General features: G+C 27.6%; 2 protein-coding genes and 1 long non-coding RNA gene across 3 annotated transcripts; 2 read left to right on the top strand and 1 right to left on the bottom strand.

Annotated features, from left to right (window-relative positions):
* Positions 1-5,091: 5,091 nt before the first annotated feature.
* LOC136089476 (uncharacterized) lies at positions 5,092-5,716 on the bottom strand. The gene is made up of 3 exons (XR_010643091.1): positions 5,660-5,716; positions 5,361-5,538; positions 5,092-5,270 (listed from the first exon to the last, which is right to left on the bottom strand). It is a non-coding gene; the product is annotated as an uncharacterized LOC136089476 (long non-coding RNA).
* A 20,350-nt stretch (positions 5,717-26,066) lies between these two features.
* On the top strand, positions 26,067-28,237 carry LOC101234959 (E3 ubiquitin-protein ligase RNF220). Its single transcript, XM_065815330.1, has 2 exons — positions 26,067-26,914; positions 27,835-28,237. Exons 1-2 carry the CDS (start codon positions 26,145-26,147, stop codon positions 28,229-28,231), a joined length of 1,167 nt encoding a protein of 388 aa, XP_065671402.1. The 5' UTR covers positions 26,067-26,144; the 3' UTR covers positions 28,232-28,237.
* A 12,381-nt stretch (positions 28,238-40,618) lies between these two features.
* On the top strand, positions 40,619-41,436 carry LOC100200603 (uncharacterized). Its single transcript, XM_065815328.1, has 3 exons — positions 40,619-40,736; positions 40,830-41,066; positions 41,251-41,436. The coding sequence occupies exons 1-3, from the start codon at positions 40,711-40,713 to the stop codon at positions 41,420-41,422; spliced, it is 435 nt and encodes a 144-aa protein (XP_065671400.1). The 5' UTR covers positions 40,619-40,710; the 3' UTR covers positions 41,423-41,436.
* The last annotated feature ends 30,653 nt before the right edge of the window (positions 41,437-72,089 follow it).

The raw sequence follows: 72,089 nt of genomic DNA, 5'->3' as shown, positions 1-72,089 counted from the left end.
GTTATAACAAAACAAAAAGATGACTATATTGTAAAAACGACAAGCATATGTACTTTTAAGAACTCTGTTTCATACGTACTATTTTACTTCTTATATACAACTTTTCGTAATTAACAAAACTCTCCAGGGATAATAATGTACACAATTATTCCAAGGGAGTTTTGAATGTGTTTTTCATAATTATTTACATGTACATAATTATTCTAAATTAATTCCTATATTAAACTTGTTATCATGGCCTTTGATTTTTTTTCTGAATATATGGTTAAAATAAAAGTTTAAACTGAGTTTACTTGTTTGTTTACTTACAAAAAGTCATAAAATAAAAACGATTTAAAATCTTTGAAAACTATCATAATACCAATATTTTTGCGGGACTTGGTTCAACGGTTAAGGTTAACATTTTTGGCTGAAATTTAAAATTGAGAGTTTTTACGCTACCCATCACCAGAAAACAGCCGGGGAGATTAATATTTTTGAACTTTGGTTTTTTCGGAACATCCTAATGTGTGTATATATATATATATATATATATATATATATATATATATATATATATATATATATATATATATATATATATATATATATATATACATATATACATATATATACATATATATATATACACATATATATATATGTATATAGATATACATGTATATACATATATATATGTATATAGATATACATGTATATATATACATATATATATATATAAATATATATATATATATATATATATATATATATATATATATATATATATATATATATATATATATATATATATATATATATATATGAGCCCCTGTGATGCATAGTGTTATAAGTCACTCATATCTAGTTTGGTATAAGTCTGACTAATATCACTATGCCTGTGAACAAAAACAGCTGTTTAGTGAGGAGTATAGCAAAAAACAGTTCCAGCATCATTACCGATATCATTAGACTTATACCACTCTGCCATGTAATAGAATAAACAAAATGCTAACCATTGGTGGCAATAACTCAAAATATTGAAAAAAGTGACTTGTTGGAATAGTAATAGTTATGATTATTAGTATTTCATAGGGGTGCGTCGTTTACACGTCCGCTAAAAAATGTACTTGTGTTTAAAATTATATCTTTATCAATTACGCTTAAGATTTTCTGATCTTTTGTACGGTATTTTCTATAGCAGCCATCTTGGTAGGCCAAAACTGGCTTCAAAAATTTTAACGAATGCGCTATCCAGTTATTATTTTGAGATCAGTGTCTAATGCCACATGTCAAACAATATCCAAATAAATCTTCCCAATATATAAGCGCTATGTAATAAAATTAAAAAAAAAGTGAATTGAAGTCAATATATATTTCTATCTATATGAAAATTAAAATTCACAATGTCCATTAAGGTGGTACATCTATAAACAATCTTCATTTTTTCGATTTTTCACAAACGTACTTTCTAGATATTTTAAACACCAAAGAATTCAAAAAAGACATTTGTTTTTGTAGAAAAAAAATTATAAATGTTTAAAAAAAACACTATATTTTGAAGTTGTAATGTTTTCGGTCCCTAGTTACGTATATAGCAACCATGTAAGAGTTTTAGAAAGCCTTAATAAGTTACCATTTTCTTGGCAATAACACAGTGGATGTTTATTCATACCTCTACCCATGTTTTTTTTACTTAAAACCCATAACTTTAAACCGCAAGTTGAGCGGAAAGCATGTATATGGTTAAAGATTTTTCGTGTGGATTTTTCTAAGCATTGTGTTTATAGAACAACTTTAATATGGTGTCATCTGATAAAAGGAATAAAGTCTAGAGCAAAAAAACGCAGGTTTAACATTAAAAACAGTACAAACTCTTAATAAAAGCCAAGATACAGTTATAGATGAAGCAATGACATTCACTTCTCAAAACAAATCAGCGTCTACAAAAAAAAAAAAAAAAATGGACACTCCAACAAACCATAATAGTTATAAATGACTCTAAATGCTATATTTTTATGAATAGTGATATACTAAAAGAAATTATCAATTTTATTGGAACTTGTCCATGTTGTCCATGCAAACGAAAATCTACAAGTTAAGCATGGCATTTATGCGGAGAAAGGATTTGCTCATATAATTTTTATTCGTTGCTTGAGATACGATTGTTTAAAAAAGTATTGTACCTCCAAAACAAGGGAGAAAAGCACATGATACTAACATTAAAGCAACAGTGGTATTGCTTCACATAACTGTAGCATTAACCATAAAGGATGGCATGGCATGACCATTCATCAAAATAAAGATGATATAAATGGCATGAAAAAGTGTATTGCTGCACTCATACATCATTGTTCAACAAATAATGATCCTGAAGACCGTCATAAATTTTGCCCTTGTACTGTTGAATCTTGGCGTAAGAACCAATTGGATAAATTAAAGCAATACTTATAAATAAAAAGACAGTATATATCTTACCCAAAGTCAATAAGTAATTTGATTAACCAATATTTCCTTGGAAAGATCTAGGCTCAAACAATCCTTTAAAAAGATGTTTAGATGGCAAGACTCAAAATGTTAAGGAGACGTTGCACAATACTATATTGACCTATGCTCCAAAAACTGTTTATGTTGGTAGAAATATAATTGAGATTACTGTAGCATTAGCAGTTTTTTTATGTAACGATGGATCAAATGGTATTTTGAAATTTTTAAAAACTTGAACATTTATACTCATATAGTTTAATTACAAAGTTTAACTGAAAAAAACAAATTACCTGATAATCAAGTAAATAAAAAGTCTAGTGATTATGGCAAATGACAAAGAAAAAAGTTAAAAGCCAACAAAAAAGGTTTGATGGTAAGAATAATGAAGCAGAGGGTGACATTTATGGAAAAGGAGAGTTTTGAATCATTTTTATATACTTTTTATATTACGTTTTTCTTTATTTACTGTTTTTACGATTTATCTTTTTTAATTTTCTGTCCGAGATTGTAACTTATGTACGCTACCAATTGGTTTCAAATTTTGTACATTTGCCCCAAAGATTATTGTTTATGTTTTGACGTTAAAAAAAAATTTAATCATTACATGAGTTATTTTTAAAAGTTTGTCCCAATTAATTGAAAATCAAAAATATCTTAAAGCATTATGAGTAAAATATTTATGACATGATTTTTTTTTAAATGTCAGAAGGTGCTTCTCAATTTCAACATTTTGTGTTACAATTTTTAGCTTTTAGATATTTTTTGTTTAAAAGTTATTCTTGACAGAAGTTTACCCTTTTTTGCCCAAAAATGGGCTAATTATGCAAATAAATTTTTTTTTTAGTTAAAAAAAAAAAAGATTTTGTTTGTTTTTCTTTTTGAAGGCTACACCAGAAAAATATAACTTTAAATCATATTATTGAAATTTATTTTTTTATAGTTGTACCACCTTAATCGAGATATATCAAGGAAAAATATCAAAGCACTTTTAGATGCACAAAAAAATGAAATCCTACAAGCAATATATACAAATCTTTTTAAAATAACTAGCAATATAACTGAACTAAAGATTACATATACTAATATTAAATCTACAGTACAAAAAAACTGATGGTATTAATGAAATACGACAGCAACTGCTCAATCTGACCTCAGATAACAAAACATTTTCGGAAGACATTATTAAACTTAGTGCTGCATTAGATGACCAAGTAAATAGAAATTTAAGAAAGAAACCAAATTGGTATCAGACCAGGTACATAGACCCGAAAAATGCCCATGACATGATCGAATGCTGTTGTCGAGGAAACGTTCACGAAAACAGCACCAAGTCAATCCACATTTTTGCTAAATTTCATAAACGGGCTGATTGTGAACATATAAAAAATTTTTTAAGTCTAAAAACAATATTCAGTTAGAACAACTGTATTCACCATCACTAACTCAACGCCGTAATGAGGCCATGAAAGAACATCGTCGTCTTATAGAAAACAAGTCAATAGTAAGCGGATACCTCGAATAACCAGCCCTACTTAATTTTGTTTACTTTTAATTTTTTTTTTCGTGTTTTTTTGAGTTGAAGACGTTCCTACAATAGTATTAAATTCTTTTGTTAGAAAATGTGCGCTCGGTTAGTTTCATTGAATAATTAAAAGTTTTATTCCTCGAAATATTTTTTTTCTTTTTTATTTAAAAAAAAAAGCAACAATAACCCAGTAAGCACACAAACGTTTATTAAACGTCGAAACAACGTTTAGATTAAGGGTTTAGATTTGGTCGATTATACGTTCAGAATGAAATCCAGATTAACGTTTAGATCAAACCTCCATAAAACGTCGAGATTACAACGTATTTTCGACGTCTATTATAGGGTTAATAAAGGCATATAAAGCGTATATTATACGTATATAAAGCGTTTAGATTTAGTTCAATTAACGTATATAAATTGTTTAGATTTAGTCTAATAAACGTCTAAAACGTGTTTAGATTTAGTCTAATAAATGTATATAAAGCGTTTAGATGTAGTCTAATTGAACGTATATTTAACGTTTAGCTTTAGTCAAATAAACGTATGTATATCGTTTAGATTTAAATCTAATTAAATCCAACCTAATATATTTATATATATATATATATATATATATATATATATATATATATATATATATATATATATATATATATATATATATATATATATATATATATATATACACACTTTATATGCTTTTCCCAAATATACAAATATTTTATATACTTATATATTATTTATAACTTTTTATAATTTACTACTTTTGTACTATATATACCCATTATAAACTTATAAAATACGCTATAGTTTGGATTTACCTTACAAATAGCAGAGGGAAGGGGGGGGGGGGGGGTCCGTAAACTATATTTGTTTGTTTCAATAACTCTAAAATATTTATTCGCATTATCCATTATGCCTTCGCACTAGCAATATTACAGTGAAAATTTATAATATCAATTTACGTCTAAAAAAATCCATTTTGCAAGAACGCACCTAAACAAATATTTTTTGTAAATTTAATCTCATTTAGCAAAAAATAAAAGTTTACATTAGTATTAAGTTAAAGGTTACTAATAAAATTATTAAACTTATAAAAATGTATTTTGGATCACTGTGTCCTCTGGTTTCTCAAAAATCTTTCTAATATACCGTCCAACGAATGTTCATCAAGCGCCGGTTCTTGTTCATCGTGCGCCAGTTCTTTGTTCATCGGCCTCGGTTCTTGGGCAACATCATCATTCATATTCGTCTCCTGATTGTCTTATTTCGTAACCTGATTTGTAACCGCAAAAAACTATTTTAATTAAAATAATTTTAATGTACATTCATAAAATAAAATTAGAATTACACAGAACAACTTTACATATAGAGGATTTTCTGAATGGAAGTTTCCAAATTTTCCTGTACCATCCATGTTTATTTTTGACAAAAATAAACATGGAAAATTTCGAAAGTCGCGCCATATCATATGCAGTGGCTTTTACCAGCTCTGTTCAACCAAATTTCTTTAGCAAATGTAACTAAATTAAGCTAATATGCATCTAAATTAATAAAATTAAAAAATTTATTTATTAAACCTTAATTAATGCAAAGATGAATACCTACTGCTACACTATCCAACTAACGCTTACAAAATGAATTTAAACTGTTTATAAAACTTACGAAAAAAGTTCTTGCAGCAGGACTTTTATAACGAGAGACCAGCAACTCATATTTTTAACTGTGTCAATGTTGCAATCAATAATTTCTAAAACATCTGAGTCCATTAAGTTGTTGGCATTTTGGAAGGTAGATTGTCGCGATAAGAGATTTTTAACTTTTTAGCTTCCGACACTCGTTTATTATTTATTTATCAGTCGTTTTGCTTTCAGTTGTTGCAAGGAAGTGAATCTTGTAAACGCATTTAAATTAATTATTTAGCCAATAAAAAGTAATTTTTTAATAATTTTTTTTATTTCGTTTTAATTATGCCTATTTAAACCGCGTGATATAAGCTGTTATGTGAGTCTTCTGACCAATGGCTATATTGCTATATTATAATATAATAAACGTTTATTAAACGTCGATCAAACGTTTAGAATAACAACTTATATTAGTCAATATTGTAAACGTTTGATTGACGTTTAATAAACGTATAAATTAAAAGATTTAAAGCGTAGATTTTAAATCTATAAATGTTTACGTTTAATTAAGGTCGATTAAAGGTTTACAATATTGACTGATGTAAGTCGATATTCTAAACGTTAAATCGACGTTTAGTAAACGTATATATAAAAAAGTTTGAAATATACATTTCAAATCAAGCGTCAATTTTTAGTCAATAATAGGTCGCTAAACGTTTTATCTATTTTTCGACCGATTTCGATTAAATATTGACCAATTCTAAACCATTCTGTGTTTACTGGGAAGGAAAGCTCGAAGCGTTTATAAATAGCTCGAAAATCGAAAGTTTTATAATTTTTATTGTTTCTTTCTATTATTTTTACGTTTTTTGTATTGTTCAGTACTTTTTTTTCTTTCTAATTTTTTTTTTTTTAAATTTATTTATTTTATTTATTTCTTGATTTGTTGTTAATATTAGCTTATTTCTCTTAAGTTAACAACCAAAAAACACAGCAAGGCAAATTAATTGTTTTACCTGACTGCTAATATTTATCCTGCATCTAAACATTACTTCCCTCACAAAAAATTTTGATTATTTTGAAAACTTACTATTATCTACAAAAATTGAATTTACATAATTGGAAATCCGAACCTAGACTATTTAAAAATCGAAAGCCTACCAACATCTCTCTCAACGGGTTTTGCTATAAACAAACGCCAACTAAATCTTATGATGGAGGTGCACTATTGTATATTAATAAAAAGTCTGCATATAAACCAAGAAATGATCTTATATAAAAAGAAAAAGAATTAGAACCCATTTTTATTGAAACAGTAAACCCAAAAAAATCTAATATCATTATTGCTGTGAATACAGGCATCCAATCATGTCGTTGGATGACTCTAACTCATTCTATATCAATCCTTTACATATAAAACTGTCTAAAAAAAAAAAGCAAAACTATTTTTATCCTTCGAGGCTTTAAAATTTACTTATTAAAAAGTGACCAGGATTAACCTTCTAAAAATTTTCTAGACTCACTCAATTCAAATTATTTCCTTCCACATATATCTCATCCTACCCGAATAATTACTACATCAAAAATACTAATTGGTAACATATTCTCTAATCTCAAATCAAATGATTTTAGAGCAGGTAACCTTACTACCTCAATATCATTAGGAAAAGATTTTAATAATATTAAGTTACAAAATATAAGTTCAAATGGCTGCACTCTCATGCTTTAAAAATACACTTGATGGTATCAATACACTACTAGATACACACGCACCTTTTCAAAAAGTTACCAAAAAATATCAGATGACCTCAAATAATCTATACAATACAAAAATAAACTTTTTAAGAATATATAAAATTTAAAAATGAACTAAACAAAAAGGTACTCTAAATTGAGTATAAAAATTTCCCTAACATACTCTAATCTAAACTTAAAAAATCTAAAAACAATTATTACTACAGATACTTCAATAATAAAAATACAAAAGCAACCTGGAAAAGCATCACAAATATGGTCAATATTAAACCTAGCTCTACCACAAGCTCAACCATAGCTACCCACAACAATTTAACAATAACTAACCCCAATGAAATTTGCAATGTTTTTAGTAACTACTTTACTAACATTGGTACAGGTCTACAAGCAAACATTCCTCAATCTAAGAATCATTATATAGTCTTTCTAAAAAACCCTTTCTTAAAATCTTTGTTGTGTCCACTAATGAGTTTAAAATCTCTAAAATTATCAATTCACTTGACCCTTGTAAATTGCCAGGACCAAATAGTATATACTAAATAAGGACCGAAAAGTATATAGTAAATACTAGTAAAAAATTTAAAGCTACTTAAAACAGAAATCTCTAAAATTCTTACAATAGTATTTAACACCTCATTCTTGAATGTTGTCTTCCCAGAAAATTAAAAAATAGCTATGATTATGGCCATCTTTAAAAATGGTTTAAAACCTTTCGTTTTAAATTACAGACCAGTATCTTTACTCTGAAACATTGATAAAATATTGAAAGACTCATGTTTAACATTTTGGACGGCTTTCTTAACACAAATAATTTGCTCAGTGACTTACAATTTGGATTTCAAACAAACTATTCAACATCATTTGCATTACTAAATCTGGCTGAAAACATTAATATAGCTCTTGATGGAGGAATGTTTTCATGTAGCATCTTTATTGAAACTCTAAAAAGCGTTTGATAATGTTGATGCTGTGATCCTACTTGAAAAGTTATTTAACTATGGGATCAGAGGGGTATCTAATTCATGGTTTAAATCATTCCTTAGCGGTAGGAAACAATTTACATCTGTGAATGGGGTTAAATCAAACTTAAATAAGGTACAAGTAGGAGTTCCTCAGGTATCTGTTATTTGCGCATTACTTTTTCTTATTTATGTATATATGTTTTTTGTTTTTTTTTTAGTTTACATTTGTTGTCGTAGTAAATAAATTACTTTTACAAACACAAACAAGGTTTCTGAAAGAAGATCGTACTGATCTTATCATTAGAACCTTTTACAAGCGTTTGTACATAAACTACATCAAAACATAATCAACAGAATAAAACGTAGTTAACAATAAAAGTTCTGAAGAAAATATAAAATTACAATTAAAAAAACCGGACTACATCATTCATTAAGATAAATAAATTTTTCAGTTTATATTTGAAAATGGGAAAAGTAAGATGCATGTCGAAATTGGACAAAACAATTTTATTCCAAAGTTAGGGTGCACGATATGCAATACAAAACTGATTAAGTTTGGTTCAACAAAACGGCTTATATATAAAATTATTGTTTCTAAGTGCATATTTATTTATTGGTTTCAAACAAAAAAGATCTTCGAAAAAGGGTAAAGATATGTCATTTTTCCACGTATACATAAAGCACAAAACATTAAAAACATTAAGCTCATAAATATTGAGAACTTTTATTTGAATAAAAAATGGTTTGGAATGAGTGTATTGATCCGCAAAATTTATTAAACGGATTGCTTGTTTCGGACGGCTATAAAGGATTACAACATTAGCATAATTTAAATAACTATGAATTAATGAGTAATAAAGTTGAGTTAGACTTTTTTTACATAAAAATGTTCTAGTCTTATATAAAGTTCCAATATTTTCAGAAATTTTTGTACCAATATAGTCGAAATGCGTTTTCCATGTAATAGTTTCATCAAAAAAAACACCTAAAAACTTTGGTACATTATGTCAACATCATCAATAAAAATTTTAGGCAAACTTCGAGTAAATAAGCTTTTTTTGAGACAGGGAGAAAAAGAACTCGATTTGTTTTTTTAATGTTAAGAGTTAGTTTGTTGCATTTAAACCATTTGGATATACTATTAAGTTCATCATTCATAGTTTAGAAGAGCTTGTAAATCTCATTATCGGAAAAGAATAAGTTAGTGTCATCAGCAAACATGATACTCATTAAATTCGAGACTTCATTTAGGTGTTTATATAAATCAAGAACAATGGTGGTCCCAAAATGGAACCTTGTTGAACGCCGCATGAAATGTTTAGAAACTTATTTGGGTGATCATTATTGCTGAAAATAAATTGTTTACGGTTAGATGGATAACTTTTGAACCATTTTATAACTTTGCAATTTATTCTACAATATTTTAGCTTGTGTAGTAAAATTTTATGATCGACAGTATCAAATGCTTTCGAAAAGTCGATGAAAACACCTGATGTATATTTAGACTTTTCAAAAGAATTAGTGGTTTCACATAAAAATTGGATAACTGCATATTCTGTGGAATTCTTTCTTTTAAAGCCGAACTGATAGTTGTATAAAAAGTTATTAGAATGAAGATAATTTAACAATCTATTGCACATAATACGTTCTAGTATTTTAGAAAATGTGGAGAGGACAGAGATATGGCAATAATTACTAATATTTGTTTGATCAGTTTCTTTTAAAATTGGAGTAATTTTAGCAATTTTTAGTTGTTAAGGAAAAACTCATTTGCGTATAGATAGCGCATAGACTTTAAATAGGATATTTTAAGTATTCAAAACATCCTATGATTAAATTACCGTTATCTAATCTGCTCCGCTTGATTTATTTTTTTAAAGAGTTGTGAAAGCTTTTTCAAACTCTTGAAAAGATATAACAGAAGATAATTCGTTGGAACTAGTGCAATTATCCACCTGTACTAAAAAATCTCTAAATGTAGCATTTGTATGAGGAATTTAGTTTGCTAGTTTGAGACCGATGTCAAAAAAGAATTTATAAAATTCATGAGCTATAGCTATTGATTCGCATATATGTTTGTTATCAACTATAATCGTTAGGGGGAGGCAACCAGAGCATCTTTTTTGTCTACCACTAATTTCATTCGTTATTTGCCAAGTGAGTTTTGAATTATTTTTAAATTTATCTATGAGTCTTGAGTAGTAATTTTTATTTATGTTTTTACAAACCTTTTCAAATAGGCATTTGTATTCTTTATACATTTTTTTATTTGCAGATAATTTTTTTTTAAGATATTTTATATAAAGCTTCTGTTTTATTTTAAATTCCCTGGTCATCCAAGGGTTGTTTATATTTTTCGATTTATTGTTTTTACAATGATAGGATAGTTAGCGTCATACACGGAATAAAATGTTTCAAAAAAAAGTTATCGTAAATTTTGTCTGCATTATCATTAAAGTTAATATGCTTTCGGTGTAGGAGTGATAATTGGTTTTTAAATTGTTTTATATTGGTTTCATTAAAAGTGCGTATTTTAATTGTATTTGATTTATATCAATGATCTACCTAGAGCTTTAAAATTCGACAGAGTGCAACACTTTGTTGACGACACAAATCTTCGTCAACACTTTGCGGACGACACGAATCTTACCTTAGCAAATCTGTCAAAAAAGTTAATAAATTTGTCAACTACGATCTTAAAAAACTCTGTAATTGGTTAAATGCCGATAAAATTTCCCTTAAAACAAAAAAAACTGATCTGATAATATTTAAAGGTAAGCAAAAAAGTTAGACATACAAATCAATATAAAATTAAATGGAAAAAAGATTTATTGTAAGGAGTTCGTAAACTATTTAGGAGTAATATGGTAAGATTTATTTTTATACTATTTAGGATGAGAATTTAACCTTGATTAATCATTATAGTAATATCTCAACTAAATTAAACAACAGTATTGCTATATTATCTAAAAAAGACACTTTGTAGATGAAAAAACCTTAAAATACTATTTATTGCGCTTCTTCATAAACTCAGCAATTAAAGATTAAGATAAAAATTGGAATTATCAGCAAAACCAGTTAAATAATGTCCATTTCTATGATCTCCAAACACATGTGTTTAAGGCCAAACTAAAAAACTATTTATCGAACCTTAAAAATTGTACATTAATGTAAATATTATATTCAAGAGAAACGTTATCTATATATATATATATATATATATATATATATATATATATATATATATATATATATATATATGTATATATATATATATATATATATGTATATATGTGTGTGTGTGTGTGTGTGTGTGTGTGTGTGTGTGTGTGTGTGTGTGTGTGTGTGTGTGTGTGTGTGTGTGTGTGTGTGTGTGTGTGTATCTTACACTTAATCATTTTTTTTATTGTTTTTATTAACTTTTATAAATTTTATTAATTTTATTAATTTCTTTTATTGTCTGTCAGTAATCGCTCTCCGTATTTTAGCTCTGCTATAAGAGAGTGAACCATCCAGAATACTGAGTTTTACGATTTTTAATCTATTTAAACAAAAACAATATATATTCTTATTTCTGGTAAATATATTGTTGTTGTTGTTGTCGTTGTTGTATTGATTGACAGCTACCCTAACAAAGTAATAATATTACTAATTGAAATAAATAAGTAATATTATATTAGTATTTTTATCATTATTATAATGGTTCGTAATATGTAAGATAGTACTGTTTATAACAAACTTTCTAACAAAAACAACAAAAGCCTAATTTGTTTTAAGCTTCTAAAGCTTAAATCAGTTTTACCTTAGGCTTTTAGTTGACGCACGATGTGATTTTTAAATTTTTATATCGTTTTAAATTACATGGATATTACGCATGCGTTAACATTTTCCTAGGTCTGCAAATTTAGTAAAATTGAAAATGTACTTTTAAACAACATTCTATAGCACTAACCTGGTGCAACTTGAGCAATGAAAAAAACTATGTTTCACCCATGGAAATTCTATGGGATTTTAATTTTTATGGAAATTCCTCCATGGAAGTTTCATGGGATTTTATTTTCCATGGAAGAACCATGGTTCACTCATAGAATTCTATGGGATTTCCATAGAATTCTATAAAATATCCATGGAATTCCATGAAATATATCCGTAAAGGTAAGCACTTAAAGCTAATTTTTTCATCAGGAACCATCCATATCTAAAAAGTGCAACATCAGCAAATGCTGTACATTTTTTGCGCAAACCGGAATGTATCTTTTTAATTCAAATATATTTGAAGACTGGACTTTTGTAACTTCATTAACAACAGTATAAGCTGAGCAAGTTAATAGCATTGATAAAACACAAGAGTTTGAGAAATCAGCACTCCAATATCGTATACTTCCAACTATATCAAAACTTCTATTTTGATGCAAAGGCTAAGATCGAGTAATCGAGCAATGGTTGTCTCCCGCGGTTTTTGCTACTCCTAAAACTGAATTTTAAAAACACGAAAACGGAGAAAAACTAGACATCTGAATACTACTCGAAATATAAAAGAATTAAAAGACAACGCAAAAAAAAAAAAAAAAAAATGAGTAAAAGAAAAATTAGTGATATTAAAGTTAAAAATGAAAAAGTTATTAGAAAAATTAAAAGCAAAAATTAAAAGCAAAAATTAAAAGCAAAATAATATTGCAATAAAGAAATAATACAAGTAACAACAACCCTTATTTGCTGTCAAAAGTGCAACTTTTAGCATCATTGTATATGTGTAGGCATAAATAAAGAAAGAAAAAGATTTATATGTAAACCATGTTTATAGATTATTTAATGATTTGCTGTATTGTTAACGATTAAAAAAAAATCATTATTTTTTACTCATTTTATCTAAAGTATGCCATCATAAGAGCAGTTGGATGCCTATGATGGCATAGTAGTACTTTTTTTTATTGGGAATAACTTCTAAAAAAAGGTAAATTGCTAAAAATTCTGAATCTTATAACTATTCTACATATTACAAGAGATGCAGCAATATCAAATGTTTTTATTTATGTCGTCAGGAAATTGAATTATGAAGTTAAGTACGCCATCAGAGGAAAATAATTGACAAGTTTATTCATTCCTTTCAATTTCAGTACACTTACAAAAAAAAGCAAACACGATTAGTTGTTAATAATTACAAAAAACAAATGGGAGGGGTTGATAAAAGTAACCATATTATATTACTGTGAAAAGCGGGAAAAAAAAGAGTAAAAAAGTGGTACAAGCAAGTATTGACTCTTTTAATCAATCAAGTAAGTATTTACTCGTTTAATCGTACAAGCAAATATTTACTCATTAAATCGATCAGCTCGTTTAATCAATCCTCAAATAAAATTAAAAAAAAAATTGAGTCGTAATATATCAGCTTTGAAGTAATCTACTCTTTGAAAATGTCTATAGCAAATAAACATAGGGTAGCATAAAAAACGGTACAAATCCTTATTAAAAGCCAAGTAATAGATGAAGCAACAAAACCAACTTCTCAAAACAAATCAACTTCTTCTGATTTTTTTTTAGAAGTGGATTATTGCCACAAATAAAGCATAAGCTTTACCTAATATAACTTATAGCATCTTAAATAACCTTGAAAAAAAAAACATTTTCACCTGACTACATCATCAACTATGATGAAACAAACTTGATTGAAGATCCTAGAACCAAAAAATATATTAACGGAGGAAGTGCCGCAAGATAGCAATGAAGGTCAAATAACACTTTTAATTAAAACAGGAAGGGGATCAGGGTTACAATCTGCTGTGATTAATATAGCTGATTTAATTTAGTTAGCAAATGATGTTGAAGAGGTTGAAAAGGTATTATTGAACTCAACTAATGAAGCTTTCCGGATGGTTTCAGACCTAACTGGAATCTTTGTAAATCTTACTAGCAGATTCCTTTAAAAAAGGAACCTGTTGATAAGATATTTGGTGGAAATTTCAAGGAAACGCCTGAGGAAAAGATTAGGCCAGAGTTGAAGGAAGTACAACGCGTGTACGTTGACCGGCTAGAGGTAAGAACTCATCTGGATGCCACTAGGCAAAAAGTATGGTTTAAAGAATCTAAACGGTTTGCACCTACAGGGTGAGAAAAAGATGATCCCACGCCAGTTGTGTATCATCTAAATAGAAATAGGTGCCAAACAATCCTTTTGCATAATGGTGACAAAATGAACCTAACGTCAAACTACTGACCTGTGACAATTGGCAATATGCTGAATTGGGTGTACGCTAAGACTGAGACTGACGGATCAGAAAAAACTTGCGTTTTCATATGATGCAAATAGCATTTGCCCCTCTCGATGGGTGCTTTGAGACTGTAAAAACTATCCGTTGCATTCTTGAGTCTTACAAAAAGCGTAGACTGAAACACATTGTCGTATTTGTCGATTTTGCAAAAGCGTTTGATACAATTTTGCATGACTCGACAGAGAAAGCATTTTAAAGAAAAGACATACTGCAAACAGGGAAAACAAAGACTTGACCTATATGTATGAATCAAGACGTTTGGGAGTATGATCAGTGGAGCTGTCTTTCCAAACAAGTTACGCAGTTTTGTGTGCGGTAGATATAACACCTGGTATAATATGTGAAGGTTTCCATCTAGTTGTATAACAAAAGATCACAAATACAGATAAAACTAAACAATCAAACTTTGTTGTTAATGAAAAATCATTAAATATTGACCATAGTCCAAATAGTTTTATTTTAGTAGGTAAAAATAATAAACCTGCCCGCCAAACAAAAATTCTACCTTTAGAATAAAAAACATAAACTATCGGAGTTTATAATTGGAACAAAAATTTAGGATAATCATCCTATTGCCGGTAATTATCCGCAGGTTTGAAGTTTTTATAGGTGGCGTAAGCAACCAAATCAACAAAGATATAGAAGCGGAATTAGGCATCACGTCTAGAAACCGGAAAAAGTTTAAATAATCAAAATGGCTTCAAACACCACATTAAATAAAGAAAAAATTTCCAAAAACGCTCAACTTGTTTACCTTTAATTGCCAGGGACTTAAATCAAACATTAAATATACCAAGACTTTAGTAGTCTCTTATAATACAGGTCAACAAAAATAAAAATTTTTTCTGGTGCCGAGCAAACAATTTGTTTTTTGTATAGCATTTCTCATTTTGATTTCGAATATGCAACTCTTTTTTTACCATCACGTCAAGTTGTAAAGATATTTAGGTTCAAATCTTAAGTATTTAGGGTAAAGTCCCTAATATTGTCGAAAAAAAGTTATTCAAAAGTATGTCAACCTGGGTCTCAAAAGAAGCGTATTTTCATAGAGATTTTAGAAAATATTAATATTTTTTCCTTAAAATTTATTGACAAAAAAATTATGTGAAAAAATGCTAAAGACTCTTAAAAAAATTTCAACAGAATGTTATTCAGCAATAATACAAAAAATACTTATTTTATTACAAATAAACAACATTTTTAAAACCTCTATGAAAATACGCTTCTTTTGAGACCCAGGTTGACATACTTTTGAATAACTTTTTTTTTGACAATATTGGGGACTTTACCCTAAATTCTTAAGATTTGAACCTAAATATCTTTACAACTTGACGTGATGGTAAAAAAAGAGTTGCATATTTGAAATCAAAATGAGAAATGCTATACAAAAAATAAATTGTTTGCTCGGCACCAGAAAAAAAAATTTTTTTGTTGACCTGTGTAATATAACATTTCTGTGCGAATATTAGGTATCAAAACTCGGATATTCTATAACTAAAAATATTGGTAAAAACTCCATCTCCTTATTATTCAGCCATGCAAATAAACACGAACACGTTCAACCTTTTGGTGGAAATGCATTTTTTATACAAAAGAATCAATTTGAAAACATCATATCTTTTTACGAAAATGATAATATATTTGCAATTAAATTAAAAAAAAATTATACTAACATTATTGTAATTGGCATATATCTAAGCTCATCACGAAACAATTAAACGTCGTTAGAAATATACTCAAGTCAATTAGACATAATTAAAGAAATTATGAATAGTTATGAGAGAAATGGCAAAGTAATTATACTTGGAGATTTCCATCCATTTCCTAACAGAAAATATGATCTACTAGAGCGATCTAGCCCCAAGAGAAACAATTATTCTAAGGTATATATCAGAATTTATTGAATCAAAAGAATTAGAACTAGTCGACGTAAATAAAGGTTCTGGTCCTGCAGTCACATGTCGATATCATACATTACCAAACTCATCTTAAATTAATCATATAACTGTTTTAAAGTATACGTCTCTTTTCTATTATAAATGTCTCGTTATCCCTTCTTTCTACTAAAATATTTGTGACCAAGTGATCACAAATATTTTAGTAGAAAGAAGGGATTTAGTAGAGGGAAGGGACCACTATCAATTTTAATTGGAGTTTAAAATAAGAATCTTCAAAAAAATATAAATTAATTAATAGAGGATGTTAGCATTCCAAGAAATGTCTGAAATAATTCAGACTTTATAAACTTATATAATGGTCACTTAAATACAAGTTTCATTAATCTTAACCTAATTGGTAATTTCAAAAATGAACTTACTCGTACCTATGCTATTTTAACTAACAGTGGAGCAAGAGCTCTTTAAGAATACCTGAAGTCAAAGAAACAACCTATGTATTCAAAACCCTGGTGGAAAAAAATTCTTTGATATCATTTTCAAAAATGGAGTGAAACGGATTTCATAGAAGATTCAACATCTTCTATTCTTAACTGGTCTACAATTTCTGCAAAACCGTCAAAGCAGCCAAAAACAATAACCTTTATGAACAATACATAATAACTGAAAACTAAAAAACTCTAACCCAAAAAAATTTTGTTAATACTTTTAAGTGTATAAAAAAGGGTTTAAATCCAAAACTTTTTACAACCAACAATAAAAAGGATAAAGAATCTATCACCACCGATTTTGCTTCTATTTTTGAAAAACGATTGAACACTGAAAAAAATAACTCATACACTACGCGACATAATAAGACACCCCAAAAATATTTAAAAAACTCTACTAAACATTTATATTTAAAAACTTTTATAGTAAATGAGAGCAAAAGGATTACAAGACTAAACAACATTTAAAAAAATTTATATTAAACCTAGCTCGCATTTTATTAAAAAAACTGTTTTTTTAGTGTAACAAAATTATGACACTTTTGGAAAAAATTCATATAAATTGTCATTTATATAAAAAGACGTCTCAATTTTAAACAATCATTAGTGGGTACTTTTACTAATTTTTTTAGATCACTTCAATCATTGTAGAAGGTAAAGAATCATACAACTTTTTTATGTATAAAATGTCAATTGCATCCCATGCAGATGCGATGGATGATTTTAAGTCAGCTAGTGAACTATACTTTTTATCACCTGGTAAACAGTGGTAAACAGTGACAGCTGTGCCCAAGCATTCTGAATGATGTTCAGGTCTGGAAATCTAGCTGACCACTTCAATGTTTTAATTTTACTGCTGTTGAAATATTGCTTTATTATCTTAGCTGTATGAACGCTAGCATTATCTTGCTGAAAACAAAATTTTTACCACCAATTACAGATGCTTCATGTCTTAAAAGTTCTTGAAAAATTAAAAGATAATCCTTAGCCTTCCTTTTTCCGTCAATAAAATGAACTTTTGATTTACCATAATACCCAATCGCACACCAAATCATTACACCACCACCAACCATTTGACGTCGTTGCTGTGTCACTGGTTCTTTACGCAAATTGTGAAATAATAATTCCATCTATCCGGCTCATCAAGACAAAATCGTTTTTTGTCAGAAAATACTACTTGTTGCAACTATTCTTTCCATGTTACGTGGTCCTTTGTAAAAGTTATTCCATTGTTTATGTAATTTGTTGATAAAGGTGGTTTTCACTGAAGTAATTTGACGTGCAGTTAATAAAGAATTCGAAGCTTTTCTCAACAACCTTTGCCTATTACTGTCACTTATTGTTGGTGGACATCCGTGACTTTTTTTATTCTATACATATGAGGACTATTAACGTAGTTTTTAATCACAGTTCGGCTACGTTCAATAGCTCTAGCCATAAAACTAACGGAGTGACCCATTTTCGATAAGTTAGAGAGCACTTTTTTCTTATCTGGACTCAACGGTGCTGCACGACCCGTTATTAAATAATTTGTTATTTTATACTTGATTGAAAAAAAACCTAAACTAAATTTTTGACAGTTCACAAAAATTTACTGTTAAATAATCGTCTGTGTTGTTTACATCAAATAAATATCCTTAATTGCCCTCAGCTGCGGTTTGCAAATAAGGTTTTTTTTTAAATTGTCTTATAATTTTGTCGCACTGAAAAAACGGTTGTTTTTTTTTATAAATGCGAGTTACGTTAAAAATAAATTTGTTAAAATGTTGTTTAGTGTTGTAAGCCTTTTGCTTTCATTTAAAATAAAAATTAGTTTTTAAATATAAATTTATAGTAGAGTTTTATAAATTTTTGGGGTGTCCTATCATTATATCGCGCAGTGTAGATCTAATATTCGTCGAAATCGTCGCTGTGTAAAAGTTCTGATGAGATAATAATTACTGATGAAAATATTATAAGAGCTATTTTATGCACAAAATCAAATAAATCCAATTATCATTTCAATATCTCTGCAGAACGTTTAAAACATCCCATTGTGACGCACTAACAACATGAATCAAACAATTATTTCACTTTTTATGAATCATGGATGGATCAACATTAACTAATATATCATTGGTTAAATCCTATAAAAAATTACTTACGATCTAAACAACTACCGTGGTATTAGCGTTATTCTAATATTTACCAAACATTAATCGCCTATTTATTTATGTGCGCTGACGCTGAGAAAGCTTTTGACAGCTGCAACTGGGATATTCTCTTTGATAAACTTTACTTCGATAATAAACGATTTCTTTAAATAGTCAACACAATATCTTTTTCATACCATAAAGCTGTGCAACTGTATAATACCTAGGTTCCAAATCAGTTTTATTTTCTTTTAAGCAAGTAGTGAGAAAAGAATCAATTCTGTCACCCTACTTGTATAACATATACACTGAAAAGCAACTCGAAACTGTAAAAATTGACAATGTTGATACTACTATATATGAAAACTTTACTAGTGCTGTGGCTTATGCTGATGGAATCATTCTTCTCAGATCTAACTTATCAGGCTTAGAAAGACTTATTACAATGTGCAAATGTGCAACAATTTAAACGGCATAAAGCTTAATGCTGTCAAAACGGAATTTTTACTCTCGGAATAAATAAATTAATAACTACATGATAACCTTAGATCGAATATGAAAAACTTAATGCTGGTTAAGAAGAAAGTAAAAATTAGGGAATCAGAAATAGAAATTCCTAAAGTTACTCTTCAAATTTCGGTACAAGCAGTTCAATGTTGGAATAACAAAGCAACAGCGAACAAATTTTGAAAACATTCTTTAAAAAAACATTCCTAAATGATCCTTTTTGTGTTACTTTTATCTTCTTTTATTCTTGCTTGATATTAAACTATATTTGTTAGTTTGTATTTTTACCTTGTAAACATATTTAAGGAGGTTGATTAATAAAATTATGATATATAATATTATATTTATAGTTCTTTTAAATATTCCCAATTTATGGTAGTTATTTAGATGCTCCAAAACTAACAGCCTCATCACAGACCACCACAGAATAACATTTAACCAGGAATTTCAATACATATATGTCAAGAGCCGGCTTTGAACCACAGACCTCCAGTTCTGAAGACACCACTACTTCATGGCTGCGTCTGAATATAGTATATCTTTACCAACAGTTTTAATAAATTTAGTTAAACTAATAGTTTCTTGAAAAGATCTCGGTTCTGACAAGCTTTAGAATAATGTTTTAATGAGGAGACTCAAAATGCTTATGGTGTTGTAAGGACGCGTGCTCCAAAAACTGTTTATCTTGATAGAAACATACTTAAGATTGCTGCAATATCAGCAGTTTTTAACTTTCTTTTGTTTTTTGTTTTTATTGGATTTTTTTCTTTTTAATTTCTATTTAACCGTTTTAATAAACTAAAAACAGTTTGTAAAAGAATTTCAGAAAAGTTTTTTTATATTCCTACCGCCTTAACTTTGCTCGCAACTTTTAAAATATAAAAAGTTGCATTTACAAAATTTAAATTTTGCATGCGCCCACGAGTACCCACGAAACGAAAGTAAAAGCAGTAGATGGGAAAATCAAAAATATTGGTTGTTTTTTATCACAGATCGATTTTGATTTATGTTTAATTTTCAGTGGTACTTTATTATTTAAATATGCTAAACATTTTAATTTTTCGTTTGTTATCTTGTTTAAAAATCAAATCAAATAGTAATAAAAATAGTTATAATAATAACAATAATATTATTGATAACACAATAATAATAACAATAATAGTAATAATAATAACAATATAATTTTTACTATAGCTATTGTCTTTATCAAATTAGTTCAACAATTAATTTTAGAATATCTTAAATTTGTAAAATATACTGTTTAAAAGGCTACTCATTTTATTGTTGTTAAAACTCTCTAATAACCTTAAACTTTGAATAACAAATCTTTAATGAACAAGCTTCAGAAGAAATGACTTCAGTTGTTTTCCTGTTTTAAATTGACAAAAGTAAGACCATATAAAGCAAAAACCATTAAAACATTAAAGGAAACTACTTAAGTTAAACTTTTTTTTAAAAAAAGAGAAAGAGAAAAAAAAACCCAACTTTATTAACTGAATCATTTTCTTTTTTCTAGTTAAGAATCCTTTTTTTTTTAAATTTATTTTTTATTGTTTTATACTGTTTTTGTCATTCAATTTAGTTTTGTTTTATTGTTTTTTATATTTTTGCTTTAATGACTGATTTTTTAAGAGACTAGCGCAGCAGAGTGTACATACAACAACTGACTATCTAAGGATAGGTACAGTGGAGTGTACATACATCAACTGTCTAGCGATAGGCACAGCAAAATGTAAAAACAGAAACTAAGAAGTTTGAGCAAGCAGTCTTTTAAATTGTTTTAAAAATAATACTTTATGTTGACAGTTTATAGAAAAATTAAAGTTGTTTGTTTGTTTTTTGAGTATTTTTAAAATCATCTTTAGTTTACAAAAATACTGTAAAAATTACTGTTGAGATTTAATGCTATGTTAAATCTTTAACAGACAAAACAAAAACTTAAATATATTTAATTAAGACTAGTATAGTTTTAAATAAGTTTAAGTTTTTACTTCTATTGTTAATTTGGTAAACTAACAATAGAAGTAAAAAAAAATCAACTGGTAATTTGTTCCAGAATTTGGTGCTACTGTTTGTAAAAACACCCTAACGGTTTCGATTTAAATATTTTTTATCAGTAAATAAATGTAAAATTTAAATAGCACCGATCGTAAGGAGGTATTTTATAAGTTATTTTATCCATGTCATGATACCATTTATGAATTTATATTATCATACTTTTCATTGTTTTAAAGATGTCAATTTCATTTTTTATAGCATATCATCGTATAATTATGTAACTGAGGTACAGATTTTATTGTTTGTTTTTAAATATTTTTAAATATACTTATATTTTTTTCAAAATAAGGACACCATACCTGTGTTGCAAGTTCTAAATGAGGGCGTATATAACTGCAATACAACAGTTTTATTAATTCACTGTCTTTATACTTAAATGGTTTGCAGATTATACCTAATTTGTAGTTTGCAATAAATGATGCAATTTTGACTTGTGATTTCCGTTTTAAATCATTTGAAATTAATATGACAAGGTCTTTTACTAATTTTTTAGAAATTATTGCTTGCTTTACATAATTGTAGTCATGAAGTATTTATGTTTAACATATTTAATACCAGTATGCATACTTTTTACATTTTTTTAAATTGAAACCTATTTTTCCTGTTTATTGCCAGTTTTTCAAATATTAACCTCAGCCATTACTTTAAAATCATCTTCATATAACATTTGTAAGTTGACTTGGAAGATCATTGATGTGTATTAAAAATAAAATTGGACCAAGCATAAATTCTTGTGGTACACCCTTTACTGATTTTACCCATGTTGGCACACAATTTTCAAGTACAACCCTTAGCTTTCTATCAGTTATAAAAAAAAGTGTATTCATTTTATTAACATAGATGCAATGCTTCAAGTTTTAGTAATAATCTTTGGTGTGACACTTTGTCAAAGGCTTTTGTAAAGTCATTATAAAGGATATCAAATGATTTTTCATTTGTGACACCTGTCATTACTATATCTTTATATTTTAGCATATTAGTACAACTTTTACATTTTTTGTAAAACCATACTGATAAGATAATAATAAATCTTATCAGCATGGTTTTACAAAATTTAGGAGTTTACAACCCTTGCATAGATGTTTACAACCCTTTGATGAATATAGATATTTACAACCCTTTGTTTTACAAAATGTTTAACAAAAGTTTACAAAGTGTAAGAATGGTTAAGGTTACAACCCTTTGAATAGTCATGGTTATCAGCATGGTTCTCACAAAATGTAAGGAAGAGAAACTTTAGAATATTAGATTTATATTCTGTTTTACAAAGAATAGAAGTCACAGAAACTGGCCTATAATTTAAAACTTTAATTATGCTACCATTTTTGAACAACGACGCTATGTATGCTGCCTTCCACAAATTAGGCACTGAACCTTCATAGATTAATTTGTTAAATGATAAAGTTAATGAAAGGACTTAAACATTCTTTTAATACAAAAAGGATGAATCCTATCTATTCTATTACCAATTTTCTCAGGTTTAAAGCATGTTTCATATTAGTAACATCAATTGAGGTAATACTAATGAATTGTAGTGAACTAAAACACCTTTTATTAAACTTTGATAAAATATCATTTATAGAATATAAATACTGATTGAAAATATTTATTTAAAGTATCTGCTTTTGGTCCTTGAAGACATGCACATTGAAATCTTCATTTGATGTTACATAGTTTTTAATTTTTTGTTTATTTTTTATACAAGTAAGCAGCAATTCTTGGATCTTATTTTGTTTTATTAACTATGTATTTTGAATTGTCTATGGTAGCTTTTTCTACTTGTATTATATACTTCTCTTTTTTTTTTTTATTATATTGGGATTTTTTTAAAGGATCTGTCCATATAGAAAATTTGTTTAAAAAAATGTCCATATAGAAAATTTGTTTATAGTCCAGAGTTTATTTTTCATTTTAATATCATTAATTTGCTAAAAAAAATTTTTTTTGATAATCTTTCAGATGAGCTGCGTAAAATAAAAGTATTTATTTGCTTTTTTGCGCTTGTCACAAATATGTCTGAGCATGGATAAGTTTGTCTGATGTTATGTACTCTTCCACAGATTAAAAAAGAAGATGTTTATTTGAGGGTCAGGATCTGGGTTAAGGTTTTTAAGTAATTATCAAGGTAGAACAACTTAACCCTTGTCTTAGCCCTATTCATTTTTTTCTTTTTCTTTTTTCAACATCTTTGCTTCCAACAAGACTGCAAGCAACCACTATTAGAGTTGGAAGTTACTGAAAGAAAAAAGATAAAGTTTATAGAGCAAGATAATGATTGACAGACGGCTTAAAAGATTGGAAATTATGTGAATCACGAAAGCAAGATAAAGGAAGCGAATTTTAAAGAATGGATGTTTGAGGGCAAAAACTAGATGAATAAGAATTTTTAGAGCACTTAGAAACAGTCACAGTAAAAGGATGAGACTTGATTGAATGACAAGTAACATGAGAATGAATTTTAGTAGGTGGTACAAGAGGCGCTAGCTCTTTAGAGCAGTGCCCATAATAGTATTTATAGAAAAGAGAAAGAGATGCAACATTACGACTATGTGATAATGGTTGGAGGTTGGCAGCAAGAACATGTTCAACTATGTTTACAATGCATTTTTGCACCTTGTCTAAAAGAGAGGGCATAATTGGAAGATACACCCCAGTTTCCAAGAAAGATCGGAAGTAAGAATTAATTCTAGAAGATGAAGGGTATAGGAATCATTGAGTACATTACCGTTCATAAATATAGAAAGATCTAAATTATTACAATAATGATTGGCTGAAAAAAAATTTATCTGAATTAAAGTTTATCAGCCACTGTGAGCCCCATACTGTAGCAGAAGTGAGATCCATTTCAAGCTCAAATGCCCCCTCCCAGCAATCAGAGAGTGTTAGCTTCTTATCAAGACAAGAATAAATGGTAGTATCATCAGCAAACAATGCCACCTTAGATGTGAGAATATCTGGGAGCTTATTAATGTAAATTAAAAAGAGTATAGGGCAAGGATAGAACCTTGAAGTTACAGGATATGAAGAAGAGTGCTGTCCATCGAGGACACTTTTATACTATGATTGGAAGGGAAGGATTCAATAATCTTTAAGATGTTTGAAAGATGTTACCTGATACATAGTAAGAAAAAAGTTTATGGAGAAGACCAGCATGCCAAAATTTATCAAAAGTTTTGGAAATGTCAAAAACGATAGCCTTAACCTCTCCACCTCTATTTAATGCATGATGAAACCTATCGGTTATTACTGTTAGCAAATCAGCTGTCGAACGAGAATATTGAAATCCATATTGATGATCAGAAAGTAAGTTATTAGATCAAGATGAGAGATTAAGTCTTCTTCCTATCATAAACCTTGTTTATGATAGGGAAAAGACTAATCTTGTTTTCTAGCAAGCTGGAAAACAAGACTGATAAGCACTTGTTAAATAGTTTTGAAAGTGTAGATGACAACTTCGAAGAACACTTCCGCAAGACTATAATAGGTATGTCGTCCAGACCACAAGATGTAGAATAGTCTAAGCAGGAAATTACTTTAGATACAGAAGCTGGAGTAATACGAATGTCAAGCAATGGATCAACCTGTTTGTTGGTTATATCAGGAAGAACGCAACTAATGGAATCAAGATATGATATTGTTGAAAAGTTCTGATGATGAAGAAGAATGAGATAATAGTTTTAGAGAGATTAAACTGTGATCAAGTCGAGTAGAAAAGGAAAATAATTTGGGTTGTCTGGAAAGCGAGTTGGAAAGTTGACTTTTTGAGTTAAGGATTGAGAAAGACAAAAGTTATGAGCCTTAACGGCAGGGTTAATTTGGAACAGCCAAGACTTTACATCTGACCCTAATCATGACCCTTGTCACCCAAAGCCTTTTCCTTGCTTGATCTATTTTTCTATTTATGGGAGGGTACCTTGTTTTAGATGTTATTGCAACATGCCCAAAAAAGCTAACAAATAATTTTAATTTATGTCACTGAACACATGCTGCAACTGAAAAAATACCTTAATAGAAATTTGCTTTTGTTATTAAACATTTTTTTATTTTATGTTGTTTTTTAACTTTTTTTTTTTTTTATATTTCTTTTTTTTATTTTTATTTTTTAATATATATTTATACATTTAAGTATACTCGTAACTCAATTATGAAGAGACGAGAGCAGCGGAGTGTATATACAATAACTTTGAGTTTTGGTTTGGACAGACAGTCTTGATCAAAAGAAAAGTATATATAAGTACAAATATCTTGTGCTTTTAATAATTTTTAATATGAGCAAAAATTAGTGTAGAAGATAACCCAAATGTAAATCTAAGGGTATTTGTCTTATCAAGGGCATTGTCTTAATTGACATATAATAGTTATGCTTCATTTATATTTAATTTAATTTTTTTCTATTTATTTGCATTTATCTGAAAATAGCTTGCTCGCAAAGTCTAGTTATCAAAATAAAATATTTAACATGGAAACCTTGGGGAGAAGAAAGAAGGTAAACCGTAAAGAACATTCGCAAGTTTGTGCTATAAATCGATTAGAAAGAAAAAGACCTAAAACTTCAATTTTCCTTTGCCCTGTATGTTCTTTAACTATTCGTGGAAAGCATGAATTTGAGAGACATTATAAAGAGGAGATAAAAATGACATCACTAAGAGATTTAGGTCAACAAATTAAAACCAAAACAACTTTAAAAAAAAAAAATTATTTAACTGATGATGAAGAAAGTTCTTCAGAAAAAATGCTTTTAGAAGATAGGGAAGAAGCTCTACAAAATATTAAAAAGAGAAAGTATTCCAGATATTCAAATATGTATATAATGTCACTAAGTAACCAAAAACTGATTGAAAAAAGTCGCTCAGAACATACAGACAAAGAAACTACCGAGTATGCTGCTCAAGAAATAACTCATTCAGTAGAAGAAGAAGATAACTATATATCTTGTGTTGTATGCAATGAGTTTTTAAATCCAACAAATGACTGTACTTTAAACCATTTGTCAAAATGTCTATCACGAAAAAAGAATGAGTTTAATATATACATTAGTAGTGATGATGAACAAGATGAAGTAGTTGAAGAGTTTTCTTGGGCTGGGCAAACATGGATTCGAACAAGTTCTTTAGTTGATAGTGAATTTTTACGACGAGAAGGAAAACTCATGAGATTGGAAATGGAAGATGGTGATGAAGAATTAGACGTTGACGGGGATACTTTAGAAGAAAATTTTGGTATTTCACAGTATCTTTTCATTTATTTGTTAAATAAATTTAATATTATAAATTTTTTGTTTTTTAATGAAATAAAATAAAACTAGTTTATTCTTGGCTGTAACATCAATTTTATTATGTTATTAATGATAAATGATAATGATAAGTAATTATATTACTTCATATTTGATACTATGTTTTTTCAAAATAAATTGTGAGTATTTTATAATTTTTTTTTTGGTGGTTTGAGTTTTATATTTAAAAGTTTATCAAATTTTCTTACCATTTTTGTTTATGAAATTTAACAATTTCGGGTTTAAATTTATATAATGAGGATTCAAATAATAAGTTTCTTTTATGTTGCAATTTATTCCATCCATTCATCCTAAGCTGAGCTCCATTTCTAAATATGTTTTTATTCAAAATCGAGCTCTAGTTCTAGTTTTAGCGTCCAGGCTCAAACTTCACTTTTATACTTTTTTCATACTTATTTAGTACTAATTATCAATTTAATTTAAGTTAATTTCGTTATAAATTATGTGCAGGTCAATAGAAATTTATGTTCAACTCATAAGAAATTAATGTTTAGTATATAGTGTAAATGTAATTCCAGTGCATTTCTATTTTCTTTTCTTTTTTTAAAGTTAACTTAAGCGTTAAATATATAATTTATTAGATGGTCATAAATATAATTATATTAGATTAAATAAAAAATTTTGTTTTTTTAATGCTTTTTTTTTATTATTAAATTTAACTTTTGAGATTAAAACTATAGAGAACTTTTAAGATTTTAATTTTTTTAAGTTCTGTAATTTATTTTATTGTTCAACTAAAATAATATAATAAAAATTTATAATATAAATTTATATATTTTAGTATCATGATTGTTTAAAACCATTTTTCTATTAGAATAAAAAAATATTTGTCTTAACATTTTTCTTTTTAAATAAGGTTTTCTGATGCAGATATAATTTTATGTAGTTCTTCGTCATTATCTGATAAAAACCAGAAGTCGCTATCTTCTAAAGAAGAATTCCCTACCAGAGATAAACCCGCTTCAACTGGTGAAGAATTTTTAAGCCTCGAGCAACTGGAAAAAAGCGCGGGTGCCAACTCAGAAAAACTTATAGAATTATTAAAATTCGAAATACGGAAGCTAGGCACCCATTTAGACAATGCTTTGAAATGTTCGATATGTGTTGGTCCATATATAAATCCTTTGGTGTCAACAAGTTGCTGGCATGTATGCTGTACCGATTGTTGGCTGCGTTCTCTTGGAACTAAGAAAATGTGCCCCATATGTGGGAGCATTGTATCCTCTGCATACCTTAGAAAAATCTTTTTATAAATAAAATCCTCTTTTTTTAACGGCGCAAACTTGTTAAAGTGCTCTGGAGCGTTAATGTCCCAATCACTTAGAAAAAATCAGGGAATTCAGATATCTGCAAAAATATCAGGGAGTAGTCAGGAAAATAGGGTTAAGTTTTGAAAAAAAACCACACAAAAATCAAGGATAATGGTTCTTCATCAAACTTACGTAACTTAATTAAGTTTTATATCGCAAACGTAATATAAAGTTATATTATTATATTTTAGATGGGGACTGTATTAACGTTTAAATTTTTGCAATTAAAAAAGATTTTCCAAAAGAACCTAAGTCTAATTTTTCTGAAGTTGAGTTAGAGTAACTTTAAATTAAATAAGGTAGAAAAACAGGTAGTGGATCAGGGAAAAATTAAAGAAATCCACCTTATAATTTTTTCAGACACCCTGCTATGTTGATTAGAATAATTTTCAGAAATTAAACTTTGTTAAATTTTAGTGCAATTTATTAAAAAGAAAAAAAAATTTAAAAAAAAAGAAAGTTGTAGTTATTAAAATGAAATTTATAATAAATCTTAAATTAATAATGATAAATCTAAAATTAATCATGATAAATCTGAAATTAATAATCTAAAATTAATAGTGATAAATCTAAAATTTGAACTTGCTAAAGTCGTTGAAAATTTAAGCCTAGTTTATTGCCTTCAGCTTTTATATTGAATAATTTAACCACTGCCTTTACCGCTATTCGATTAATTTTGGTAATGCGGTAATTTTCGATATTTAAATAAGAAGTCGGGGGCGCGTAATTACGAACGCGATATTTAGTTAGGTAATTTATCGAGCAATTTATCGCTGGACGATTTATTGTAAATAGAATTTTATCAAAAATAATTTAGTGCCATAAGATGCAATTTTTATCGCATAATCGAAAAAAATTGTTTTTCTGCAAACTACCAGTGCTTAGAATAATTTATTAACAAAAGATATGAAAGTTATAAACAAAAAAAAATTATTTTCAAATATTTGTTTACTTATCGGCTGAAATAAAAAGAATTAAATTATTACGGAGATATTAGAAATAAGTAAACCCTGCGATTGTGCTTTGAATATTTATGTTATTTAATGTTTAATAAAAACGGTAAGGTGGCATGAGCGGTAACGGGGGAAAATGAAACTGAAATGTTATCTAAAATGTTTTTATAAATTGTTATAAGTATTTTTATTTAAAACTCATTAAAAATCCATAATGGTGGGAAAATGAACAAAAAAGTCTGTAAAATTGACACCGTTATATAACACCTTGTTATATACCACATTTAAACATGCGTTTTTAAAAAATTTTTAAATTACTTTTTTTATCACAACTTTACAAAAATATTAAAAATTTTATTCTGTAGATAAAAAATTTATTTTGTAGATGTAGATTCGTAGTAATAACATTTTATATAACCAAGTTCAAAATAAATCCATTGGTCGACCAGAGCATTATTGTTAAATATGTATTTGCTGAAAAAAAACCATGATGCAAAAAAATCAAGAACTAAAAAAAAATGGATCATTTTGAAGTTTTAAAACTGCTAAAAACCACAAAGTTATTTTTTTCTAATCCTATTCAGCATCGCAGGGTACCATTTTATAAACATTTTCTCCTTTTTCTTTCTTCATTTGATTTTAGGTTCATTTGTTTAACACGAGCAGTGTTTGCTAAAACTGATATTTTAAAAGTTATTGAACCGATTAATTAATATTTTAGCACATTTAATACACCATTTGGACCATCATTATAATAGATCACTGCTGAATGGATATTTATTTCAAAAAAAAATTCTTACAAAATTATTTTTGGGTACAAGAGACCATATCAAATTGTTTAATGCTTCTTTACCCTTGATACCCTTGATTTTTTGAGTAATTTATCAGCTTCTAGATCTTGAACAATAGAAAAAACCAGAGTCTTAATCCATAATAGAGTTGATGCAGATGAATTAACATTTTTTTGTTTTTTTTAGAAATTGACTATTGTGCCCCTATACTTTGAAACCCGTGTCGTCGGCCTTGTTGTATAAGATAAATTGACTAAATTCAGCAAATTGTAATTTGCCAATTTTATAAATTATACTTTAGCATATGGTCACTCTTTTTGTTTGAGCTATAAACGGTGTATTACAATATATATCCATGACACATGACAGCACATGATAGATGAAAACCTTAACTTAGAAGATGGTATATCTTCTAAGTTAAGGCTATTCCTTTATTAACTTCTAAAATAAGTTTCAAATTCAAAAAAAGTTTGTTTCTGCAAAACTTTAGTGTTAAAAAACTTAAAGTTTTAAGGTTTTGGCAACCGCAGTTTGTATAAATATGCAAGCGTTTCACTGCCTCATTAGAGAAACGAATCAATTGTTCAAACGTTTCGCCACCATGTTTAAGAAATTAAATTTATTGTACTCGAAATTTCTTTAAAAAATAATTATATCAAAATTTCAGCAGTGTATGTTTTATTCACAAATTAAGAATAATGAATGATGCTTCAAATAAAACATATTAAAAAAATGATTTTTATTCCATTTTAAACAGTTTTTTGTTATAAATATAAGTTATCTAAACGGCTCAAAAGTTATCTAAGCAATAGAAAACTATACAGAGCACACAAAGAAGGAAAAACTGATTACTTGACTATAACTTGCGGTGTTCACCAAGACTCAATTCTGGATCCACTGTTGTTCCTTATTTATGTAAACAACTTCCATAAGTTTTCAAACGTTTTAAATTCAGTTTTATTTGCAGATGACACAAATTTATTTTATTCTAATGGAGATGTCAGCCTTTTATTTAAAATAGTAAACAAGGAATTTTTAAATCTAGCGAAATGGTTTAAGGCAAACAAATTGTCCTTAAATTTAGATAAAATTAAGTATACTTTTTTTCATAGAATTCACGGTAAAGAACATATTCCATTAAAACTTCCTGATCTTTATATTGGTAACTCTAAAATAATTAGAGAGTCACCATTAAAGTTTTTAGGAGTGATGCTTGACGAAAACCTGACATGGAGAGAACACATAAGAACGTTAGAAGATAAAATTTTTAAAACTATTGGTATTCTATACAAAGCTAAGCAATTTTTAAACCAAAACTGTTTAAAAATCTTATATTTTCCCCTCATACATTGTTATATAAACTTTGCAAATGTTGCATGGTGCAGCTCTAATGTAAGTAAAGTTAAAAAAATTGCTTAGTAGACAAAAAAACGCTGTCAGAATTATTTCAGGTGCAGGTCATTTTACACATTCTAAAGAACTCTTTAAAAATCATCACATACTTAATTTTTTTTAGTTGAACCTTTATCAAATTCTTATATTTATGTATAAATTTCATCATAAAGTAACTCCTGTAATATTTAATACACTTTTCAATAAAATTAACCACGAGTACCCTACAAGATTTTCAAATTACAACTATGAGGAACCTAAAATGCACTATTTGGTTACTAAATTTTCTATTTCCATCAGAGGTCCTAAATTATAGAACACTTTATTAAATAACCAGCTGAAAAACTGTTCTTCACTTTCTCTATTCAAACAAAAACTTCTTAACGATGTTAATGAATTAAATTCTTTTTAAGATCCTTCTTTTTTTTCGTCTTTTTTTTTTTTTTTTTTTTTCTTCTTTTTTAACAACTATCTTATTAACTGGTCTTTAATTTAAATTGTTCTTAAGTTCTCCTATTAACTTATTTTTAATTTTTAGGTGTAATTATTATTATTATTATAATTATTTTTTTTATCATTTTTTTTTTACGATTTTCTTTTGATTATAGATTAGTTACTCGTCTTAACATACTTGCAAAATTTGTATTTTTTATATGGTACAAAGTAATTTTATGTTTACATTTTAATGATTGGACACGTTTGCTGATGAAAGCACGTCAATGCGTAGTGATAAAGTATTGTCATGTTTTTATTTATATAAAATTTATATAAAATTTTATTTATATAAAACGGCATTGTATTCTTTTTTAATGACAAAATAAAATAAAATAAATAAAAATTAAATAAATCTTACGTACACTAATATTGCTTCGGGAAGCAGACACAAGACAAAATTAATGTCTCTTGATAGACGGCAGAAACATGCTTCTAGAATAATATATCATAAAAACAAATATACACATGTTAAACCTCTATTAAAATAATGAAAGCGCTAAACATATATCAAATTAATATCTATGCTAATATACTATTTATGCTAAAATACAAAATGGGATTAGTTTTACCACAATTTACAGAAAACTTATTTCATTCAATTACCAAAAGTTTAACACAAGAGCAACTGGTAACTTTATTCCGAAATAAAAAAAAGACTCTTAACTCTTTATCTCGGCCCCTATTTATATAATAAATTAATTCCGAAATACGCCTTAATTACTTTTACTGACAATATATTTTCTTTAATATCCAAACTTAAAAATTATATATATATATATATACTTTTATATATATATATAGCTTTCAAAAATTATGAGCATAAAAAGTTTAAACCCCTCAATTTGAGGGGGTTATAAATTTTATATGGTCATTATTTTTGAACGCTGAAAGATAATACTATGAAACTTATAATTTATCGATGAATATAAGTCTAGTTGAGAACAGTACAAAAAATATTTCATCAACTTGTTGCTCTCACGTTTGGGGCAGGTGAGTACAAAATTAGGGGCTTTTTTGTTCCCAGCCTCCAATCATCGCAATTTTTTGCAAAGCATCCTTATTTGACATAAGTATAAATATATAAATGTTTGGCGTTTGCTCAATGTCTGGAAGTTAGCTACCTCAAAGACCTATATATATATATAATAAATATTAAAATAATATTAAAATATAGAAATAAATATTAAAAATATAGAAAAAATTATCACAAGCAAACTAGAAGAACAAAAAAAAAGGTATACTAGCAGAAACGGAGAGATTACTCAAAGATCATGAAAAAAACTTCACTACAATAATAAGTTCGAATTTCAAAATAATAACAGCAAGGTTAGACAAAATGGACGCTGAAATAAACAATAACAAGTTAAATATCAGAAGAGTTGAAAATGAAGTTGACGAAATAAAAGTCAGCTTAAATTTCCAAGAAGAAAAAGCTAGGGATGAACTTATTCATATAAAAACAAAATATGATAATGAAATTTTGATGTTGTAAAAAAAATCTATTGACTTAGAGAATCGCTCGAGACGTAATAACTTACGTATCGATAGCATAAAAAAAAACCCTGAAGAAAACTGGAGTGATTGTGAGAAGGCTGTAAAAGACATCTTTAAAACAAAGCTAAATATATTAAGTGAAGTAGTTGTGGAACGAGCGCACCGAGTCGGTGCAGTTAAAGATAATAAAATACCAACATCAATCGTTTTAAAGCTTTTGAATTATCATGATAAAAATAAAATATTAGGCTCAGTAAATAAACTTAAAGAAACCGGTATTTATATTAATGAAGATTATGCAAAAGAAACGATGTTAGAAAGAAAGAAGCTTTGGGAAGAAGTTAAACGATTACGAAACGAAGGTAAATTTGCAGTTATTAAACTTGATAAAATTTGTTGTAGAGATTTTAGAAAGTAAACGCGCGAAGATTTATTAAGCGAAGCGCTATTTTGACGATTTTAAATAATGACTAACTTAACAATAGATTTTGAAAAATTACACTTTAATGTTTTCAATTCAGCAAATATTTTACTTAATGATATTTCTGACGCTGATTTGCATTTTTTTAAAGAAAACAATTTTAGTTCATCCTTTTTTTAAATAAAAACTTTTAAAAGTGAACTAAAAACCTTAAAGAGTAATTTTACTGTAATACACATTAACATAAGAAGTATAAATAGCAATATGGATAAGCTAAAACATTTTCTTATCGAATTCGATTATCTATTCAGTATGATATGCCTAACAGAAACGTGTTATGACGAATCATGCAGAATAAATTCAAAAATAAATATGATATGCCTAACAGAAACGTGTTATGACGAATCATGCAGAATAAATTCAAGTTTAGAAATTCCTAACTACAAATTATTATCATCTGAAAGAAAAACTAACAAAAGGGGAGGTGGAGTTATAACTTATATTAGGAATGATCAAGTTACCAAAATTAGAGATGACCTTTCGATCTCAGATGCCGATAGTGACGTTTTTACAATTGAAATAACTAGCAACAAATCAAAAAACATACTGGTCGCCAAATGTTACCGGCGACCTGAAGGTGATTTATTTAAATTTTCCAATCATTTAAAACAAATTTTTATAAAAAACAACAATGAGAAAAAAAAATATTCTGTATTGGAGACATAAACATAGATTGTTTACAATATGATGAACATGCCAATACTAAACTTTTTGTTGACGAAATGCTTCAACATTACATCTTCCCAATTATTAACAAGCCAACTCGAGTAACTCCAACTTCAATCACTGCAATAGACAATATATTAACTAATTCATTGTTTGATACTTCTCTAAAGGCAGGAATAATAAAGGCAGATATATCTGATCATTTTCCTATTTTCTTCTCCTTGACGCAAGATATAAAATCTAATAATAGTTGTAAAATTATAACTTATAAAAGAAAAATCAGCAAATTTGCTATTCAACAATTTAAAGACTCACTGTCGGCAGAAGAGTGGGATAAAATATACCATGAATGCAATCTTGGGCACACTTACTCTGCTTATAATAACTTCGAAAAAGTTTTCCTAAAAAGCTATAATATGCACTTCCCAATTAAAGTAAAATTAATAAAAGAAAAACACTTAAAATGTCCATGGATCACCAAAGGTATTAAAAAATCCTCAAAAAAAAACAAAAGCTTTATATCAAATACTTAAAAAATAGAAATGAGGCAAACCTAAATGTTTACAAACAGTATAAAAACTTGTTTGAAAAAATTTTAAAAAATTCAAAGAAAAACTATTACTCAAATAAAATAAAAAACACAAATGGTGATATTAGGAAAACTTGGGATATCATGAAAGAAATAATTGGGATAATAACCTGCAAAATAAATAGTTTACCTGCTCAAATTTTCATAGATAATAAAGAGAATGACAATAATAATGCAATTTCAGAAAAATTTAATAGTTTTTTTGTCAACATAGGCCCAAATCTAGCTTCAAAAGTCAATTGTCCAAACAACTCATTTGAAACATATCTAACTAGTGTCAACAACGAATTATTATTTAAAGAACTAAAAATTGATGAACTCGAAAATGCAATAAGCTCTCTTAAAACAAACAAGTCTCCAGGTATAGATGACATTTGCAGTAATATCGTCGTCAATGTCTTTTCGGAGATACGCAAACCTATTTTCGAAATATTTAAATCATCAATTATAACAGGAACTGTACCAGATAAATTAAAAGTAGCTAAAATTGTACCTATTTTTAAAACCGGTGAAACATTTCTAATAAACAATTACAGACCAATCTCAATACTTCCAACCTTTTCTAAAATACTTGAAAGAATAATCTACAATAGATTATATGAATACCTAATTCAAAACAAGTTCTTAAATAAAAAAAAATTCGGCTTTCAAGCACAGCACTCAACAGAACATGCAATTTTAGATTTAGTTAATAGCATAAGTGATTCTTTTAATAAAAAGCAATTTGTATTAGGAACTTTTATAGACCTATCCAAAGCATTTGACGCAATTAATCATGATATCTTAATTAAAAAAATGGAAAAATACGGAATAAAAAATACTAGCCTAGATTGCTTGAAAAGTTATCTGTGCAACAGACAACAATGTGTTATTTCGAACGATAATAAATATTCTAATTTACTAAAAATAAAATGCAGAGTTCCCCAAGGTTCCATTCTTGGTCCTCTTTTATTTTTAATTTATATTAACGATCTTCCACAATCACTAAAAAAAACTTGATGCAATAATGTTTGCTGATGACACAAATTTATTTTATTCATCAGCATCAATTGAAAATCTCTTTGAATCTGCAAATAATGACCTTGAGAGTCTAAACATTTGGTTTAAAGTAAATAAATTATCTTTAAATCAAGAAAAAACAAAATACATCTTGTTTCATTCCAACCAGCAAAAAAACAAAATACCGAGCATGCTACCATTACTAAAAATTGATAACATAAACATCGAAAGAACTGAAACTATTAAATTTCTTGGGATAATTATTGACGAAACGGTTTCTTGGAAACTCCATATAAAAACATTAAATACAAAAATATCAAAAAGTATAGGCATACGTTACAAAGTCAAAACTATACTTTCCCAGGAGAATCTGAAAGTTCTCTACTTTTCTTATATACAAAGTTATCTAACATATGCTAAAATTGCCTGGGGAAGTACAAATAAATCTAAATTAAGTTCTCTATATACACACCAAAAACACGCATCAAGATTGATTTATAATAAAAATAAATTCCCTCATGCCGATCCTTTACTTAAAAACTTGAATGCTTTAAATATCTATCAAATTAACATCTACCAAAATGTTTTATTTATGCTCAAATATAAGCTCGGACTTGTCCCAACTCATTTTACTAATAACTTTTTTCAAACCAACGCCAACAGATATATCACACGAGGAACCGGAAACTTTACATTGCCCATAAAAAAAACAAAATTTTCGAGATTTTCAATTGTATACCGTGGCCCCTATTTATACAACAAAACAATAGCTCAAAATATAGACCTCACTAAATTGGATAATCTTATTGCCCTGAAGAAAAAACTAAAAGATCTCATAATTAACAAAACCAATTTTATCGATATGTATTAAATATAAAAGAACAATTAATATAATAAAATGTAAAAAGAACAATTTAAGCTATAAAAATAAATAAAAAAGAAACAAAACATAAAATATAAAAAGAATAAATAAATAAAAATTGTTAGCAACTATGCATAGTAAAATATTACTGAACAGAAGACCTCAAAAAATTAATGTGTGCCTTTATTCTTTAAATTTTTAGTTTATTTTGTATTTTAAAGGTTCTCGATGAAAAGACTTTTCTTAGTCTTCTGCGAGTTTCCTTACAACTACATAGTACTACTAATATACTACTAATAATGCATGGGTTAATAGCCAGCACTTTATATTATAAACAACGAATTTATTATTTTAACTCGCATGAGTTAAAATGTCAAACGCGCATGCGTAAAACAGCATTGTTAACGCTCTTTAGATATTGTAAATATTTGTGGTGGACATTTATATAAACTGGAGACATGTAAATATTATTTGTTTTTGAAATATATAATAATGATTGTTGTAAAAAAAAAATATATATATATATATATATATATATATATATATATAAAACATTTTAAAAAAATACACAGACACGCAAATCATAATACAACTAGAAAAAACAAAACAAATTTTTATCACAACAATATTTAAAAAATTTGTGCATAAGTATCTCAATGTTTATGTTTATATTGCGTATTACCCCAAGGTTCTCGATGATAAGACTTATTCAGTCTTCTACGAGTTACCTTAACAATATAATCTATCTTATCAATCTCTCATAATATATTTTATTAATGCTTCCTAAATTTAAAATTATTTTATTTTGTATTTTTTATTTTTATTTTTTCTTCTTTATTAATTGAGTGTTATTTTTATTTTTTTATTTTTTTTGTTATTAGATATATTTTAGCAGTATTTGGTTAAATATAATCTTTTGTAACGGAAGTATATTTTGCTTATATTTGATGTGAAAAAAATTGTAACTAATATGTAGCTGTGAAAATATATAGAAAAAAAGCAAAACAAAAAAACGCAATTCGTCAACTTAGCCCCAGTCTCTCCGACTTATTGTTGGTGGCTTATTAGACAAGTTTTCTCTTGAAATCTGACGTACTAATTGTGTCTTAAAATATTTTTTGGTCGTGATAAAAAATAACTTAAAGATTTTCAAAATTTTATTTTAAATTTTATAACATCAAAAATTCTAAAAAAATGATATCTTCTGTTTCTATCTAATCAGCTTTAAATTTTTAGGAAACGCACTGAACAAAAAAAGGAATGTCAGAATTAATTTTATGAACACTTTTATTTTATCATATCATTAAAAATGATAAGGCTCATTTTGGAATATCTATTTGTTTTTCGTATGTTTTAAAAAAATATGTTCTTTAGGAAACTGTTTTAAGTAATTTTTTTTAAAGCTTATTTTTAAAAACCATATTTTATTTATCAAACTTTTATTTCTTAAAGTGTCAAGGTAGAAAATAAAAATGTGATTTTCATTTTCTTTTTATTATTATTTTTTTTCAATGTTTTTTTTATTTTGTGTAGGTTATCTAAAGTTTAAGTATTAGCTACAAAAATAATTTTGTCTCTCATTTAAAAAAAAAATTAAACAGAAAGAAAAAAATACTACTTTACCAACTTTATTTGATGAAGTTAATAGTGCGGTGTCAGCAAACTCATGTAGGCATTGCACAATATTTTATAATTAGCGTATTTTAAATTTATATTTTACATTTATTATGTAAAATAAATTAATTATAAATGTTAACTCTTTTGTCGAATGTTTAAAAAACTTTTTTTAAGTCTGCTTTTAATTGCTACTTTTTTGATGCATCGATATGGTCTATGACTGTTTGTCATAAAGCGTATATATAAAATATATCATTATAAATATATAATATATTATTATTATTATTATATATATATGTGTGTGTGTGTGTGTGTGTGTGTGTGTGTGTGTGTGTGTGTGTGTGTGTGTGTGTGTGTGTGTGTATAATATATCATTATATATATGCAAGTGCGGATCCATAGTGTGTGTGTGTGTGGGGGGGGGGGGGGGGGGGTTCAGTGTTGCGATCGCTCCCCTTAGATATTTTGAAAAGAATTTTTTTTTTTTAATTTGCATATTTCTCTGAGCAATTGTTGGAAAACGTAAGCAAATTAGGGAGATTGTTTAAATGTGATAAAAATTTTTGACAAGTTTGTGTTTAAAAAAATCAAACTGACGGGATATCGTATATGTCGTATATATATTTCATAGTTACATAGATTAAAACTGTGAAAGACTGATATTCTAAAAAAATTAATTAAAAAAAATAAGAATATCCCCTCCCCTTTTCCTCACTTTACTAAAAAGTTTGGATCAACCAAATCAATCTCCTCTTCTCGCCCCTACCCCCCCCCCCCCATTCTTTTTTAAACAGTCTGGATGCACCGAATCAAAAAAATTTCAAATCAACCCTTACCCCTTACTAGATATTCTGGATCTGCCCCTGTATATATGTATATATAATGACAAGTTTACATAAATTTTTTTTAAGGACATGATAAAGATGTTTTGGCAAAATGATTACAAAACGGTGCATTCATTTATTAACTATTGAAAACAGTGTAATTATCTGATTGTTCAATCAGAATCAAAGTAAAGGTTTCAAATATAATTAAAAAAAAGTTTATACGCAGCTGTATATTTTTACGTCTATTTTATATATACTTATTGTGCGTCATTTAGACTCTGACCTCAAAAAAATATTTGTTCGAATGGTGCTAACAAAATTTGAACAAAAATATCCCAAATATATTAATTTTGCAAATAACTAATTTTAAAGACATAAAAACAAGGACAAACTTTAAAATATGCTTTCCTTATTCCCACTATTATACGACATTTGCTCATCACAAAGCTTTAATTTCGTGTTTAAATTAAAGTTAAACAATTAATTATTTATTAATACTTTAAATTATTTATTTTTACAAATTTATTTAAAGTGGTTATTTAGTAAAAAAAACATTTTTTGATTTCTAACTTTTTCTACAAACCAAAACTAATAGCAAGGCTAAATAATGCTTAATTTAATTTAAAATACTGAAACAAAAATTAATTTACCCTTTTTTATGCTGATTCAACTCATGATTTTTTAACTATTTTTTGTTATTTAATTCATATCATGTTATACTTGGTTGAAAAGCCAGTTAAATTTTATAAAAAGTTAGTTAATGAAATAAAAATTAATCTTTTTAATGAAAATCGAATAAAAAGTTTTTACCATATTATAAGTTTTTACCTTAACTAATTTTGATCATAATTATTTTCATTAGATCCTTCAACACAAAAAAATAAAATTAAAAAATTAAAAAATACTGCCATTGTAATAATGTTAGTATTAATAAATTATGTAACATTAAAATAAAATAAAATAAATTTTAAATTCCTATATAGTTAATATTGTTTAGAATTATTACAAAGAAATATTTTTAAATATTTATTTTTGAGCTAATAAAAATAACCGATGTAATGTATTTTAGACAGGTCCGCTTACTTAATATAATGATAAGTTGCTTTTTTTGCTAATCTAAAGTTACAATCATTTTTCTCTCTTTTTTTTCTTTAAAAATTTATCTCACAATTAATGACGTCAAATGATTTTTGATTTCGCGTTACAAACATCGCCGTCATTTAAATTTTAACCAAGTTTAAAATTTATTTACTAAAATGACGAGCAAAACAACAGAAAAAGGGTAATAAAGTAAATTTGTTAAATTTTTATGATGCTTATGATGATCTTGCATAAATTGGTTATTGTTTATAACAATTTTGTAAATTGTTTTTAGCGGATTTATGGGTTTTCTGTGTAGACAAAATGTGCGCTGTAAAAACTTACCTTTTTCTGCTAAATTACATATTTTTCGTGAATCAAATCAGTTAAAAACGCAAAGTGTGCCCAACTACTTATGTTCAAAGGCAACAAAACTTTACAACACGCCTAGTCACTACGTGTTACCTCATTTTCCAGTTAAACCAGCGAGAAATCAAAGTCTTCCTATTGACGTTGCAGCAACAAATACAAAGTAACTTTTTCACTATTAGTAAATTTAATTATCTATTGCAATATAAACGTAAAGATTATATTTAACGTTAATTTTTTTATTATTATTTAATACCATTTTTTCAGTATCATAAACAATGAACAACCCGTATGGTAGTTTAGTTTCCATTTAAGATCCGGATCACAATACTTTTTTATTATTTTAGAATATTATTAAATAACGAGTCGACTGTCCCAATTGTTGCTAAAGAAGAACGAGAATACAAGTTACACCGTTGCAAGAAAATGTATAATATTTGCATTAAGAATGATGATTTAACTCCTAATAAACCGGAAAATGTACTTCCGGAAGATAATGTACTTCTTAGTAGAAAATAAAGTACTTAAAATAATTATGATTTTACTTTTCTAGATAAAATTGCGTAAAAACGAAAGCGTTGTTACGTATATTGTATGGTCTGTTTATATTGTGTTGTATCATAATATATTTTGTTAAGAAAATATATTTAGGAAGCATATCTATATATAGATACAGATATATATAGGAGCGCCATAGTCAATTTTAGGGGCCCCGATATAGGTTTGAGGACCTTTTTTTTTTTTTTCTTAGTCATTTTTCACGCTGCGGCACACAAATTTTGATTTATCATGTGAACAATTCTATGTAATTATCTATGTTAAGAACAAGACTTTTAAGTTTTGATTTTTAAGAAAATATATTGTCAGGAAGAGTAATTAAGGTGTATTAATTTGTTATATAAATAGGGGCCACGATTAGAAATAGAGAATTGAGTTTTTTTTTTTCGGGGTGCGATAAAATTACCGGTTGCTCTTGTTTTAAACTTATTTTGTATTTTAGCATAAATAGTATATTAGCATAGATATTAATTTGATAAATGTTCAGTGCCTTCATTTCTTTCAATAGAGGTTTAGCATGTGTATGTTTGTTTTTATGATATATTATTCTAGAAGCATGTTTCCGCCGTTGATAAGAGACATTAATTTTGTCTTGTGAGTGCTTCCCCAAGCAATGTTAGCATATGTACGATGACCATGTTGTTTTGATTGACTAGTTTGTTTTTATGATGTATGTTCACAAATGCCCACGTTTTTTTTTATTTGTAGTGGCCCAAATACAAACATATATATAAATATATATATATATATATATATATATATATATATATATATATATATATATATATATATATATATATATATATATATATATATATATATATATATATAACTTTATTGCATGAATACTACTTACTTAAACACACAATATCCACTAATAATGATTAAATTTAGTTATGTAGTTTTTAATATATATATATATATTTTTTTTTTACATATATAATAATCGTTATTAAATAATAAAAGAACGCGGGAACTCGTAGAAGTTCCCGCGTTTTAACTCGACGACAAGACCTTACGGTCTTGTCGTCGAGTACCGCTAAGAAATGATCGTGTTAAAATTTATAAGATATTTACAAGATAAAAATAAGTCAACGAAGTAAGAAACTTAAAATATTCCGTTACAAATACAAGATACATTATTATATATTACAGTTGTTAATGAAGCATATATAATTTTTATAAATCAATAGTTAAATAGTAAAAAGGAAGATCACTAAAAAAAATATATCAAAAGTATATTGTTACATCTTCGATTGTAAAAATGAGTTCTTTAAGCTTTCGTTTAAAAGAAAAGTAGTTACTTTGATGAATAAAATCCTTAGTAAAATTTTTTAAAACTATTTTATTTCATAAGAATGGTCCGCAATAATCAATACAAAATTTAAAAAGATTTGTTTGAAAAATGGGCTGCTTAATAAAATTATCAAAACAAAGAATATTAAAAATGTTAAGCTCATATATATTAAAAACTTTCATTTTAAATAATAGAGGCTTGGCATGAGTATAACGGTCTTTAAAATATATGAGACGTGCTACATGCTTCTGCTGACAATAAAGAGGTTTAAGTTTAATTTTCTTTGCACTACCCCAAGCAATTTTTGCATAGTTTATGTGACAATGAATAAATGAGTGATATAATTGTACTAAAGTATGTTTATTTAAAACATTTCTTGCTTTGTACAATATTCCTATACTTTTTAAAATTTTACTTAATAAGTTTTTAATGTGACTTTTCCATGTAAGATTTTCATCTATACAAACACCTAGAAAGTTGGTTACTGTTACTTGTTTAATTTGTATATTGTCAATAACAAGATGAGGCATGTTATTTGTCAGTTTATGTTTTTTGATAAGAGAATGGAAAAGAACCCATTTAGTTTTATCAATGTTAAGAGATAATTTGTTAGTCTTAAACCGTCACATATTTTGATTAACTCAATGTTCAAGCAACTAAATAAAGTAGAAATGATTTTGTCTGACATAAATAAATTGGTGTCATCAGCAAACATAATTGTTATTAAATCCCAGGCTTTGTATAAGTCATTAATATAAATAAGGAAAAGAAGAGGTCTAATATGGATCCTTGAGGAACTCCACATGTAATATTTAACAAATTTGATCATAATGTTTCATCGGCGTAAACAAATTGTGTGCGATTAGTTAAATAACTTTTTAACAATTTTAAAACATTGCCTGTTATACCACAACATTTTTAATTTTTTAACAAGAATTTTATGATTAATGGTATCAAACGCTTTCGCTAAATCAATAAATACTCCCTATGTGAATTTAGAATTATTATATGAGTCTGACATACTTCTTGTAAGCTGAATAATTGCATGCTCTGTTGAATTATTTTTTTTAAATCCATATTGCATGTTATATAATAATTTTATATAACAATTGCATGTTATAAAATAAAAGGTGATTGTATATTCTGTTGTACAAAATTCTTTCTAAAATTTTAGAAAAAACAGAGAGGATAGAAATTGGACGATTGTGTTTAACATTAGTTTTTTCTCCTTCTTTAAATATAGGAATAATTTTTGCTATTTTTAAATCATCAGGAAAAACTCCCTGATTAATAGAGCATTTAAAAATTTGGAAAAGTATATCTTTTAAAACGTCAAAACAGTTTATAATAACATTCCCATTGACATCATCTGGACCAACTGCTTTATTTGACTTTAACAATTTATAAGCACTTTCAAACTCTTCAAAAGACAAATCAAAAAAATTTAGATACGAGTTTAGAGGGTCATATGTTGCCTTAAATGATTTTTTAGGGTTTGGAATTATTTCGGCTAGGTTTTGTCCTACAGATACAAAATATTTGTTAAATGCGGAAGCAATTGTTTTTTGATCAAGAATAAAATTATCATCAACTTTAATAACTGAGGGCAAAGATTGCGATATTTTTTTAGTGTTACCCGTAATTTCGTTTATTAGTTGCCAAGTGCGTTTAGAGTTTAATTTGTATTTTTCAAGTAAATTAGTGTAGTATATTAATTTTGAATTTTTCCTAAGGCGTTCAAATAGTCTTACGTAATTTTTATAATTGGTCTTACTCTCAGTTGTTTTTAATTTTAAATATTTAATATAAAGTTTTTGTTTAATTTTAGATGATTTTAGAATACCTTTAATAATCCATGGCGATTTAATTTTTTTATGTTTGTAATTAATTTCTACTTTGGGAAAATTGATGTCATAAATTTCATAAAAAATTTAAAAAAAAGATTTGTATATTAAATTAATGTCTTCAGAAAAGTTAATAATTTCCCAATTAACTAAAGAAAGTTGATATTTAAAAGATTCTAGGTTTTTATTATGAAAAAGTCGTTTTTTAAATGATTTTTTTTCATTATATAAAATTTTCGCATAAATATCTATTGAAAAGAAAATAGGGAAATGATCAGATATGTCACTTTTAATAATGCCTTTTTTAAGCGAATTATTAAAAATATCATTGGTTATAATGTTATCAATTAAGGAAGTTGTTGTTTGAGTAATTCTTGTTGGTTTGTTTATTAGAGGAACTGCTCCATTTTCAAATAGGCCATTATAAAACCCATTAATGTCTTTTTTGACGTGATACTCAAAGCAATTTAAATTCAGATCACCTAATATGTAAAGTAATTTCTTTTCGTGGTTGCTTTTATTTACAATATCGTCATGTAAAAATGAACTAAATGTTTTAATTTCGCCAGTAGGTGGGCGATAACAACAGCTACTTACAATGTTTTTAGTTTTATTGCTCAATATTTCAATCGTTAAAACCTCTATATTGACGTCAGAAATACTTATGTCATGCCTAACAAAATACCGTAGGTTTTCTTTTACATAAATAATTAAAACCACCGCCGCGTTTATTTGTTTTCCGCCCTAATGAAATTAAATTATAGCACGGTATTTTAAAATTATTATCTAAATTTGAGTCATCAGAACTACACCAGGTTTCAGTTAGGCAAATTACACTAAAAATAGTTAGATTTTCCTCAAAACTATTGCAAAGATTTTCAAAATTTTTTTTAAAACTTCTTATATTTATATGAATTGCATTAAATTTATCACGCTCAAGAAATTCTTTTATTTCAAAAGTATAAAAATAGCTGCAGTTGCTTTGTAAAGCATCTGTTCCACTAAAATAACTTTGATCCGGATCGGACTCTTTGTTAAGTATAAAATCATTAAATTTAAAAATATCAAAATTTTTAGAGCGACTTGAATCCATTTTTGTATATAAAAACAATAAAAATTTAAAAAAATAAATAATAAAGATAAAATCAATAAATCTAAAATAAAAGAAGTTCTTAAAAGTCGCGCGTTACAAGTTTATTATATATAACTTTAGCATATTTACCTTTGGCTCTCAAATCCTTTGCTTCTTTAAATAACTGTTTTCGCAATTCTAAAGTTCTTTCGCTGTAGTCTTCGTTTACGTAAAATCGATCGTTCCACAATTTTAACTGAACATAGTTATCCAACGCAGTTTTTTTGTCTTTGTAGTTTAAAATTTAACTATTATGGTTCTGTTGTACTTTTTTCCATCGCTACTTTTTTTCCCTGTCCTGTGCGCCCGTTCAATTTCAACATTACTTTTAAATCCAAGTTTTGTCTTTAAAACATTTTGAATCTTTTCCTCGCTCAATTCTCACGTTTTGTTTTCATCTTCTTCAATTCCCGTAAACCTTAGGTTATTTCTTCTGCTCCTGTCTTCCAACTCAGCTAGTTTGTCTTTGACAACAACGTTTGTAATATCATTTTGGTTTGATGTTAAGTTTGGCTTTTTTTTTCATTTCAGAAAGTTCTTGAACAATTGATTCATATTTCTCTCTAAGAAACTCCGCCGATTTCCTTAGTTCATTAGTTTCTTTTTTTAGTTTTGTATTTTCTTCTTGAAGATTTAATAGCTTAATTTCCATTTTATCAAACTTCTCGTTAAATATTTTTAACGAGAAGTTAAAAATATTTAACGAGATAAAGTATTCTCATGAATATCTAACAGGTCTTTAATTTGAGAAACGGTAAATTTAGCGATTTTTAATTTAGTTTACAAAAGCACGTCCGTTCACGTTAAAAAAGATATATATCTTTGATTAGAAGCAGCAAAAAAGTGTTCCAACAAACCCCGCCATTAGGGCTATTTGGAACAGATAATAGAGTTAGTTTAAAGTATAAAATACGTCATAATTCAAGTATATATATATATATATATATATATATATATATATATATATATATATATATATATATATATATATATATATATATATATATATATATATATATATATTAGAGGTGTTCAAATGTCATGGAAAAATTTTCACTAACAAATAGGCATTTTTTTGCGGACTTTAATAAGGAAATGAAAAACTGTTTTTCGTTTTTTTTTTTTATTTTTTTTTTACCTCGTGCAGGCCTCATTGAGTTTTAAAAAAAAACTAAATACTGTCGTAACAAATGAATCTTTATGTTATTTTAAAGACATATACCAAAAATTTTTATTGTAGGTTTGTTTTCATGTTTTGCACCAGTCCTGTAACCATTGTTGACACTTTTTACCGGTTGCAACCAATTGATTATAGTATATATACTTTATAAAAAACGCGGTGAAGCCAGTTTTAAAAATCGGCCGCCATCTTGGTTAACCCAAAATATTGTTAAGTTTTGCGCGAAACTTTATATTTCTAGGAGAAAACTTTGCTGGTCAAAATATAGATATAAATGATTGAATAATTTGCCAGTTGTTTACGAGGTTGTAATATATTACAAAGAGTTATTTGCTAAGGCTTGGTTTCCAATGTTTTTTGTTGCCGAAATAGGTTTGATTGTATTTCCGCAACCTTTGTTTTACAACATAAACGAAAATATTTTCTTGCGTAAGTTGTGTAACTTACGCAAGAAAATGTTTCATTATAAAGCATTGTTGTTTTACAACTGTTGTACGACATTTCTACAACTATTGGAAACCAAGCATAACTGATTATTGGGTTCAGTTTATTCCAAAATATTGGAATACTGAAGTAGACATTCAGATAGTAAACACGCTTTTAGAAGAGGCCATATTTTACACAGTGTGAATATCTTATGGAATAAAAAAAAATGTTTGTGAGTTTTTTATTAAATGTAAAAAAAATTAAAGATAAACAAATATATTAATTATACATATTTATCTTTCAATCTCTTAATTGTATATGCTATTCCTATAGTGCTTCAAAAATGCCTGGTATTGCACCATACTGAATTCTTACACATGAGGGTCAATCCATATCAGCTTTTGTAAAAGGTGATTTAGTATTTCTTCTTCTTTAAATATCACTGTTTATTTATGAGGACCAGTAAATTTTTCTTTACATAGAGCAGTTATCAACTTTTGTCAAATCTTGATATTTAATTTTTGACGGAATTTTATAAAAATATAGACTAATAAAACAAAAAATTTACCATTGTAATACCATATATGCTATTACTCTGGTGATTTTGTTATTTTATTAGTCAATATTTTACAGAATATATTTTATTGATATATATCATTGCTTTGTGAAATTTCTTGCTTGGTGTAGCATAACGTACTTATAAAAAGTAATGCCATCAGTACAATCTCTTGCATCTATAGGCAAAACAAGTCAACTTAAATAGGGATAGCAAAATCCCGGACATTTTCTTTTTCAATCCCGAAATCCCGGGATTGAAAAAGTTGTCCCCGGGATTGAATAGAAAAAAACGCAATTGTAGAAAGAGAAGCATAAGAAGAACTATTGTTTTAAGTACTTATCAAATACTTAAAAGTGAATAATTTAATTAAGATATAAATAAAGTACTTCATCCATTAATGAATCTAAGTAATTTAAATTATAAAACAATACCTTAAATGATAACACAGTATAAATAAAAATAATAACTATAAATGATATAAACATGCATGAATATACATGAGTTATATTTGTTTTTGAAAGTTTTTTGTTTTTATTACCCTAAAAAATCAAAGTGTCAATCATATTATTGCTTAATCGTATATGATTATTTAAATATAAAAACTGAGAATGCTTTTTTAAAATCCATACTTATTGGCCGTATAGATAATATATAACCATACTTTTTTTAAAGGTGATCTAATCATAAGCTACTACTCTCAAATAACAGTATTTCTTTTGGAATTTTAAAAGTTATTTTTTACCTTTATATTTTGTGTTCGTATTGCTACTAATCTTTTTTCCATCACTTCATTTAATTTGTTCATTTTAATTGTTTTGACATTGTTCTACTCAAGTCTGCTGCTGTTATTAAATTTGCCGAGTTTAAACACTTTATCAAGTTCATCATAATTTTTTTATTTTGGGTACTTGTATTTGGTAGAAAAACTTCTGGAATTTTTTATAAAGTAACCTGGCCATGAAGATATACTGAGCTCCTTCTGGGAGGTGTTCTCTTAAATTCAGTGACTATATGCATTATACAATTGCTTTCCGATTTCAGTATTCAGATATCAGATTCCAGTATATAAATGTTACCAATATATATAAAAAAAGACTTTATTTTTAAAAAGATAAAACAAAAACAAAAAGTTACAGGGTCATAAAGAAATTTTTTTTTTTTAAATTTAAAAATTAAAAAAAAAAAATTTCTTTTAAAGTAATAAAATAATCAATAAAAAGTAAAATAACAAATTCTTAGAAATAAATATTAAATAAATAAGTATATAAAGATTAATATAAATTTGCACAAAGTAAAACTTGCAATAAAATAAAAAAATAAGGTTTTTAACAACTTTTTTTTTTTTTTTAATTAATTAAGATTAAATACTAAAATTATTAATAAAACACAGAATTGAGAAGAAATTTAACCTTTCCAATTAAAAAATATATATATATTTATATGTATTTAAGCATGCTTCAACCAAAACCATTAAAGTTTGATAAACTTTAAACTAAATCGAATAATTAAATAAAGATGCTTTGCAAAAAATTAATGCCTGGAAACAAAAAACCCAAATTTTTTTGCCAGGTTTTAATCATCACAATATTTGACATCTTTATTTTACACAAGTATAAACATTTAAATGTTTTGAGTTTGCTTTAGTTCTGGAAGTCAGCTATCCCAAAAATAAAAAAATGCTGGATCCACCCAGATGCAATTCTACATAAAAAATTAGGGGGGGGGGGGTAAATCCTTGAAAAGTACACGACTGATTTTTAAAAAAAGTCCCTAAAACAAATATTTACCCAACTGAATTGTATCAAATACCCAACTATCGTCAAAAAACCGACTATAACTTAAAAGTCAACTTCTTTGGGGAAGGAGGGGGGGGGGGTCCTTCAGATCAACCCCCCCCCATCCCCTAATTGCCTTTGGATCCACCCCTGCTTGCTCTTGAAATATGTGATCCCACTACATTAGCTATAGAAATTTTTGAGATAAAACTAATGCATCAAGTTTTCTAAATTTGATAAATATATGGTGGACAATTAGTAACAGTAGGGTCATTCCATGCAAACTAGACCAAGGTCCAACATGGACCCCTCAGATTTTGATGAAACTTAGTGGGTTTGTTAATATCAATAAGAAAAACAATTCCTGAAAATTTCAGGATAAAATCTTTTGTGATTCATGAGATATGGTCATTTGAAATTTCTGATTTTTCCAAAAATAAAAACTTCAGTAGCAAAAACATGATTTGTTCATACTTTGAAGTTCATACTTTATAATAAAGAATATTATTTTTATTAAGAATATTATTAATGTAATGAACAATCAATATAAACAATGAATCTTTTAAATGATTTTTGCTAAAAAACTTAGGCCAAAGTGGTTTATTCTTAATAGAGGTGCTTCAGGTCTCCATTAAGTATGTGTTTGTGAGTACCACCAAAATGCAAAACTTTTAGCATTACAAATACTAGATATTTCAGACTATAAAGACCTCTTGACAATGGTTGTATGTGACTAAACAAATCAAGACTGTATGCTGCATATTTGCCCAGATACCAACACACTAAAAGAGTATCTTACTGCTTTGTTTGATAGACATGTCATCGAAGATATCACCTTTAATCAGTGACAAAAAGCCAACAAAAAATATGATATAGCAGGGCTTGTGATGAAGCGAGCGCGATCGCGCTCCGCTCGTAAAACGCGCCCGTAAACGGTATTTTCAAATGTTCTAGGCGCGATAAACAACGCTCGTTCAGCTTATAACGAGCGTATAAAATAACGCTCGTCCAATAGTTCGGGATTATTTTTCTATTTTCATAAAATATTTAAAAAAGATTTTTTATTAAAGATATTCTATTATCAAAGCACTAATATAAAATATAAAAAGCACTACGTCGTTCTCTTTTGCACTAACGTAATGAATGAGCAGTTTGAAGTCGTTAATAGTCACTAATTTCAATTATGGAATGTGCACGTGGAAACACCGTGTGAATACAAAAATGCGCAAGTAAAATAAGAATAGAAAATCAGAAAACCACTATAAGAAAATTGAAACTGCAGAGTATTTTTAATCTTGTGAAAATATCAAGTAAGATTTATTTGATTTATTGTTTGTAATATTCCACACATCGTTTATAATAAAAATAAATATTAATAATAGAGTAATTTTTAAAATTAGTTTTTGTTTATGGTATAGGTTTTTTTATTAAATATTATTTATTTTAACTCAAATTTAAAACGATTCTGTTGTTTAGAATGTTCGCAATCGCATTCGAAAAGGAAACAAAGTCAACATTTATTAAATGGAAAGTTATTATTCTAAATTATTATTATTTCAAATTATTCTTGCGTTATTTTTTTAAGATAAAAAAATGTAATTTAAAAAAGAAATTTTAGAAAAAAATTAAATAATTAATTTGAATAAAAAATATCAAGAAATATAAAAACCATTAACCGTTAATTAAGTTTACAGCGTAACATTTTAAAATACGTATATCAAAACAACGAAGCAAAACCAAGTCGCTAAATTATACTTCAATACTAAATCAATAAGAAGTTGCGTTTTTGTTTTTATTTTTTTATAAATAGGTAAAAATAAAATCGCGATCTGACAATATACAAGAAGTTTGGAAGTATAAAAATCTACTTCGTTGAAGTAGTTTCATGAGTGTGATACTAATTCAAACATTTTTTGACGAAAGAATTATGTAACAAATAAAAAAAGATATATAAAAAAATAAAAAGCTTTTTATGAGCATCGCCTTCAGCAATTTTCATGATCGCGCTCGCCGACGTTATTTTGGCGCACATAATCACGATCGATGAAAACATATTCTAATTTTACGAGCGCGATATAACACGCTTGACGATTTTCTTCATCACAAGCCCTGACATAGTTCCAGTCACTCTTTCTATGCATGATTTTATTGAAAAAGCTTGTTAACAAATATACCAATTAAGAGACCACCATTATATAGCCAAAAATCAATTACCAAGTAATCATATTTAATCATTACCAAGTAATCATATTTTACATAAAATGTAAAAGTGTTTGTAACATTTCAGATCATTTGCAACAAAATACAAACTCAGGTCATTGTTTCATTTATGAAGTAATAAACAAAAGAGTTGTTGCCTTACTTTAATTATTGCATTTTTTTTAGTGATGGTGCATGTTCACAATACAAAAACTATAAAAACAAATCTAACTTATGTCACCATGAACTAGATCATAAAATATCTGCAGATTGGCATTTTTTTGCTACATCACATGGAAAGAGTGCTTGCCATGGTGTTGGGGGCTCTATCAAAAGACTTGTAGCTAAGGCCAGTTTACAATCATTTACAAATCCTATCAATTCACCTGAGAAAATGTATGATTCGTGTGCGCAAAATATATTTTCAATACATTTCAAATGATGCAACTGTATAATATTGCATAAACTTTACAGAAAAGACGGGTGTCATTTGACAATATGTATACTAATATAAATGTACCTAAAATGCAGCATATAGTTTCTCTTTCATCAGGAATTAATATACCATGTGTTTATGATGCAAAATGATTTTTAGCTAATATTGATTTTTAGTTAATAAAGCAGCCTATTTCCTTAAACACTTTTACTTAGCCACGTAAAGAAGATATTTGCAGTGTTCAAATAACGCATGTTTTGTGCAAAATTTCATCCTCAAAAGTTCAATCAATTCGTAACTGGTATAAACTATCAGCTCAAAAAAAAACTATTTAGATTAATTATTTCATCTATTTATCTATCTTTTATATTATCTTTATTTCGTTTATCAACCATTTCAGCTCAAGAAAAAACTGAACTATTTCATCGTGCAATAGCATAAGTAACATAATTAAATAACAGCTTCGCAAAATTATTATAAACTTGAATTATTTGATTTAAACATGGTTTTTTAGCGAAAATCATTTAAAAGATTCATTGTTTATATTGATTGTTTATTACATTAATAATATTCTTAATAATAATAATATTCTTTATTACATAATCAACTTGCGCATTATGTTGACAAGTAAAATAACTCTTATAACTTGATATAAGTCGTAATCTAAATTTGAAAATGATAATCAAATAAGTCAAATTAATCAGGAAGGGTGGAATCGTGAATGTATTGAAAAAATATTATAAAATTTATAGTCATGGTATTAAATATCAGGTGACATAGACTAAAAGTCTTTCATTTCAGTTTTACTTAATAGGCTACTAATAAGTTTTATATGAAAACATTAAAAACTAAATTTCAGTTTTTATATGTGTATGTTTAGTGGTGTGTTTGGGCATAAAGGCACTTCATACATCATACATAAAACCAGACGCACCATGTAAGGAGAAGTGTTCAATCACAATTTTTTCTAAAATTTGGGAAAAAATGTGTACGTTAAAAAGTAAATGGACGGAGGAGGGGGAGGGGACAGGAAAGAGCTAGGGCTATTTAAAAATTGAGCTTAATTCAGGCTTAACTACAGACTTATTTCTAGTACTGATTATGAAATACTTTTAAACTCATAAATACTTTGTATTACAATATATAATACAAACTAAAGTACAACAATAACTTTATTTTTATTGTTTTTAATGCATTTTGGGCAATTTTCAATTTTCTGATTTTGTAACTTCCCTATGAGTACCCACTATTTTTTTTTCTGAAATCACTGTAATAAAGTCTACTAAATTAGAAGAAAAAAAAATCTTCTTAAAACCAGTGTTGATCCTAGGTTACCGGTGGTTTGAAGTGGAGGCACATTTTCCTAAGTTTTAGCCGCAACCATTTTTAGAGGTCTATAATTTTTTACTGAATTGTATCTTATCAGTAAATTTCTAAAAATTTAGAAGCCTACCATATATAGAAATTAAAAAAAAAATTTTTTTCACTTCTTAAACTGCAGGTTTTGTATATTGACTCATCAAAAACCAACTTTTTATACTTGCAAACAATTTTTTCGTTTTTTTAGGTAGCCATTATGGAAAAAATGTAGCATTCAAGAATTGAATGTCAAAGTTTTATTAAATTAAGTCTAGAGTTGTATACAATAAAAAAAACTAGAAGATTTTCTGAAATTTTGTTTTTAAAATATAGAGCTAAAGTATGAACAAATCATTTTTTTGCTACTGAAGTTTTTATTTCTGGTAAAATCAGAAATTTCAAATGACCATATCTCATGAACCACAAAAGATTTTATGCTGAAATTTTCAGGAATTGTTTTTCTCATTGATATTAACAAACCCACTAAGTTTCATCAAAATCTGAGGGGGTCCATGTTGAAATCCTAAAATTTTGGTCGATTTGGCATGAAATGACCCATGTAAAATTGCAACATCATTTGTATTGGAACTGTATTGGAAATGTTTTTGGTGATATAAAACTTTTATTTTTAAGGAAGTCATCTGATTGAACTGAAGCTTGGCAATAATCTTAAGTTACAAACTCACACAGTTTTACATTAAGTTCAAAAATATCTGAGGATTTGAGAGCCACATTAAGATGGACAGCATCAATTATTGATGATTTAATTAGAAAAGAATATCAATTTTTTTAAATTTCACTCTTGCAAACGGATCTGTTAGAGCTAAGATTTTCAATCTAAGTATCATTTTCTAAGTATCAACAAATTTGTAAGTATCAACAAATAAGTGGTGTTAAACTTTCAACTGGTTTGCATGAACTTAAAACATTTGAATGTATTTTTGTTGTAAAAGCGTTACTTAAAAAACAAGTCAATATCTAGGAGAAAGATATAAGAAAACAAATTTATATAATATCTGTACTTAAAATGTAATATAATAAATTGTAAGAAATTTTACGAGATATTAAAGAATGCAATTTAGGTTCAGACAGTTTTGAAGTTGCTAAAGTTTTTTCTGTTCATTCGGTTTAAAAGTTTGATACAAAGGTAAAATGTGGTATTTACAAAGATTTAATATTAGCTGAACCTGGTGAGGCGGAATGAAGTTGAAAAACCTAATTGCGGTGGATTGATTTTACCAGCAGTTGATCTTACACATTATGTTGCAAAAGCATTTCCAATATTAGATACTGCTGTTTTGCTACCAAGAGACTCAAACCTTTGTGAACGATAGTATGTGTACCTAGTTTAAATAATTATACTACTTCATTCTTATTTGATGAACAACAAGTTTTTGGTGTAAAATTTGTTAATTGTATTGTTACAAACATTTATTTTAACATGGAGGAAAATGGTTTGAAGTTTGATAGAACGATGTAAAAGATTCTATATGCCAAATAAGAAAAAAATAAAAGTTGAATTAAAAGTAATTAATGGTAAATAATACTGAAAAATTTATAATTAATATACCTTTAATGTATTTTTATGTTTTTATTCTTAGGTTTACATATAGTATTTATGATACATTAAATATCACATTAATATTAATTATTATAATATGAGGACGTTATTTTAGAGAAATATGTTTATTTTACTGAGATATATATTTATGTTAAAAGAGTTACTATTTTATTGATAAATAAAGTACAATATAATATTTATTTTTTCAGAGATGTTTCAGAACTTACTTTTTAAACAAAATCATTAGGCATAAGAAAGTTTCTTATTTGCTAATCATTTTTATATTGTATTAATTAGACAAACTTTATATTTTATGCGCATTTCCGAAAATAAAATTGAGTCTACAATAAAAATTTTATTCGCAATAACTGTGACCAATCATGATTTTAGACGAATATATGTTTTGATAAATTACCTTTCTAATTTTTATATATATATATATATACAAATAATATTATTATATAAGAAATTTTCGCTGGGTTATAGATACCAGCATCATCAGCTTGTAAAATATTTTACAAGTTGATGATGCTGGTATCTATAACCCAGTGAAAATTTCTTATATAATAATATTATTTGTATTGAGAGAAACTGTATTTCTTGATGTTTTAAAATAATATATAATATACTCTCATACAAGATGTCATCTTTCAAATATATATTATATATATATATATATATATATATATATATATATATATATATATATATATATATATATATATATATATATATATATATATATATATATATATGACCTAAATCTTTACTTAACACAGTTGTTTTGCATGTTCTTTCGTTGTTTCAAGTTATTTTTCAAACCTGCTCAACTTACCAAATAAATAAGATGACGCAAAGTTAGACTTAAAATTGCGGGAAAATAATCAAAGCCCAATAAATAAATATAATAACAACATTTAAGTGATTCCAGGAAAAAAAATTTATAAGCAAGAGGAAGGTAGCAAGTTCTTTTTTTATCGTAAAGTAAAGATGTGCCCGTGTATCTCACTCGATTGCCGTCCAACAATCATTTTTTATCTATTAGATTTTTTTTTTATCAAGAAAAGCGTATTTTTCAAGATATTTAAATTAACTATCTTGCTCAACTTAAATATATTTAAAAGATAGGTGGACTAAAAAAAATAAAAATAAAAACTTAAATCAAAAAATCATTATCAAAAATAATACAATTTTAATTTTCTTATAAACACTAAACACTAAACTTTAGGTACATATAAACCAAAAGGTCTTAACACTTTGTCTACGAGTAAATTTTCATTCATTTTGAGTTTTATTGAAATGTTATCAATCCTTAATGACGTTTGTTTACAAAAAAATCAGAAAAATAAAACTCAAAATACTGCTCAGCATAACTTTATATGGCTTTTACTCTAAATGTTTATATCTTTTCTAATTAATAATTAACTTTGTTAATATTTAATTAAAGCTAAAAAAAAAGAAATTATTGTTCTTATATTTATAAGGAACGGGGGTTCAAATTTTAGAGCTTACTTTTTTAAAAGCTTCCTAAAAAACAAAACAAAACAAAATAGAGTTTACCCCGTGTTTATATATGTAAAATTTGTATTGATAACCCAGAATTTTTATTTGAATAATTTTATTTCTTATCTCTATAGGTTAAACAATCATAAAAAAAGTCCCATAATTCTCCATAATAATAAGACTATCATTTGTAATTCTTCACATCGCGAAGCTTAGTATTAAGCTGTGAAACCCACTGCAAAAAATAAAATCTTTCGTTTCAGACAAAGTAAACTTTTATTTAATTTGGCTATAAGAGTTTACTTAGTATTTTTTAGTGAAATTGATGAATACAAATTTACTACATTAGTAACTAAAGAATATATTTTTAGGCACAGTTTTTATTTTTCATTTCAGTTTGATTGTATATATTTAATTAAGTGTTTGAATACTATATAATAAGCTGTGCCAGTTATTGATGTAAAAATTCTCATAAAACAAGTTTTGTCCGTTGACGAGCTTTAATTCTGTAGTGCTCCTTTTTTGACGTTGCTTTTATTTAGTTTTGAACTTATTTGTGAAAAAACTTTATTCGAATTGTGTAGCTGAAAGTTCACTCTATTTTATCAAATTTATTTATATCAATCTGTTTTTCAATTTAATATTGTAACAAATCAAAGTACTTTTGGAAAACGGATTTGTACCGATGTTTTATTTTCCTTATTTTTTTATATCTATTTTTTGTTCACTATTGGACTTTGCTTTAATTTTTTGCTCATTTTAAGTTCTCTAAAACATAGAAGTATATCGTAATATCAATGAATAATTAATAATATTGGTAGAATAAATAGATTTTTTCATATACTTAATTTGCTGTAAAATTCAGTCAATACAGAAAATTGTTCGGCTTGCGATTTAATGTAAAAAAAATTCTTTTGATTCTTTTCAATTCAAAAAAAAGTCTTTTGAAGCAAGTTTTCGATATATGGATTTATTGAGCCGCATGTAGCTCTTTTCAAAAGTTTTATTGATTGACTGATAATACAAACTTGAATTATACATAGCCGGAAGACATATTGTTTGAAAAATGGATAGAGCAAAAAATGACAACAAAGCACTTCACAATAAAAATAAGAAAAGAAAAATTGAAGATGAGAACAGTTCATTTCATGATGATTGGACAGAAAAATACGCATTTATTGTATAAGAAAATGAACCTACGTGTATAATTTGCAATACTGAACTAGCTCATAATAAGACATGTAATGTTAAGCGTCACTATGAAACAAAACATATGTGTTTTTTTGAAGAATACCCAATCAATTTATGTCTTAAAAAAATAAAATCAATTTGCTTAAAACAATATTTAAAAATCAACAAATGAATATTTCATCTTCCAGCAACGAATCAAATATTACAACAGAAGCAAGTTTTATTATAGCTTGGAACATTGCAAAAAGGAAACATCCTTACACCGATGGAGAGTTTGTAAAACAAAATCTTTTTGATGTGATTTCAGTTTTAGATTCTAATACTAGCAACATTCAAAAGGTTAATTTCAAATATTTCTATTTTTCGACATACAACTGAAAGAAGAATATCTGAAATAAGTGTCGAAGTTGAACAGCATTTGTTAAATGACCTAAAATTTTTGAAGCATACAGTTTAGCATTGGATGTATCAACAGATATTCAAGATAAACCTCAAATGGCAATATTTGTTAGATATGTAACATCAGATGTACTTGTGAAAGAAGAGTTGCTAGATTTAGTAGAGCTAAAAGACACAACTCGTGGAATTGATTTAAAGGAAGCCCTTGGCACTGTTCTGATGAAAGCCAATGCTCCAAAGAACAAGCTTGTTAGTGTTGCTACAGATGGTGCAACAGCAACGGTTGGAAAACACATTGGGCTTATGGGTTTATTAAATAGTTATCCTACATATCCAGAGTTTATCCCCAGTTCATTGTGCGATTCATCAAGAACATTTAGCAGCAAAACATTTTAATTTTCCAATTGTTTTTAAATCAGTGCTGGAGATTGTAAATTATGTTCGATCTAATGCAAAAAATCACAGACAGTTTAAAAATTTCATTAGTGAATTGTATCTTGCTGACAAACCAAGTGACTTGTCATTTTACTGTGCTGTAAGGTGGCTTTCAAGTAACATTCTTTTTAGGTTTGTAGAACTATTAAAACCAATTAAATGTTTTTTGCTTAAAAAGCAGAAGACATTTGAAATCTTTGACGGTGTGAATTTTTGAAACTGATGTAATGCAACATTTACAAAATCTTAATTTGCCGCTTCAGGGAAAAGAAAAAAATATATCTGATCTTGCTCAGACATATTTAGTTTTCAAAAAAAGTTGTTATATTTCAGAAAGATCTTACCTTAAAAACTGTTAATCATTCTCCTCAAATGAAGAAGATGATTCAGAATCCTAATCCCACAATTCAGTATGAAGATCATAAGATTGAATCATACCAGGAAAAACTACAAAATTTATTTGAAAACTTTCAAATCAGGTTTAAAGATTTGCATGCTCTTAAATCATCATTAGCATTTTTAGTAAACCCTTTTTTAATTGATATTATTAGTGATGGTTGTCCAATACTAGAAAATATACTTAAAGAAACATCTCAGTTTGAAATAGAATTACTAGATCTCTAAGAAGATCAAAATCTTTAAATGCTGCATAAAACACTAGCTTTATTAGATTATTGGAAAGTGGTTCCTGAAGGTAAGTGTCCTCAACTAAAAAGGATTAGTATAAAACTTATTTCAATTCTTGGTTTAACATATACATGTGAATCTTTATTTTCGACTGAAATTTGTTAAATCAAAGTATCGTGCCAATCTAACTAGTGAACATTTGTTACAGTTGCTTTGAATATCAACTAGAAACATGAAACCAGATTTTTAAAAACTTACCAGTAGTAGTGTTGAAAATCTTAATGCCTAATAAATTTATAGTAAATTATGCAGGTTATTATACACTAATGGTCTTTTACAAAAAATAATTGATGTTATAAAAAGAATTCCCTCTGTTATGACTAATTTTTTGCTGAATGATGAAAAGATTTTTCAATTGTAAAAATAAAAGTAATTTGAACTTAAGAGCCGTTTTTTCTAAGAATCAGGCAAATTCCTGAAACTGTGGAAGTGACCTCCTCCAAATTGCTTGAATTTTTTATATATTGATCAGAATATAGAGAAAACCTGTTGGGGAAAAAAAAAAATTTCAAAAATGTTTCGTTCACTCGGAATCTGGGCTTAAATTTTTGAGATTTTTTTAAAAATTTTTAGAAATTTAGTTTTTGCCACCTTTGAACCCATTTTTTTGGCAAGGCAAAAAGTTGCACATAGCTTTTGTAGTTAATATCAGACGTAACCCAAAAGCTCTCTCCAAAAAATATAAAAAAGTTGCGTGACACTGTGCGGTTGGCTAATTATCATAGTTCAAAAGTACAAAATCAATCACTTTTGTCAACTTTTAATCGGAGTTAATTCTAGCGGCGAAGTGTTGCACACAATTTTTCTTTTAGGATTTGAAATTATCAAAGGTATTGAGTCTAAAAATGCAAAGAAAGTTATGTGATACCTAAGGCCTTTTAATATATTAAGGCTTGAAATTGGAAAAAAATGTTTTAGTATACTTACAAAATGAACCATTACGGCAGAGGCGCTTAGTTTTGTAAAAACGTAAACATATCCAACTGTCAATACAAAAAGGTCCTAACATAATAATAAAAAAAATTCGTGTGATTTTGTCACACGCATGATATAACATGAATTAAAAACTGAACAAAAATCTAACATCAAGATAACTATATTGCTAATTAAATAAAACATAAATCAAACATTTAAATGTTTTTCCATTTAAAAATTAGTTATTCATTTATTAATAGAGTCATTTACACACATTATCCACCACATCACACATAATTTCTACTCTGCTGCAGTAAGTTTCTCTAAGAATAATGATATGACTGTATTATAGTCTTCTTCGGATAATGAATAATCGCCACAACCACTGATTAGAAAAGGAGCATTTACTAAACAGATAATTTTATCAGTTTGGTTATTTATCTCCTCGGTAGTAACTGGCAGGCGAAAAGTATTCTTCTCTTGCCCGTTAATCATACAATTAACTCTGATCCCAGTTATAGATACCTAAAAGTATTAGCGCAACATTTAAAATAATATAATAAAGAGTTTATGATTCGTTTAATTTTGCTTACATTCAATAAAACTTGTAAAGTCTTATATAATGTCATTCTGAAATTATTTTTACATTTTATTTATATTCCTTTTATTTTAGAGCACTGTTTTGTAAAACAAAATAAAAACTTGAAACTAATATATATTTTGAATAATATTACCTCCACAATATATCCAATATTCCATTGTTTTTCATATGCAACAGCAACCCAATCATTCACTTTCCATACAAGACAAATTTCTTTTGCAAGATTGGCGATGTCTTCCTCATATTTATTATCATCTTCATTGTCTCCTGCCAGATTAAAGTCATCATTTTCGCCATAAACTTCTTTGTTATCGTTAACCTGACTATTTTCATTATTTTCTGTTGTCGGTTCTACCAGCTTACCTTTTCTTTTCAGGTTACTAAATCTATAACAATATCAATTGTACATATTTTTAAACATATGTAAACAAACACACAAAATTATAACTTTCACCTAAATTTTAATTTCATATTTGTAAAAGAACTATTTAACAGTCAGAAACATAATCTAATTTGCAAAAGTTTTGATAGCAACAATGCCTACCTTGAAAATAAAGATCTTATCTGTTGGCTAGTTACATATTGATCAGGCGGAAGTTCTCTCCTCAGCTGCATGTGAACCTGCTCAGGGCTCATTTTATTACCTGATTCTTCTCCACGAATAAAGTATTTATACAACAGTTCTTTCTGCTGATTTGAAAATCTAAAAGAACTTCGAACTGGTAATGCCCAACCTTGCAATAGAAAAATGTTCATGCAATGTGGTTTGTCTTTTACGGAAGCAATGTTAGAGGATGAAGAAATTGGCATATTTAGTTGTGAAGTAATTTTCATCTTATGAACAAACGAGTTGCGAACTTTATCCAATGATGTTAATGATTTCGGAACTGTATGAAGACCGGATAGCATGTGTTCTTCTAACTCAGCATCGCTTTCAAATGATAAAGTACAATTCATTTCAGTGCAAAATCTTAATGAATATAATTGCCTGTCACTTCTTTTCTGTTTTTCCTTAAGTGACTTGTTACGCTTAATTGAATTATCTGTTTTGCTATATGGCAACAACAACTTAATCGAGGGTTGAATTTTAAGATTTCCATACTCTTGTTCAATTCCCTCACCGATATTGAAATAACGCCACATCTTCATACTTTTCTCACCAAACTCAAATGAATGATAGTTGCTAATGTTCTTAATCTTTGGTCCAGTAACTACAGTTTTATCATTGCTAATTTGAGCAACTGCTACTTTTGCATCTTTAGCGCCAAAACTATAATGCATAGCCTTGTGTATATCTTCAGCAGTCAAAAGATTATTACCAGAGTCAACGTAACTCCTTAAAATTGTCTTTACAACTGCACTCTCCCTGTCACATTGATCTTTTCCACAACAGGGTTCATTATAATCATATCTCAGCAACTTTATATCTCTCTCTTTGCATACATTGTAGATTGCTTCAGCTGAAAGATTTCCCTGATAGCAGCCGGCATTATCAGATTTGGTAAACATTTTCTTGATATGGGGTTGATCAATTCTGAATTGGTCTAAAACTGCAGTGGCTAACGAAACAACATCACCTATTCCCTGATCACACCTATACATTGAAGTAAAGTAAACACGTTTGAATAACTTTCCTGCTATTTTTATGAAGAATATATCCACATGTAAACTCATTCCTTTCTTGCCAAAATACTCTCTTTGGCCCTCTCTGTATCGAACCGGAAGAATTTTTTGACAAAAATCTTTAAGCCAGAAAGCAGTTTCATCGTTTAATTGCTTAAAAGCTTCGATTTTTGCCTTTTTCTGTTGAGAGTCTCTCATCAGGTGTTTTATGTAGTTGAATACATCCTTTACAGCAATTTCCAAATCATAAATAGAATCAGCATCGTCAGAATTTTGAATTGTTAGTTCTTTGATCATCTCGATAGCTTTGCACAAATCATAGCAATCGGCACATACCACTTCTGATATCTCTGTGTTGGATTGAAGATTTTTTTCAGATGGATCTGATAAGGCATGTTTTGAGCTATGAGAAGAAATGTTTGAGTCATTGACACTACAATTGGTTTGATAACTTGTTTTCAAATACCTTTTTCTTTTTTCAAGGGCAGCTTCGAGAGATTTAGAACTAAATCTTTGTACCAATTTTTGTAATGTTTGAAAACCATTTATGCCTGAAGCAGTAACATCATCTAATCCAGCTAAGCTTTTTCGACTTGAAGGTTTTATTGCATGCAATACTTTCCACAAACTTGAATCAGATAATGGTATATAATTGTTTTCACTACAACTTTTTCGATAGAACATGATAGCGTGGCTATATTTTGTCGTCAGTATTGCATGCACTATCTTTTGTTCTTCACCGCTGTCGTATTTTAATTTGGTTATTCCATAAGCAACATCATGCAAAATACCGCTTGTAAATATAAAGTCTAAGAAATGTTCACACTTTGTTTGATCAAGACTAGATCGGACGAATACTTTCTTCTCTGGAAATGCCAACCCTTTATGAGATGCATGCCATTTTCTTGCTGTTTCTATACGATGTTTGGTACACTCAAATGTGTTCATTATAAACTTTTTGGTATACCTGGTATGGTCTAATAATGAGAGGATAACTAACTTTCCCATGGAATCACTTTGCTTATATACTTTCTGAGCACGAATAATTTCAATTGGGAGAGGGCTATTTATTTCATCAACATTTTTACTGTTAAGAAAATCTATAAGTATTTCCTCTTGTCCAGGAGCAACAGCTTCCGCAAATTTTTTCTTTAATAAGTTTTCTAGGCGAACATACTTGCGTTTTAACTTATCTTTAGTAGTATCTTCCAGATATTCGAACTTCCTTTTTAATCTAAATTTTATTGGACTTGCATTAAGAACCTCAGTTACACTCTCACGGCTTCTAAGAGATTCGTCCAAAATCTCCTGTGAAACATTAATTTCACCGGGATCAAATTCTTCATCTGGAGTAGCAGGTGTCATATATGTTTGTTCTTGTTGTGTTTGTGTTTCTGTACATAAATTGGTGTTTTCGTTGACTCTAGATAAAGCAGTTTCTTGCTTTAAATGGGTAAAACACAGCATTGCACTAACTGAAAATACTTCATTGTATCGCTTTGACATTGATATGACGACATGTATTGGTGACGCCCTTAAAGCGGGAGATTTTTTTCCTTTTATATTTAGATGGTGAGGATGAAAGCATGTTTTTGGAGGACTCCATGCAATACCAAACGTGTACCGGTGAAAAGCACATATTTGTTCATCCTTTTTTAAGATTTCTTTTAAGTCTATTTGCAATAAGTCCATTTTCTTCCCAAATATTATTATCGTTTAATCGCATGACCTAAAAACAATTTTTTAAACAATTATTAAGTGTGTCATTTAAAGCATTGTTTATAATCTGACTCTTCACGAAAAATGTTTACAAGTTTGAAATACATTGTTGTTATTATTAAAATACAATATTGCAAGAGTGTGATTAATTTAGTGATTATTTATTAAAAAAGTGAGGAATTAATTAAAAGAGCTATTTTTTTTTGTTTAAAGAACTTTGTCTCAAAATCTTATTGCAGAGAAGTTATAAAGTATGTAATTATAAAAATTATATTACAGTCTGCGTAAATTTAAAATACATAATTACCTTTAAGTTGATGAGGTGTTTCTTAACATCAACATCTCCCAGCTGATGAATGTAGGACATTTTGTTTATAATTTTATGTTTTTTGAATGATCCACAATTTCCTTTTGAAAAGCAACAACAGTTTTCATAAAAATATTTGTTTTGTTTCATACTCAACTAAAAACAAGTTCTATTTATGCAGTACCTATTTCTCAATAGCAATGATAAAATATCTACTCTATTTATGCAAATTTTAAAGATCGTTAAAATAAAGTTAAGACATTTTTATGGTAAAGTAAACAACCGCCCACTAACTTGTTTCTCCACAATCGTGATATCAGCGATTCTTCTTCCATTCGATCACCACAAGTTATTTGGTTATGACGTAAATTTAAATAATTCACTTCTGATCATGTATTGTTTTTTATTATTATTTATTTCAATTGTTATGATTTCTATATCATAGTCAGAAACGCTTAAATTTTTTCTTAACATTACGTGCAATATTTTGTGTAATGCTAAATGCTAATTTTGGATGATAGAAATTTTATTGTGAGCGAAAACCTCATCTGTGTGTCCAAAAAAATATCTCTTCGTACTTAATCATTTTTAACAATTTGTACCTTTATTTTTAACTTAATATCTAAAGATCACACGAATTTTTTTTATTATTATGTTAGGACCTTTTTGTATTGACAGTTGGATATGTTTACATTTTTACAAAACTAAGCGCCTCTGCCGTAATGGTTCATTTTGTAAGTATACTAAAACATTTTTTTCCAATTTCAAGCCTTAATATATTAATAGGCCTTAGGTATCACATAACTTTCTTTGCATTTTTAGACTCAATACCTTTGATAATTTCAAATCCTAAAAGAAAAATTGTGATTAAAAGTTGACAAAAGTGATTGATTTTGTACTTTTGAACTATGATAATTAGCCAACCGCACAGTGTCACGCAACTTTTTTATATTTTTTGGAGAGAGCTTTTGGGTTACGTCTGATATTAACTACAAAAGCTATGTGCAACTTTTTGCCTTGCCAAAAAAATGGGTTCAAAGGTGGCAAAAACTAAATTTCTAAAAATTTTTAAAAAAATCTCAAAAATTTAAGCCCAGATTCCGAGTGAACGAAACATTTTTGAAATTTTTTTTTTTCCCCAACAGGTTTTCTCTATATTCTGATCAATATATAAAAAATTCAAGCAATTTGGAGGAGGTCACTTCCATTGACTGCCTGATTCTCACAAAAAATGACTCTTAATTGAAATTCGATGAAATTTTTTTTTTATTGTGTAATCGTTTATTTATTTGATACTTTGCAGTTTTATGCTATGAAGTGGTTATGAGCAAGTTCAATTCGAATAAAAGCAAGTTTAATTCAAATACATTAAAATAATATTTTTTTCAAAACCTTTTTATCTTTAGATTTTTATATCTTCTTTACAATTACTTTTATAAAAAATTTTTTTTTTAAAGATGAAGTTGGCATAACATATTTATTGCGGCTCTGCGGCACACGTCATTATTTATATGCGGCTCTTGCGTCTAAAATTTTGGCCAGCGCTGCACAGTGGGCCAGAATCCCATTTTTTTGGAAAAAAGTCATAACTTTTTTTCCTTTCATCCATAGGCCTCAAAAATTTGTATATAAAGTAATTGGATGATTATAATTTAAGTAAGCATGGTTTTTTGGTGGTTGCCATAGCAACCCCGATTGCATAGAAACACATATTTATGCTTAGTTCCAAAGTGTTATTTTTAGCCAAATGTTTCTAAACTTGTTTTGCAAATTAAAATAATTTGATGATTCTAATATAATTGAGCATAACTATTTGTTTTAATTTACAGTCACACTTTAATATTAGTACACACATTTCCAAAATTATTAAGATTAAATACAAAAAATACAAAAGACGCATCTATAAACTAATATAATCTGTGGATGACATCAATAAGTCAATAACTCCTGGTGGTAAGTTTTTTGTTTTGGTGTTACTTCCTGCTGTCTTTCTCAGAGATGCAATAAATGGATCGGATGTACACAGTAGTCGATTTAACAAATCTTGGTTCGTTTTCTAACGAGATGATTCTCTTGCAAAATGTTCACGATAGTTTTGAAAGTCTTTATTGCGCGCTTCTTGAGCTTCTTCAGAATACATACCAATGGGTAATGCTAAAGTTTTAATAATTTCAGAACCATGAATTAAAATTTTATGCAGAGATTGTGGCATATAGTACCAAGGAAAATGATGAACGTAAAGACGAGCTGTTTTTAAACAGAAAGCCTCAAATTTTTCAGTGTCAATGTCTAAACCACATGAAATTGTTGCTGGGAAACGTTTTCCATTTGAAAAGCCACACAAGTCCAATGGTACTAGGCAAGTAATAAAAAGTGCCTGCTCATCGTTTAAATTTCTTGTTACTGTTTCTTGCGATATTTGTTTATACATGGACTGTCCTGTGGCACCATCAAAGCCTATTTTGTATCTCAGAGAAAGACTATCTGGAATGCCTTCAGTGCTAAAGACATCATACTGTGCCTGGCATATTCTATTTGATGTATGATCCACCAAAGCTTGCAGTTTTATTTCAGCTGAAAAATCTGAGACAGATATATCTGCAGGATAGCATAACAACTTTGCACCTCGAACATCATTATATGGCGGATATATATCAAATCCCTTTTCAACTGCTTGATTTCTAATAATTTGGTAGGAAGCTTTTGTTAATTTAGCATCTAAAAGAAGACAAAGAGCTTCATCTTTAGACATTCTAAAATCTTTTTTGAGGTTTTTTCAATTGGATTTTCTTTTCTCCTTTTAATTTCTGAAGCAAATTGCAACGCAGAAGCAGAATACATTTCAGTTAAGTGACTAACTTTATGTTTTTTGGTTTTATTAGAGTAGTCATCAAAGTTTGCCTTAATTGGCCTTCCAATAGGTATTGGTGTTATATTTATATCTTCAGGAACATGGCTTTGCAGCCATTTTTCATTCTTTTTTTCAAATCGAGCCATGTTGCTACCTGACTTGCGCCACCTATCTCTTAGATGTGCTAGTATAGTTCCTGATTGCTTCTTGTTACAATCCAAATTCATTGCCTCAATAAGTGTTCCCTCAATACCACAGTCAGATATTTGTAGATTATTACGCTTGTGCACTAAGAATTCATAGATATCAAAATATTTCATTTTCATCCTACATATACAAAAAATATATTATTCATGAAACATTTGGACAACCAGACATGAAACAAGCTCCACATATTTACATGTTCATTTTAATGTGATAAAAAAGATGTTTTGCTGAAAAATTACAATGATTGGAGCCTGGGAACACAAAAAAAACCAGAATATTGGCCCCCCTGTCCCAAACATGCAACTCATAAAAATTATGTATAGAGACGCAGTCGACATCCGTCGACAATAGGTAAAATATATATCGATTATGTACATATTAGACAAGATATTTCAAGTCTCAAATTTCTGGAGGACCTTGGAGCGCAAAAGTATTTAAGTGAAGTTTTCACTAAGAAAAGTACTTTAAATACGCAATCATTAGAAATCAATTTATTTGATATAAATTACGTGCAAAATAACTTTGCAATAAACCATTTGATAGATAATACTTAGTTTTATTAAATTATGCAATAAAAAAATGACGCTCTAAATATTAATAAATTTTTTTTGCTTATTAGTAACACGAAAAATATTATTAAATAAATTAAAAAATTAAAAAAATAAAAAAATACCTTTTTTAAAAACAGTTAAAAATGCAAACGACATAATAGTTATGCAGAAATATATACACTTTATAAAAGCCAGATGTTTAAGCTATAAAATGGTATATAATAATGTCATTTTTGAGAATGTTTTTTAAATACTTTTTTCCACCATCTGGCCCACTGTGCGCTGCAGTGACTCAGGACGATCCAAAATGGCAAAAATTAAATAAAATTTAACATAACTTGTAAATAAATAATGTTATATATTAAAATAATACTTTTCGGGTCAAAAATTTCAAATTTGTTGATTTTTTTTTTCCGCCCAACTTCGACGCGTATAATGCACGTATGCGCGCGTTAAAGGTGACTATACGCGTACAAAAAATTTTTTTTTTTTAAAGTTTTAGAATCTTCAAGACAAACACATTATCTTGATATATTACTCTACTTGATATTAAAAAAAAAAGGTTTTTAAAGGATATTGATACAAAGAGAAAAAAAAACTATACTTTGTTACATTTATTTTATTATTTACATTACAATTAATTTAATAACTTAGTCTGGTAACGGTCTTCCTCGATAGCTTTTATGTTTTCTAAAAAATATGTTTGATACTTTTGAATCTGATCTTACTAGAAGGTAGTGCATCTGATTCATCATTGTGTATAACCTTGATATTTTTGCCGTGTGCTTAAGTCTTGAATTTCTTATCTGTTTAATTAAACTCTTCAATGCATCTTCCGAATATACCCCGATCGGCAAAGGTAATTTATGTGATATAGAAGAATTATGCAGTAGCAGTTTATGTACATTAGGAGGCATAACATACCAGTCGTACAAACTCACTATACGTTTAGCTGTTTCAGTGAAGTATAAATCTAATTCATTGATATATGTGATATAGAAGAACTATGCAGTAGCAGTTTATGTACATTAGGAGGCATAACATACCAGTCGTACAAATTCACTATACGTTTAGCTGTTTCAGTGAGGTATAAATCTAACTCATTGATATATGTGATATAGAAGAACTATGCAGTAGCAGTTTATGTACATTAGGAGGCATGACATACCAGTCGTACAAACTCACTATACGTTTAGCTGTTTCAGTGAAGTATAAATCTAATTCATTGATATTAATAGGATATCCGCAAGATATGGTTTTGAGACAATTATGCAATCTTTCAACTATATCACAATCAACTTTAGTAATTTCAGAAAAGACTTCACTATTTTTAAATGCTCTTCTGTCAGTATTGCCGTCATTGGTATTTGCAGACCCAGTTTTAGGCATGTCAACATATAGACTTAACCGTTTTCTGAAGAGTATGTGAATCTCTTTTTTTTTAAGTCTACAGATAATTTTTCCACAATTGTTTTTGGCTTATACTTTTTCATTTCAATTTTATAACTCAAATGAAGAATAAATCCGAAGCATTTTATCCAGCAATCCAAAGCTGAATTTCCGATTTATTAAAAGCAAAAACTGAGAATGAGTCAGCCCCAAGGCTGACTCATTCTCAGTTTTTGCTTTTAATAAATCAATATTGTTCATTTCGTTGAGTTTATCAATGCACACATTGCTTTTCAATGCACACATTGCTTATCAATGCACACTTTGACTTTAATAATGAACCAATAAGAAGATGTATTAAAATTGATTGTGCTTGGCAAAAAAGAGGACATGTTTCATTAAATGGTTACGTGTCTGGAATCATTGCAGACAAATGTGTTTATGTAGAAATACTTTCTAAGTTTTTTCGGGAATGTAAAATGTGGGAGAGTCGTAAAGGTTCTTTGAAATATAAAACTTGGAAACTATCTCATAGTTGTTCAATCAATCATTTAAAATCTGTTCGTTCTATGGAAAGTGCTGGTGCGATAAACATTTTCAATCGTTCCATTGAAAATTATAACATCATTTATGATAGATATCTTGGAGATTGCAATTCAAGTTCTTATAAAGAAGTTATTGATTCTCAGCCATACAAGTCTTACAATATAACACCAGAAAAACTTGAATGTGTAGGACATGCTCAAAAGCGAATGGGATCACGATTGTGCAGTATTGTACAGTCATATAAAAGTACGAAGACCCCAATTCATGGTAGAAATAAATTGACTGAGTCTGCTATAAACAGTATGCAAAATTATTATGGTCTTGCCATAAGAAAAAATTTAAGTAACGTCTATGCAATGAAGAAAGCAGTTTTTGCTATTCTTTTTCACTCGACGGAGTTTCCGGATCAAAACTTTAGACATTCATTTTGCCCACGGTCTGAAAACACATGGTGTAAATGGCAATATGATAAAATCAAAGGAACTTCTTTCTATAAAAACACTACCAAAGTGGATTCATGATATAATTAAGCCTATATTCTTTGATTTATCTGCTGATACCTTGTTATTAAGATGTCTCCATGGGGAAACTCAAAATGCTAATGAATGTCTTAATTCATTAGTGTGGCAAAAGTGTCCAAAATCAGTTTTTGTTACCAGAGAGGTTTTTGAAATGGCAGTATACTCTGCAGTCTTACATTTTAATGATGGAGGAAATGGTATTAGAGAAATTTTATCATTATTTGGATGTGATGGTTTTGTAACAGCCACTAAAACTCAGAAACAAGATATTCTTCGAATAACACGTATGGAACACAAATCTTGTCAACCTGTTAAAGAGCGTAGGAAAGCTTTAAGAACAATAAAAAAAGGTATCTTGATATTGAAAACCAAAAGGAACAACTGGGATATGAAGCTGGGGGTTTTTGATGCGTTTGTTCAACTTGTAATTGTCTAAAACTATAAAAATAATTTTAAAACTTGATTTACTTGATTTTTAGTTTTTACAATTTTTCAGAAGTTCAAAACATTGTAATTTTAGTTAAACACCTGCTTTTTTAGCAATGTAACACGCAACATTATTGCGTGTTACACTGCATAAAAATATTATTTTTATGCAATGTAACACGCAATAATGTTGATATTTAGTGCAATCTTTAATAATAAAAAAAAATATCATCACACAGGAGCATGTATTTTTAAAAGCCATGACACAAATGAGAGATAAAGTAGTTTAGAACCAGTATGTAAATTTTTGGCACAATCTGATGTAAACATTTTTAGTTGTCCTGTGATGAAATTTTTCCTTTTTTTTTCACTAAAGTGTACAAAAAAGTATGGATAATCGAGGCAAATTACTTTCAATTTTTTTTTTTACAATTCTTCAATATTTATTTTATTATATAAAAAAAAAATTATCTTGGTAGAGCTTATTAAAATTTTTTATAGGTGAACCACCTTAAAAAAAAGACTTTAAACAAAAAAATCAGATTTTTTTTTTTTCTTTTTAGTAAATTTGAAATATATAGAGCCAAAATTATCTTCAAAATAAATATACACTTTTATTTAAATTAAAACTACTGTATTTTAGTTAAATAAAAATCTCACATTTTTCAGATTTCTTTAAAAATAATATCAAATTTTTTCACTTTTTACTATAAAATACAAAATAAAAATTTTATTAAAAATTACATGATTAATGTAATTTTTGACATAAAATTACACTTCAAAAATGAAAAACCATCTGGAGCAAGACTTCCAGTAATATCGTCAAGGTTGTTAATCAAATTATTCAATAAATACTGTTCATATTGATATGGCTGAAATATTCTTTTAGTTGGTGATTTTTTTAATGAATTAGAAGATTTTATAAGTTGTGATGAACCTTCTTCAGTCAAATTTGTGTAATCAAAAATAGTTGGAATAGGTTTTAGTTT

This window comes from Hydra vulgaris, chromosome 13 (assembly GCF_038396675.1).
Source record: "Hydra vulgaris chromosome 13, alternate assembly HydraT2T_AEP".
NCBI lineage: Eukaryota > Metazoa > Cnidaria > Hydrozoa > Anthoathecata > Hydridae > Hydra > Hydra vulgaris.
Note: the sequence above shows the minus strand (reverse complement) of the source record. Positions and strands in the feature narration are given on the sequence as shown.

Coding starts and splice junctions, on each gene's coding strand:
- LOC101234959 (XM_065815330.1), top strand. CDS start 26,145: ATGGAAACCTTGGGGAGAAGAAAGAAGGTAAACCGTAAAGAACATTCG. Junction 26,915..27,834: donor GAAAATTTTGGTATTTCACA/GTATCTTTTCAT, acceptor TTTTTAAATAAG/GTTTTCTGATGCAGATATAA.
- LOC100200603 (XM_065815328.1), top strand. CDS start 40,711: ATGACGAGCAAAACAACAGAAAAAGG. Junction 40,737..40,829: donor AGCAAAACAACAGAAAAAGG/GTAATAAAGTAA, acceptor AATTGTTTTTAG/CGGATTTATGGGTTTTCTGT. Junction 41,067..41,250: donor GTTGCAGCAACAAATACAAA/GTAACTTTTTCA, acceptor TTATTATTTTAG/AATATTATTAAATAACGAGT.